Genomic DNA, 71,701 nt, shown 5'->3' with positions numbered 1-71,701 from the left:
ACATGCTTAGGACTAAGAAGAACATTTATCTAGCAGAATAATACTACCCTGAGGCGCCCATTACAGCTGCTGTTCCCTTGCCACCACTGCCAGTCGACCTATGATTTTAGCAGTAAAATCTGTCTCTGACAGATTATAGCTTCCACCATGGGCTCTTCTGATTATGTGATTTCTCTATGGGCTCTTCTGATTATGTGATTTCTCTATGGGCTCTTCTGATTATGTGATTTCTCTATGGGCTCGGCGACCCTCATGCCCAGGTTTGACCACACATATGACCTTATACAGATAAAATCATCACAGATTCACTAGACGGCAATCCATCGTGGGTCCAGGGTTCCTTTTGGCAGCGTCCCATTTAACGTCGCTCACGAGACAAGCATGATGTGCAGCCCTTGTTTTCCCCTCCTCCCCGAACCATCGGTTTGTGTGATGTCAGCAGTGCCCCAGGATGGAACCATACAAACAGATCAGGCTACGGTTCTTCTCACAGGAAAGCCAAGAGTGTTCTTATGGGAAGGTCAGGCAGTGGAAGCCTGGGTAGGACTAACACTGGAAGAGGGGGAGTGGGGGAGGGGGTTACTCGGATCGGGAGCATCGTTAGGTTCCCCAAACAACCCAAGGGCAAAGAGGAGCAGATTCTCATGTTCCCGCCATGTCCTTTGCACACCACAGTTCATTTACGCTGTCCTGGAAGCTTACAGGATGACAGAATTCCTGAACAAATACAGTACATGATCCGTTTCTTTCTGTCTGAAGAGACCCAGTGCTTCTTGGGGGGTTCTGCATGTTCTACAATTTGGGACCCTTGCTTGTGATCACCTTATCATCCTATCCACAATCATGCTTTTAGAGTCTCTATCCTATTCTACTCTCTTCACTAGATTTTTTTAAGAAAGTTTTTTTATTTTTATTTTTGCTAGTTACTTGGTACATTTTGCCCTGGCTAAATAAACAGTTTGGATATGAATGAATCCTGGGAGTGGTTTTTCCGTTATCCAGAGAGTGATGCCCAGCAGGGTGTGAGGGTAGTTAATGTTGAGTGGAGAAAAAGTAAGGTTGGCTCAGCATATAGCTCCACACACTGTGCTGTGTACTGGGTAACCTGGTGTTGATCAGTTGTGACACTTCCTGTGGTGTAAGGATGATGCGATGATCAACCAGGCTTACACAACATAATCCAAGCAGTTGAGGCTAGGCTAATCTTTGGGCAATAGCATCCCCTGGTGGTGACTTTTGTTGGCTCTAAACCTTAGTTATTTTATTTTTTGACTGAGTTAGACTGAATTGCTGGAAAAGGAAATTTCAATCCCTGATCCAAAACTGGTCCAGGATCAGGATCAGGACTTTAATCCTAAAACCAGCCATGATATAAAAAATCTGACAATGATCCAGAATCCACTGATCACATCAACTGAGGTTCCCGCTCAGTTGCACAACCTTTCACAGGCAACTCAGTGAAAGTGACAGCCAGCAATGCTATTTCATCCCTTACTCTGCAGACACAGAGAAAGAATGACGTGATGGCACATGGTAACTGCATGGCAGACTGTTCTGTGGTACCTCATTTGTGCACTGCGCTGCACAAATATAATTCACTATCCTGATGTTACTATTGTTCCCTCTGAGGCAAACAGAATAAATGTCATACGAAGTTGTCGTGCTCCGTTTCCGCACTGAGCCATAATTGCCCGTGCAGTGCTCATCACATCCAGAACGCATAAAATATAAGCAATGAATAGAAAAGTGCCTGTGACATTGGGCAAAGTGTTTGCATAATCAAACACCATGTGGGCTAATTACTGGGAGGCCATTTTAAATAACTAAAAACTACATCCTCGTATTATCTTTTATAATGAAGGACATTTATTTTTGTGATTAGAAATATAATCATTTTATAGGTAACTATCTTCCTAACATGTTCTCATTACTGTGGGTTCCGCAATAGATTTGTGCTGCCTTCTGCTGGACAGCAGCAAGAAAGCAATTATTTTTTAAGATCATATATTTCGTATTGTTCTCAGTTCCCACACTTTTATGGTTATGATTGCCATGCCAGAAAAAAATATTCTACAGATTAATCCAAAAGGTTGTCACTGAAAGACTTGAACTAGCAAAACTGTCACAGAAGGACAACATGGCTGATAAAGAAATGGCTATCTGTGTATTTTTGTGTGTCTACTGTATACTGGGAAACATTAATATACAGAATAGAGGTGTTTTAAGGTTACTGTGTAAGTTATACTGCTGAACTGGCAAGAAATGATAGCTAAAAAAAACTGCATGTAGGCAATACTGATGTAACTGACCGGTAAGCACACATCAGACTTTTAATCTTACAGTATGACCCCTGCATCTCAAATGAAAGATGGCTGGCTCAGTGCTAGAGTAGCTCTTAACAAGCCTAATTCATTTCCATAATGACAATATTTCTACAATACCAAATAGGCTTCAGTTGTTCAGGAGTTTTACAAATTCTAAATTATACTTCAATCGCTAAGTCACTGATACTGATACCAAATACTCATACTTCCAGGGATCTCTCCAGCAGTCCAGCAGCCACAATGTAAACAGTCTGGCAAGAACATTAGAAAGAATGAGAAAGTATTGTATGATCTAAATGAAAAACTCAGACAACCACCTAAATACCCAAAGGTTTTTATTATTACGGTTGTTGTGCTCTTACACAACTAATGAATGAAGTTGTGTTCATAAGAAAGTAAAATGCTTTTATCCTACTATAAATGGCTGACAGTATAGAGAAATCTGATCATCCTAAAAGCAAAAAAATACATGTTTAAAACCACATAGGGTAGTTGTTGCCAAATTGAATTATAATTTAAAAAATTTTTTAAAAACATTGCCAGGAGCAAGGTACCTAACATGCAACATGCACATCGCTGAAACTGCAATATTCCTTGTGCATAATTTTAGCAGATGCTGACAAGCAGCACTGAAAGAAATGCTCAAATGCTTCTGAGAAAAAAAGATGCAATTTAAAGACAGCCTTAGGCAGGCATATGCCAACCTATGTTAAATCATGGGCTTAATAGTATATTATAGACAGGGGTTAAATTTTATTCAGAATCAGCTAAGTACAGTAGGACTGCAGAGATGCAAACCTTTTTAGAATACAGGTCTTTTGGAGCTTTCACATTTTCTAATCATTTTAGAAATTAATAATTATCAAACCAGATGTAAGCTAGAAATGATTAGAACATTCATATTTTTGTCTGTATTTTTTCCAAAGCATAGTAGCCTTAAGATACTTGTCAATGATTGACAACTGCTAGCAGAGTGCCAGCCATCTTGCATTCTCACAAACAAAAACATTAAATACAAAGCAAACTGCAAAGTAAATTCTGCAATGTATCATATGATGTAACTTTACTTCCCAACTGAGCCTTGTCTACTCAACTGGAAATAAATGGAGTTGGAGCCAATATCATAATGTGTGCATGCCCTTCTCCATGGGTCTAGGTCAGGTCACTTGATTAGGTTACACCTCTACCTACCAAAGCAAAAATATTTGGAACTGTAATTTCCCTTTTCCTATTTTAATCTTTGCAGAATTGCAATATAAAGATGTTACTTAGATAGTTCTGGGAAGCAAATAGAGATTGGAATTATGAGAGGGGTCCATCCACTGTTGGATTTACTGGACAGTCCAACACTGCCACCTACTGCGAGTGAGAGCAGCCTGCCTTCTGCCGAGATGGCCCTTGCTATAGAAAGCTTGCAACCCCCCCCTCCTTTGGAAGGGACCGCCAATTTAATGTTCTAACTGAAACCTAAAATAACCCTGTCAAAGCATACCAGTTAAGTGTTTGAGTCATCAAGAAGCAACAAAACTAACAAGTATTTTTTTTCTTCCTCTGCTCATTTCTTTACTTGCATTCTCAGCATTAGTCATAGCCAATGATAATGTTTGTACATTATTAGAACTTTGTACTATATGTATTCATTTTATACTTTTAACTAAATTTAGAGAATTCTGAGAAATTCAAAAGACCCAATAACAATACTCCTTCAGAGAACCATGCATTTCGTTTTGAAAAAAAGAACACATTTTTAAAAAGCACAACAGGCCTTTTATTATTTTTTTTTCAATTTTATTATTGGCATTATTTTATAAAATGGTTATTTATCTGTATACACTACAACCAACAAACAATTTGGCTACACCCCCAACCCCCCCTGAAAAAATAACACTATGACAAAAATGAGTTTGAACTTTCTCCACAGGCAGTGCACTGGGCACCCCAGCACAGTAGAGTGGATCAGAGTAATGGAGGTTCAGAGTTGAGCAGAGGCAGTCGGGCTCACAAAGAGGTAAAGAGGTGAGCAACCTGACAAAACATGCCATGAGTAATATTATGCTAGCACAGACGACACCACTTACTACCTGTTAAGAAAATCACAGAACAAAGGATGTTTCATCACTGAAAGTCACTGAAAAAAACACAGCTTCCGCAGTGTTCACCATAATGGCAAAGGAGTGGTACGTCGCCCCCCCTCACATGCTGCCAAACACAGCACATACAAGGGAGATGTACATGGGGGTGAAATGAGAAGATGGGACACAAGAAGCAGGGTGCTTGGTAGAGGCTCCAGAGATAGGTAGCGCCATCTCTGAGGGGTTATTCAGAACATTTATTTTGCTTATTTATCTCTCGTAATTATCTTAGCATATCAAATCTCTTTACACGTCAGGACAATGACATAAGAGACACACTATCAACTATTGCTCAGCTCCGGGATTCATTCTCCTTCACTTGTTCTTTGTTCAGTTTCATCACTTTGACTAGCTGCAAGGGCATCCATGTTTTATTGTCTTTCCTGCAAAGGGTACCTCAGCTCTCTTTGGCTCCAGCCTTCAGAGGTTTAGACGCATGGTTTTATTTAAGGAAAATGAAATGTCAAAACATGACTTGCACTTTTTCTGAAGACCTGTTCTTCTCATGCCGGGAACAGCGTCCCAGTTTGCAAAATGCTATATCAGCTAAAATGTTACTGCAATTTTCTATACATTAATCAAGCAGCTATTTTTTTTAAATCTCACAACATAACTTTGTCAATTTAAAGATTAAATTACAGAACACCGATTGTATAATTAGTCATAAATATTGGTTTATTAGAGTTGGCGAGAAGACAGCCCTTTAAACTGGCTCAAAGACAAGCACAAATTACCGTACGATAACGTGCACAAATGCTATGAATATAACTTCTTGACATACAAGGGTACTAAATATAGAGTTATGATCCAGTGCAGGACATGAGTATACAGTGTACAGCATCTATACATTGTGTACATTGCACAGAACTGCAAATATAATACTTCTGCTTTATTGTTGAAAGAGAACCAATTAACCAGCCAAATCATTATTCTTCTCATTAGTAGGAAACTTTTGCCCCTCGCTAATTAGCTAATAAACAAATGCCAAAACAAAGTCATTTTCAATACTGATAGCCCTAACAATAAAGTATAACCCTTCCACTAACTGGTACAGTAGAGGCACACTTGACCACCTCAATACAGCCCTCTTGTTTTGTTGCATAGCTCAGTATAAAACCCTACATATCTGTTTTGTGCTATTCCAATGAACACAGGCCCAATGTTCCTTTTAGCATTGTGTGAGCTAAAAGCATTGCACTAGGTAAGACTTTGGATGTGAATAAAACATCTAAAATATGAAAAATGTAACTGGAAAACAAAAGCTCCCTTTTAACAGAACAAAATTGTTTCCCCTGATACGCAGCCACCTGCCTTTGACAAATAATAATATGCACTGTGTGTCGACATACTTTAGACTACTGTGTTGAGACTTACTTTAATGGAGTGAGATGCACTTTCAGACCCAGCACTGAATGGACACAACCTTGCTAAGTTCATAATATCAGTAAAATTACATGAGTTGACTTGGATGCAGTTCCTAAATCACTGAATGCAGCTCCTAAAACATCTGAGTGCATTCATGTGCAAACTGAGTGAGGTCTCGGACCACACCTCATATGCATAAGTGACACATTAAACAGTGCAACACCCTTAATAAACAACAGAAAGGAGAGGAAGAACTTTGACCATGCTAATCATTTATATTCATCACAAACAGTTTTGTTCGACAGAACGAGCAAAATCCTTCCACCAATGGCATTTCGATAGTAACCAGGAGATGCGTCTTGGATTCTTCAGTTTGATCTGGGCTGAGCATCGAAATGGAAAAAGAAAACAAGGAAACCAAAGAGCATGTTGGATTTTGGCTGCCAGCCCGATGCCACTTAAATGCATAATGCCTAATGAGAATGTTCGTAAGCCCCTGATATGCTGTAAACACAGAACAAAGAAGTTCTAAATGCCAATATTCTTCAAGGATTGAGCCTTAAACATGTCAGTATCATCCTGTGATAGTGGTGAATAGGTGTGGAGTGTACACTATAGACCAATATCAGGATCAGCTTATATACAGTGCAAAGTTCCTGCTCTGGACTGGGGCAGATAACTGGGTACATCGTAGGGCAAGGGTTGTCGTAGCTCTATGACAGCAACAGAATCACAGTGAGAATGGGCTGGACCCAAATGCAATGCCCACACCTATTGAAACAATAATCTTGCCTGTACTCCTGCTGTCTTTGTTTGCATTATCCTGAGCCTCTCTGCGCTGAACGTGCATGGTCGTCATGGTGAACACTGGTTCTACTCAACTGCAGAATTCCTGGCACATGCGACATCAGTTTGGCATAATATGAAGTACACCTTGAGCGTGCACACCGGCTCGGATACATTTAAAATGGCCATGTCAGGGTTTAGGGGTTTTTACTTTTACTATTTTTACTATTGGTCTAGCAGTATGTGTCCCTTTTTGAAATTATAATATCATCTCACAAAAGGCCTCGTTTTCCAGGCTTCCCAAATCGCCATCGCTGCAGAGGCCAAAACGGACAAGCTTTTCATTGGCAAAATTTTGAGGGGGGGGAGAAAAGGCTGGACAGACCTGTTCACCAGAGAATGGAACAGAATGATTCTGTAACTCAACAGCAGCAGCGGGGATACCACAGCCATACTTGAAACAGGTTGTCATTGGTCAGGATCGATCTAAAAGGAACATTATAGCAGCTCAGTGAAATGTCCAACGCGTCCCACGCACCCCCCCCACAACAGTCCCATAATAGTCTATATATAGAGTTTCCAGATGTACTGCTGAAATCCAGTGTGTTGTTTTATCCCCCCCCCCCAAATCACTGAAGCAGTGAGAGAGGACACAGCATTTTCCTATGACAAAAAACTTGGCACGGAACATTCAAGAGTAAGAGGAGCAGGACAATGCTGACAGCTGGAAGTTTGGACGGGTTTATTCCAAGCCACTGGGCTCCCTCCCCAGGGTTTCTTCATGACTGGGCCGGCTATGAGCAGGAAGCAGTTATGAGATCACATGACCCAGCAGATGCAGGCAGAGTAAGGGACGGCTGACACAAGCCAGCAGGTCTGCACGGCTGAAGGACTGTGCGAGAGGAGAAGGCTTAAGACGTGTGCATTCCAGTACGAACATCAGATACGACACACGAGACGCGCTGCCACAGGCTTCCACAAGCAACACCGAGCCGAGTCTACCGATACACCAGGTGTGACATGGAGCCAGACTTGTAATTCAGCTGGTGGTTGGGCACAAAGTTATGGTGCATGCTCTTGCGGCCGCATAGATCTTTCGCATAGAGGCCCATGCAGGTGTCGCAGGAGACCTTGGAGCAGTTCATGCAGGTGTGCGTGGCGCCAGGCTTGTTGCAGAAGCCGCACCGTGAGCCGCCCGCGCCCGCCCCACCGGGGGCTGCCGCCGACTTGCCAGGGTAGAGCTTGGTGGCCAGCAGCGGCTTCTCTGAGTGGGAGTTGGTGTACACGGACAGCTTCTCCTTCACCGGCAGGTAGCCGTCGAGGGGGCGGGGGGGCTTGGGGTAGTCCTGCGAGCAGCAGCAGGGGGAGGGCTCCATGGCGTGGCAGCCCGGGCACAGGACCGCCTCGCACCGCTGGCAGGAGGCCAGGCCGGAGCAGCCCAGGCCGCAGCCCTGGCACTTGGGGCCGAGGGAGGAAAGCCCGCCGTGGCCCTTGGGCCCCCAGCTCTCTCGGCCGTCTCGGGGCTCGCGGCTCGGGGGGCGGGACGGGGTCTGGCGGCCCCCGCCGCGCTCAGTGTACAGGTCCACCTCGTCCAGGGAGGACAGGTGGTAGGAGTAGGGCTCCGCCGAGGGGGACTGCACGGGGTAGAAGTCCGGCGCCGGGCTGTAGGGGGAGAGGGCTGCCAGGGAGAGCAGGGAGACGTTGGGCCGGATGATCTCGTCCTTGGCGTCCTCCTCCGCGTCCACGAACAGCGGCTCCTTGCGCAGGCTGAGCGAGGCCTTGAGCACGGGCTTGCTGGCCGGGTGCCAGTGCCCCGCACTGTCCGTCACGTCCACTGACTTGGACGGGCGGCCGCTCCTCCTAAGGTGGGCCCGCTCCGTCTCGGCCAGGCGCACCGAGAGCCGCGACACCTCCCCGACCAGGACGTCGCGGCGCCTCAGGGCCTCGGCGCACCCCGCCGCGTCCTCGCGGCTCGACCGCCGCACCTCCACCGCCTCCAGCTCCTTGGCCGCCCCGCCCGCCAGCGCCACCACCTCCCTCAGCAGGCCGCACTCGGCTCGCGCCAGGAAGAGCTCGAACGCCAGCTGCCTCAGGTGCGCCGCACCGCCCGGGTGGTCGCGGGCGTGGTACTGCAGCTCCTGGTCGCGCACATAGCCCATGGAGCGCAGTATGGAGTGCAGGTCCGCCTCACACACAGCTGACTGCAGGTGGTACACATACGGGCCTGTGAAGGTCTGCAGAAACAAACACAAAAAACTCCTTTCTACACTCCGTATATGCAGGGAATGATTACTGAGTCATAAGAAAAGAAGGTATCAAAATAGCATCACCGCAGCGACATTAGCCGTTTGGAGCTGTGGGCACATTGATCTGCATAGCGCACCCACGTACCTTGATGTGGCGGAACTCCTTCTTCCAGGGAAAGAGAAGCAGGTTGGTGCAGACAGTCTCCAGCATGGCGAAGGCCACCTCCAGGGCCTGCAGGCTGGAGCTCCTCAGGGTCCGGAGGGCGTTCTCCGCCACCTCGTAGAAGCGCAGCACGCGGAAGCGCTGCTGGCCGTGATCTGGCTGGTAGGCCCCCAGCAGGGCCGCCGCCGCCGACAGCAGGCCCGCTTCATTGGACCCCACGTCCCGCTCCTCCAGCCTGCCCTCCAGAAACTGCGTGTACTTCTTCAGCAGGTCCTCTCGCAGCTTGGCATCCATCGCCGGCAAGGGGCTGGGCCACTGCCGGCACGACTCTCATCCCCGCCGGGCCGTCGATCACGACCCCCGGACCATCTTGGGGTCCGCCCCGTACGGAAGGCTGGGGAAGGGACAGCCGTCTGCCCGGTGGTGCGGTCAACCTGACCGCACCATCTTCTGCTGAAAGGAATGATGCAAACCTAAAATGGATTCCGTTTACGTTTCCAAGGTTATTTTAAAACTCTGAGCAATCTCTCTGCGCTGGGCATCTCTACTAACAGAAATATGTGCAGCCCTTCTGTTGGCTAAGCAGCAAAACTAAAATCAAAAATGGGCTTAATGCCCTGTCACTCCAGCAGAGTACATGCTTTAGCGTGCTGTCCTCTGGCAAAACCTCCTGTGAGCTGTACTTACAGGGTCACTGGGCTGATGTCTCCTGAAGGCAAACCACTTCAGACCGCAACACCAGCTGAAAGACAGAAGAGACGCCTTCAACCATCCAGGCTCTGCATAATTCTGCTTTTAAAATAATATTTTCACCTGATATGATTCTGTGAGGTGCAACTGATCAATTCTCACTGAAAAACACCTGATGAAACAACTGATGCAAGCGCAGTGTGAGGGAGTATCGATTCTCAGTGACACTCACCCACACATTTACTGACACAGAAAACATGGACATGCTGAGCGTGGGATGGGAGCATTATTATTTTTTTCTCTAATGCTGCACAAATGTAATGTACCAAATTCTGCACATTAGTTACCACCGGATTGCTTGACAAATATGATTACTGAACAATAACATTTCCGTATTGCAAGGACGAGGATACTGTCGCCGACATTGACTACTGTATGTGATGTCTGACTGCCATCCCATTCTGGTAGCAAAACTACTGACTGTGACAGGTACACAAGTCATGACACAAATTATAATAAAGATAATGTCTGGTATTTATTGAAAACGTAAGGTAGCTTGTCTACACCAATATTTTTACTCGCTGTGCTATGCAACGCTGTAACGTTAGTTCACAATTATTCATATCCGAGGTCTGGTCATATTGCGTGCTTGAAAAATCCAAAAGGATACAGCAGTAGCTAGTAACAACAAGCTTTCTAGATACCGTTAATTATTATTCCTAGCCCTAATGTCAAGTGCGTAAGAATCTAACGTTAACTAGTGACAGCAAGCAAACAAGTTAAACAGGTTGCGCTACGCACGCACCAGTTTAGCCTCATTCTCGCACAATCAGTCTTCAGACGCACATCGGAAAGATATAGTTAACCAGAGAATGGATGGCTGAGAGAAAATAACTATAAACGTTTGCACGCTTATTGGTTAGAACTGAGTGATTAAGAAACGTTAATGCTATAGCTAGCAATATATAAACTGGTTGATTGCTTACACAAATTTCTTTTTCAACCATCCGCCTTGACTAGCTAAACAATTTATCTGGCCAAATAGCTAGCTAACTAGAGATAGGGCATTAGGACGCACCAACTGTCCACCGGCACACACTTAGCTAACTAGCTAGCGAATGTTTACCTAGCAATGTAGCGAGTTAGCTAACACGTTAGATTTGCTAGATTGCGATGTAACAATCATACATTTAACAGCTAACGCTACCCTGTAAGCAAGCTAGTTAGCCAAATGCTACAGTCTGTCTACTTAGTGGAATGTCACTGATTGCAGCTAACAGTTAGCTCATCATGCACAAATTAACTAAACCAAACATGTCTGTCAAGATTTAACTAAAGCTAGCCACCTACATATATATCGTTATCTCGCTCGCTTGCTTTCTATGTCGTTAAAGTGATTCGGCCCCAAGCCCTATAGCTAGCTAGCTACCACTGCTGTACTAGTGGTACAAGAAGACGCCCAACTTGCCAGCAAGCTAGCTCACTCTTGATAGCAGAGCGGTACAAGCGCTTCAGTTCAGTGTACGTCCAAAATTCCCCTGATCGAGCTTGACGTCGTGAAGTCAGAAAGCACACAGATGAACCAATGGTTAAAATCAGCAATGTCCGTTCTTAAAAAAAAAAAAAAGAGACGCCACCACACTAATCGGCAAAATCTACCTTAGCTACATTCGCATTCTACGGGAAATCCCAACACATTCAGTGCGCATGCTCACAGCTTGGGTCATTTCTCCATAGTGCGCGTTCACTGACAAGAAGAATCGGGAACGTGCTTCATTGAACACACTGTAAAAGACAACAACCTGGCATAAAAGTTTGAGCTGATGGGCTGTGCTAAATTTATTACTGCAATTCTTAAGATGGCATCCCACGAAGTTATGTACTAAGCCTGTATTTTAAGCTACCATAATCAGCTAGGTTCACTAATCTCTACATGGAAATACGATTAAAGTAACAATACACAAATATGTTGCTCATTACAAAATACAAAATATCTTCCAAATCTAAATAAACTACAAAATACTTTTGGTAACTGCAAATGAACCAAGATACATTTCCATTCCAGTTCAGCAAGTTTTAAAAGACAGCTAATGTTACACTTAGGCCTCCATTTACAATTTCGGTACCCCAGTGCATGTAGGCCAACTATGATAGTATGAAACACTAATCTACATGGTGAATCTCATAATTCAATTGCTATTTTATTTTTGAAAAAACATCTAATGTACCTTTGCTTCTCAATATGAAGAAATCTGTCTGAACCACTGTAGCCCACAAGTAATAGGCCTGGATGGCAGAATTTGCACCCCAGATAAATGGTTTGAATATGAGAGTACTCTCAAGTTGTGGTCACGTCATATTATTGTGCTTTCTGTGCATTTCATGTAGTGCATTTTTTTGTCTGACATTTTCTAACATCAGGTTGCTTGGCATTTGAACTCCATTGAAGTAACTCTACTCTACTTGTTTGACATCTGAAACGATAGGCCTGCGTGAGTTCAAGAATGCACGATTATTGATTAAATGTAGCACCCTCCAGAGCTTTCCTGCTCAAACTAATGACTGTATGATAAAAAGGCTGAGTGCGTTGTATGTATTTGCTGAAAAAGAATACTAAGAAATTCGCATTTATTATTATCATCTGAGTTTATTCAGGAAATTCATGGAAATTATTTGTATCTATAATTAATATATAATTAATTTGAATCCCCATGTATTGTCGCGTATAGTAGCCTTACCCCAGAGTTGTTTTATTTTTTATTTTTTTGCAGAACACCATTGCCTAACCTAAGTGTTTTATCACAACGAAAATATATAGTATATGCTGAAATCAGCAAGTAATCTAACAGAGTGACTGAAGATCAAAGAGCGAACTGAAAGTACCGGGGAAAAACAAGACATCAACAGCTGGTATGCACGCTCCTCCTTCTCCCATCAGGTTCAAAGCTATGACGTTGTTGTCTCTGTAGATTTTTTTTGTTGCTCACATACGGAGAAGACGCCGAGAAAGAAATGGCGATGTTTGGAGGCTTAGATTCTGCACTGAAAAAGAAAGGCTTTGCAGATAGCGAGAGGGACGTGTCAGAATTTGTCTGTCCTGTCTGTCTGGAGATATTTGATCGCCCTGTGACAACACAATGTGGGCACACGTGAGTATTAATTAAATTGACGTGTAGTTAGTTGGCTTGCGTTGTCTGTGTCCAATTTTAAGCAACATAGGTGATAATTCAACGAACTACTGGACATGCAAGATTTGCGTATCCGCATAGCTCTATGGTTTTAAGTTTTCCTTCATCTTTCTACCAGCTGTATTAGCTAGCTAGCTGAGTTGGCTATCTTGATAAATACGCGTCGAGCTATACACTGTTTCTAGCTTTCATAATCCTTTTAGTCCGATAATAATGTGCAGAAAGTACTGTGTGTATTTATTGTTGTACTTAGGATTAGCATGTCAACATGGTTGCTATTATGAAGTTAGCTTGCTAAGCTAACAAGCTAATTCCTCAATGTTTTTAGTTTCAGTTTTGTTTACGTTCGAGATGTAGCGGCGGTAGATTAGGGACTGTGGGACTTGTAGTTTTCCAGCGTATTGTCAAAAACAATTGGAATTGATGTAAGACTACATTTTCCATAGTTCCATAGTTTTTTGAGGGGCGGGGGGGTGGTTGGGGGTACGCACTTCAAGCTATGAATTCGAGGCGTAGGGTGTGCTTCTCACATCCACATTTTAAAAATGCAAAACGGCTATATCTTATGTTTCCATTATTATATTGCTGTAGTTTTACAATTGTAATAATTAAACAATAATATTTACTTGAAATAGATGGCATTATTCACATATTAAAATATGCCTTTTCCGGAATCAATGGTTATATTCATATGCTGCACTGCTGTACTTTTCACTGAGATCATTTCAGAAAAACAGCTGGGACTTATTTGTGCTTATTTGTGATTTGGGCAATATGCCTCTGTCAAAGTAATCAGACAAGCATACAGTAATACTGATAAACCAGGAAACCTCTGGCATGTACAGTAGTCTAATTCCTGCAATGTCATGAGTGAGAGGGCCAAGGCTAGAGCTTGATGAACAGCATTTATGATTGAGGGCTGGAGCTGCATCTGCTTTTTCTCTGATCAGGTTCTGCCAGAGCTGCCTGCAGGAATGCCTGCGTCCTCAGAAACCAGTTTGTGCTGTGTGCCGGGCAACCCTGGGGAAGTGGGCCAAAGCCACAGAGCTGGAGATACTCATTCACAACACAGTGAGCACCTGCAAGGGCTGCCGTGCCGAGGTGAGGTCCGTTCTGTAGCCCAGGGCTGATTGACATTGGCCCAAGATGGCTGCAACCAATCTCCCGGCTCCCTGAAACCGCCAACAGCCTAAGAACTGGGAAGGAAACTAGAAGAGAGACTGCTGTGGAATTTTCTGACTTGTGCTTTTTGTAGAAGCTGACACTTATTTTAGTTCCATTTGAAAATATTCCATTCTCCAGTGAGCCCCTGTCAATCTAGTAGAGTTCCCTTTTCATGATATTTTTGGAAACTAAACTGGATCACCAAAGACATGTAGCTTATTTTTCCAAATTTAAATAAATCCTAAAGACACTGCAGTCCCTCTGGGCCTAGGTTTTGTAGCCGTGGCATAGGTGCTTTCTACTGTACTGACTGGCTGTACAGTGTATACCTGTGTGACAGCTTTATGGCAAATGACCATGGCAAGGTAACAGTGATGCCCGATGTGATGCTGGGACTGAGGCATAGTTTCATAGTTTTGTCACCCCCCCCCCCCCCCCCCCGGCAGATTTGCTGCAAGTTACAACATGAAAACGTCTTCAACCCTGCTATTGTCAGCTCAGTTTGAGTCACTACCTGTGCTGCAGTTTGAAAGGCTGGAATTTAAGATGAACTGAACGTGACTGAGCTCTGTGCTTTGGCCTCGGCAGATGTGTTTGTCCCTGATGCGAAGCCACACAGCTGCTTGCTTCAAATATCAGGAGTACATCGATGAAGGGGTGAAGACTACGGCCAGATCCCAGCCCCCCGTCATCAGGTGAGAGCAGAGGGGAAGGGCGTGCTCCCATAATCCCCCATTCCATTCTAGAATTCACCACCGGCTCAGTGGTTTATTGAGCCCTCTACTTTTTTTTTCTCCAGCTCGGTGCCAAACCGCTTCACCTTTTCCTGCCCTTACTGCAACTTCCAGAACCTGGACCAGGATGGGCTGGTTGAGCATTGCACATCCCTGCACTCCAGAGATGCTCGCCAAGTGGTGAGGAGTTAACCCAAGCAGCCAAAGCCCAGCGAGACTTAGCAAGGGCCAACATAGCTCATTACAAGGGGCCAGGTGCACATTAAAATCCTATTTGCATTGTTCGTGCCAAGGTGAGTCAGGCTAGGGTTCCTCAACTCAAGATGGAGATACTCTGCACGTCTGTTACATGGGCCACGCTGTAGGCAATGCAGCCAGCTGAGATAAAAGTCTGTGCAGGGGCATTCAAAATTAATTATGCATGATAAACTTGGATGTATTGAGCTTGTTATGTTTTTGCACAAATGCATACAATTCATAGATGGTGATTAATTTGTGCAAAGTCAAAAACACGTGGCTTGTTAACCAGATAGCCATTTTATTTAGTGGCCAATAATAGAACAAAACCAAAAAGGTTACTTATGAACTAGCTACTTAAAGAATACAGTATTATTAGTGATTGTGTCTTTACAGTAGCATCTGGAATGAGAAGTACTGTAACTGTTTGATTAGTTTCCCACTGACTGTTGGGCAGACGTATCTTGCATCAGTGTCAGCCTGGTCTGTCTCATAGCATCATACGGCTGACAAGTGAGGCTACCTTTAAGAGTATGGCAGCAAAAAAAGAGGAAATATAAAAGTGAAATGCCTTATAAAAACAGACACGTGCAGCCGTGTGCATAATGGCGGACAGCAATCCTCTCTGCTCATCAATCACTCTGCATTAGAGCAGCTGCTAAATCACAGACAAGTGCTTGCCAAGAACAAGAGACTGACTGCTGCAACAACCAAAAAAAAAACGGATGCCAAAGTATTGTAGTCACATGCTTCTAAGTGGTGCAGTTTGATTGACAGAAGGCTGAGTTTGGAGTGGAGGAGTGTCATCAGGACCTTGTTCCCATGTGTTCTTTGAAGGTGTGTCCAATCTGTGCCTCAATGCCATGGGGAGACCCGAACTACCGGAGCGCAGATTTCTTCCAGCACCTGAAGATCAGACATACCTTCTCTTATGATACTTATGTGGTATGTAATCTATGATTAACTTTTTTATTCACCATAGAATTGAAATGAACAAAGTTGTGTGTCTGCTCGTGCATATGTGTGTGTGCGTGTGCGCGTGCGCGTGCGCATGTGCATGTTTAACTGCATTTCTGAAGTCCCTAGTAAATGGCCTGGCTCTGGCCTCCGCTCCCCACAAACCCTCAGCTGTGCCTCCCCCAAAGAGGACAGAGGATCTGGATCAGCTGTGCCTGATCTGCAAGCCTGTGTAAATCTCCACAGTACAAGCTCCTGCAATGTGTTGTGCCTTTTAAAGATGCACAGTGTATGACTGGATAGGAGTAGGGTTAAAAAGTCTGGGAATATTTAGGACTTTCCATGGGAAAATTATCTGGGAATTTTCCAGAAAGTTTCAGGAATTTACTGGAAATCTTCCGACTCTTTGCAACCCTAGACAGGAGTGAGGTGTGAAGTGGAATGTTTTATGTTCTGTTTCACAGTGTGTAGTAGTACAGAATTAGTGTGGAACAATAGCTTTTTCAAAGTTTGAGTTGTATTTGAGTGAAATCACATGGGTGAATTTTTTGGCTACTTTGCTGAGGTTTGAAGAGAGCAGTTGGTCCTTAGGAGGCTGCAGGCTTGCTCATGGGCTCTATCAGTGACCAGCAATTGCAGTGGCTGCGGATGGCGTCCTTTTGGTCCCATACAGCTTGATAATCAGTCCAGCCCCAGTGGGGATACAAAAACAACAAAAATACTGCTGGGGACTTTAATCACAGACTACACTACGTTGCATGTAGACACGGGCTCTTGACCAAGTCACTTGAGTCAAGTTTCATATACTTCAAGTTGATTTTTTCAGCTGTCTTTATCCTGTCTCTCACTTCTTGCTCTCATTCCAACCCTCTTCCTTCTCACCTCCTTTTTTCCTCTCCCCTCCTCACTTCCACTTCCTTTTCCTCCTGCTCTGTCAACTTTGTCTGATTATAGGACTATGCCACGGATGAACAAACCATGATCCAGGAGGCTCTGCAGCGCTCGTTGATGGATAACTGAACTGACCACTGGGGGCGCTGTTCAGGCTCATCCCAAACCAATGATCATGGATGGTCACTGCCAGAGACCCAGGGCAGCAAAGCAATCAGCAACACCTCTGTAGCAGCACTTTTCAACATTCATGTCTAGAGGACACCGGATGCTACATTACATCCAGCTGCACTTTAAAAATCTATTCAACGATCAGTGTAGTGAAAACAGTTGAAGGTTTGAGCAATTTATATCAACAGCTCAACTTTTTCTGTTGCATTTTAATAATTGACACTTTAGGGCTGTCACAAGTGGAATCATGTTTGTTCTTTCTGTTGAACAGTATTTTCATTTATATTTTAATCTTTAAGGCTTCCAAATAAGTATGGCAATATCTGGGGATATTTATGTACCACAGTGTAATAACATAACCTTGATTAAAAACTACACAGCAATGAAAATCCACTAGGTGGCCCCATTTACTTGAAAAAGTCTGTTGCTTTTTGATCCTTGGAATATTATCTGAATATCAACCGCTTCCACACTTAGAATCATAGGGGTCATGTTTTTTTTTCTTTCTTAGCTTGACGCTGTAGCTGATGTGGTTGTGTGTCACTGAGCAAATAAGAGCAGATAATTGTCACTATCTGGTGTATGTAAGCTGCCTGCCTCCCTGTGGAGTCGATTGCTGAAGATTCTGGTGTCCAGGTAGCACCCATGTTGCCGTAAAGAAAATAGACATCCGATCTGTGTCTTACTATGTGTAATTCACTTTCAAGATGGAAAACCATGTACAGAAAACCATGTCCTTTATTTGTCCCTTACAGACCCAGAATGGCCTTAGTTCAAATGTTTGTAGTATCTGTTTAATGGTTCATCGGCATTCCATTTTGCATGTCTCTTGCAGGAAGAGTGGGATCTTAATTACCAAGTGCCAATTTCATAAGGGAAAAAAGTCAACCAATTGAACGAAATTGTACACAAAATAACCACTGCAATCACCTGGCACCCCTTGAACCCTAGTTCTGTTTACCATTAAGTGACCAGATGGGGGCAGTGTTGCTCCATCTGTCCCATCTTACTGTCTCTAATTTTGTCTGAGCCAACGACAGACCCTGTCCCTCTATTGAGTCACCCCCGCAGAGCTGTGAACTACACAGTCTTTTGAAGATCAATTGTCATTCTACATCTCATGTTCTTGCTACTACATAAACCTGTTAAGTAAGGGTTTTTCCTTAGTGAAGTGACTTCTATTAGTCGAAAAGAAAGAGGCATTGTGCTGTGGGCATTAAGAGTTTAGATGTCTGGAGGCACCATTACCCAGTATGGTATGGGTGTCTGCTCGAGAGGACATCTGGCACATGACCCACACTGGTGTGGGGATGCACACCACTACTTTGAAATCATCTTGTGGTGAAATGCTGTGCATCTAAGTTGGTTATCTGGAGAAAGGCAGCAGGATCCGGTTTTATCTATGTCCCCTCAAATCCTGTTGCTTGTTTTGATGTGCAAGGTTTTACAGGGTTTTGTTTTTTTATTTCAGATAAAATTTTAAAAAAATCTGTGTCTATTCTTTTATTCGCAACATATTTCCAAAATTCTGTTTGCTGTATAACTCCTGCAGAGAAAAGTGGTGCAATTTTGTTAGTGCGTTTGGAAAGAAGGTGGCTTGAATCGATTAATGACTGTGTCACACCTCTAATAATGTCCATGTTTTTTCTAAAGTACACAAGGACTTTCTAGTTTATATTCATCTGTTTTATGCCTTTGTTTTCAGTTAACAGTGCGAGATAGAATATTTCAATTCCATCCTTTGTCTTGATGTTTGATCTTACAAGTGTTTAAAAAGTGGGAAGATACAGTTCTCAGTAACCAACAAAAAAAGTTTTCATTTAATTTTGTTTTTCTTTCGATGATTTTAGCCCTGGAAAAGTATCGTCTTTGCACCATCACAAATTACGCTTGCCTTAAATATCACAATGGCAAATTGTATATTCCTTACACTGAACAAGTGGCATTGATAAAGAACTTAAATGCGGTTTGTGCACATTGTATTTTCTATTAGAATTTGTTTTTCAATTAAAAACCTTTTTTATGTGTGACTAGTGTCTTGGTGGTGCTCAATACAGATATGATGACTAATACTTCAGTGACCGATGTAACAATACCTCTCTGTTGTAATCCTGTCTTTTTATATTATGCTAGTCAATATCAAGTGTGTTAGCTGTGTGCTTTCTTCCATCTCCCTCTTGCTACCTCTCCGTTCTTCTTCCCTCTCCCCACTTTCTTTCTCTCCTGTCATGCCTGATGTCCAAAGGAGCTAAATCCTGATAAATTAATGCTCTTTAATTATTTAAACACTGAACCCTGAAATCAAAGTGAGTGATTTATATCTGGATGTGAGATGTGTGGAGGCAGAAATAACAGTGAGGGCACTGATGGATGACTGAGGTGGGGGGTGGGGGAAGTGGTGGCGGGGGCTGGAGTGGAGGGTGGAGGTGTGGGTGGCATGGAGCAGCCAAGAGCTCCGCTTACAGTATCAGCACAAACATGCCCCCTCCTACCGTTTCCCAGCAACATTGCCCCTGCTATGCAACTGTGTTCAATGCCTCTTGCCATGCTCAGTTCCAATGTGCCAGTGCTTGGAGTGGATGCTACCAGTCACTGCAATGGGAATCATGAGACGATGAGCATATTTGTATTTGATCTTAAAAATGCAGTATGTTTGGAATGTTGACGTTTTTGGTGTCTGTTATTGTGCACATTAATTTTGAGTGCTACCTTATTTGGTTTTCTTATTGAAATTGGAAAGTGTTGAGAATATGAACTTTAGATCCAAAACTTGAGTTGCAAGCCTTTCAGTGTTTCTGTTCACGGAGTACTATGAAACCAATTCAAGGGTGCCTTTCACAGTGATGTTCATAAATGTGATAGCACAATGAAACACTGTCTCAGGGAGCAAACAAGTCCAACATCATGGCATTCACACTCTCCATAGAGTTCCATTATCCTTGTTTACTGTTTTTCATTCATGTGATTAGTTAAGTGATATGAAGCTACTAAACTTGATGCCTACAAACAAAAACACTTTCCCTCTTTGTTTCGTGTCCTGTTTAATTTTGCTTCTGGCAGATCTAGAAGTTTGCTAGAAAAGAGCTAACGAGATGCTCAACCCCTTCTAGGCAGGAAGGAAGAGGTCCTTAGAAACATGGTAACTGTTTCTCTGGTGCTGGCTGTGCAGGGGAGGTGGGGGGGGGGGGGTAAAAGAAACGAAAAAGGAAAGAGAAGTGAACATATTGAATAAAAATTTAATAAAGATCAGTGCATCGTTTCTTTGATGAGAGAATTAGAAAGTGTGTTGAGTCTTGGGGCTGTGTAGAGGCAGCAATTACCGCTACACGTCCCTCCGGGCACTCGGAACAGGAAAGAGGAGTAGTTTTGTTCAGAAGTGTGTCACAGCATCACTTTACACAGAGACGCACTTCCACCCACTTTCCTTTGTTTTACTCTCCTGTGGAAAGTCACGGGAGATGAGGGGGGAGCGGGGGGAGTTCACTACTTGTTGGGACTGGATGGGGAGGCAAGTGTGTACTTTTTATAAGCCATTCACCTCTGTAAATATGACCTGATAAGAAATAATCTGGCACAGCTGCTGGGGGCACTTCAAATCAGATGAAAGGAGTGTGCAGATTTGTCCCCAGACCAAATCAAAGCAAATGTGTGACCCATTTGCTGAAAGCATATTACAGGAGTCACATTGTTCTGAACCAGGGGTGAACCCGTGATAGGACTTGTGCATCGCCTTGATCAGTGGCAGGCTTTTAATCTGTGATTGACTCTGTGTGAGTGGAGGCTCTTAACTAAAGTCTAACAATTCTGAGCTTTGCTGCAGCATGACAGGGAATGGTTTCCTGAATGATAGTGCTCTCTTTGTCTCTTTGGTCACAAAGATAAGAAGTGCTCATTGCAGGTGTCAAATTTGTTGGGCTTGGCAAATTTCCATCCACAAAATTAGAGAAAAGAGCAGTCTGTCATGTCTCCTGCTGTGAAATCAGGTCTAGTAGACCTCTGTTCATCAGGGGTGGTGGTTCTTGTGTCTCCTGAAACAAAACCTCACCCAAGTCTATCATGTGGTGGTCACACTGGGTTCAGGAAAGAGTCCAGGGTACAGGGGAAGCCCAAGTTAAAAAGCCCTATGGGAAAAATGCAGGCAGTTCTACCACTTTCATCTATATCCGTCTCCATGCCTGGAAAGTTTGGCCAGACTGGGAGGGGGGGATTGTTTTATTTATTTTTTTGCTGAGGGAGGTATCGGCTCCACGGCAGAACACTGGGGGTTTGTTTGCTGCGGATTCCTCAAAGTCAGGAGAAACAGGAAGCCCCAGAATCCTGCCACAGCCCTGCCGCCACACGGCAGGTTAATCCTCCTCGATGCTTGAATGCAAAGTGCCAATGGGCATCCCCGACTTCAAGACTGATTCTACACCGGCTCCTCTTCCGCTCTTAAATTCCCTGTGTCCGACCCCCCACCCACCTTAACTTGTCTCCGAGCCTAAGAGGGATGTTCTCTAGTCTTTGATTTTCATAACGCCTCAAACCAACCTGGCATCAGATCAGCTCAGAAACTTGCCGCGCAAAGCGGTTCGTGCTGTGTAGCCGCCTCGCGCACTAACCTTTCCCTGTTCAGCACTCGCTGAATTCAAGCAGCAATTATTACCGCTGCCTGTAAGTAGAAGCTGTTACAGATAAATGGCAGAGGCTCGGTGTTCATGTCTTACTGTACCTGTGCATGGCATAGGATCAGTTAGATGTGATTTTAGGAGCTGTGTATCAGAGTTTGAACACCACTACGGTAAGGGACGATCATCATTACGCAGATCCTGGTTTGAAAACATAGCATTACTGTTATTGTTTGAAGTGGATATCTGATCCTTGTGGTAGGTTTTAGCTTCTCAGACATGGCTGGGAATGAAAAGTCTGGGGATGGCTGGAGGCTCTGGGCTTGGCGGAAGGATGATCTTGTTGATTGTAATTGCAGCCTTGACCATATTGTCATGCCTTGTCTTGGCAGACAAAGGCCGCTGGCGACATGTAAGTCTCTGCGGCAGGGAATTTTTGGTGCCAGGAAGCAGTTTACCAAAGAGGGAAGGGATAGGGAGGAGAGGAGGGGGAGGGGAAGGTGGGGTGATAGTCAGCTGAAATTTAAAAAGTCTGTGCGGTTTGGTGAACTAAAAGGCCCGGTCATCTAAAATGGTGGGGAATGATTGCCTTGTAGGATAACTGCCACACCTTCCTCTCTATGTGAGCAGTAGGATGTGAGTGCACTCCAACATGAACTGCACCGAAGCAGTTTTTTCCTCTTGCCTGCGGTCTGGCTGTCCCATCTAAATCAACCTACAGTCCTTTTACCAACTGATTTAAACTTAGTAATATGTGCCAATTATGTTTAATTATTTAACAAAAAATAAAAAATAAAAAAAAAATCAGGGATTTTCGGACCTTTTCTAACCATAGTAATCCATGATAGAGGTTTATTAAACACATGCCTATTAGTGTATGTAAGGATAGTATTAAAGTATTAAAACATTTCATGTCAATTCTTTTTGTGAAGCCTCTCTCCGCAGAATTCTGTTACTTGATTCATTTGTGTTGCCACAGTCTTTCTGAAGACTCTTTAAAATGGCAGCTCATAACGGCCATCGGACTGCTCTTCTCTGTGTGTGAAAAGAAGTGCCATTGTCTGAAAACTTGTTGATCACGATGTAAACCCTTGGAAAGGGCGGAGAATCACTGGAGTAGCATAAATTTCCCCATGAAAAAAAAATGAAAATGAAAACATAAATTTGATTGTCAAGGGCATTGCTAATCATCATTTTATTTATTTATATGAAAACCTGCCCCCCTCTCTACTAATATTTGAAAGTTTAGTCTTCTGAAGCAGGCAGAGGAAGCTAGCTGGGGTCCCCAGAGTGGGGCCTTGTGCGTGTGTGTTTCTGGAGTGGGGGTGCATCACTGCGGAATACAAGGCCAACTCAGGGGAGAGGAGCTAAATTTTCTAAAAAGCCCCCCCGTCTCCCCCACCCCCATAGAATTATTAAAACGGTAGTGTATGAAAGAGGCCCAGTGCAGCGAGGCTCAGGGCTATTATTCTCCCATTAATTTTTCCATTTGAAATCAAGCCTCACAGGGAAGATGAAGAGGAGGGGGCTAAAGGGGGCTGCAACTGCTTTAATGTCCAACAGGGGAGGCAATTTCGCTTTCAAAAAAGCATCTAATTATGCAGAGGCTGCCTCTGCACTCCCCCCAACTCAGCCAGGCCCAGGGGGAAGCTCTGCCTGTATTAAATCTTAGTTTGAATCCAATTCCCCCCTTCGGTTAACCCCACTGCTGGAAGTGCTGCTGTTAATTAGGAACTATCAATGTTCCAGAACAGCTATTGCACATTTTAATTTGTACTTTTATGCTAAACATTTGGTTTACAGGTACACACAGAGGTTTTCTATGACGAGAGAAAAGTATTTGAAAGGCTAAGAACAGCATGAGTTGGTGGATTCTTGGACTGGCCTGTGTTGTTGTGGCTTGTGAACGCAGCAAGCAAAGTACCTGGATTGTTTCAGGACTGAAGAAATTCAGGCTTGCTCAGAACTGTATGGGATCTGGATTAACTTTTCAGGAAATAAAAGTGACAGGACATAGCAGTTCATGTGAGATATCAGAGTGAGATATGTGAGTGAACTAGCAGATACATGTATATGTAGTTGATCTCTGTAAGAAGGGTTATGCATGAGTAGTTTGTGGGAACATAGTAGGGAGTAAGGACTGAGGGTGAAGATTATACTGTTGACTGGGGTGGAGGCTACACTACTGACTGGGGGTGAACGCTATGTTAATGACTAGAAAACATTGTTCAGGACTGTAATAAAGCCCAATCCCCACCAAAAATAATTTTATCAAGAAATGCATGGTGTTTTGGGATGTTGTTATCCCACAGGAAGAAGGTGTTATCATGCTAACAGAGGTTTCTATCCCAAAGGTAGAAGAGTGAAAATATGATTTTCATATTTTTTCACACTTTTAACAAACTGAAATATAAGCAATAGAGATGTAGTTTTTCATCCCTCATGATAGCATTGCTAATATAACTCATAAATCAGAATTGACGTGATCAATTTTCTGAATATATTTTAAGAAACTATTTCAGATATATTTTTTATCAGAAAAGCTTTTTCTTAATGAACAAAACTGTCACTTGTAATTCATTCATTTAGAAATTGATCAGTGCCTTGCTCCCTTTCCCCAAGCCTTTATTCCAACTTGATAGGACATAGGGGTGGTTTTGGACCGATGTATCCATTCAAAGGGCAATGATCCAATACAATTTATACCACATGCAAAAATCAATACATCTCGTTATGAATCATAACAAAATATTTATTTAAATGTCCATAATCGTACAGAGGTTTGTTCTGGCAACACTGCTAACACCACTGTTTATGTTTCCAACTCAGCCTCATCATCACTTGCGCTAGTGCCATTTTTCCTTCTGTTGCATGTGACAACAACACGTTTATGCACTCTCAACCTCATTTTGGTCGTATGTGTATGCTGTAACAGGATTGTGTTAGCTGGATCATGTAGTTTCTTACCATACTGGATCATTTTGGATTGTGTCATAGCAAGATTTTTCGATATTGGAAAATATCGAACCGTTGCTTCAAGAATCGAAATTGCATCCTATCGTGGTGAAGCCTGAGGTTTACACTCCTAATAGGAACTGAGGTCCAGTGCAGGACCCCTCCTTTTCTTTTCAATGGTAAAGCACTCAGGTTGGGCCTTTCAAAATGCCTTGGGGAGGAAGTTGCTTTGAAAAGCTTTAAGAACATACAGTGCAATAAGTAACCAGCCTTCTCGCATCTCTGTTTTCTGCCCCTTGCACCCCCCTACCGCATTTTAAAATTCAAATCACCAGTTTCCTCCTGTTTTTATTCTTTGAAAATTGCCAGAGTTAGCTGATCTGTCAATCTCTTGGCGTCTCTGTCTAATTCTAGCAATACACCTCCAACCCTTGCAGCTCAATTATTAACTGCCAGGTACTGAATCAAAGTGCTGACGGGCCGGCCAGTGACAGCTGATTTAAAAGACAATAGTGCTGTCCCCACTACTTAACTTGTCAAGGTAGTCAGAGCGCTTTTCTGTTAACTTAACACATCCCCCCTAATCGCCTGTACAAGAACAATTATTGAACTAACCTCTGAAGCAATTAGGAATGCATTACTATCTATAAAATTGCTAAAATGTATTGCTATTATACATATACTAATATTATATTTTTTGTAAGGATGTTTTTGGTTTTTGGTATCTGGTATTGACTGATTTCAAAACCTCAAGCCAAAATGATGTAATTTGCCATTACATGGCCAGAGTAGCATCCAATGCCCGCAACAATCCTTGTTCTGAAAATGATCTCGAAACAACCACAAACTGCCATCTGCCAATTAGTCACTGAGGACAAATTACTCTCGGGAATGAGTTTATTTTCGAAGTAAAAAACGCATGTAGTGCTTTTATTAAGTTAAGAACAATTTTGGGAAAAATCCTTTTTTTTTGTAATGGAATAAGTCTCCTTGTACACAACGTGTCTTCACTGGTTATGAACATATACTGTATGTAACAGAAATGGACTGTTGCTGCAGTGCCGGTTGATTTTAGGTGTGTTTCAACAGTTCTTGATTTATGCGATTGACGGGCTATTCGCCTGGATTCAAAAGCATATATTGGCAGCTGACTAAAAGGAATCTTGCGAAGCATTGTTGGCTTCCGGGACTTGAGTTTGTGATACCTGGTCACAATGAGGAAAAACATAGATTGGGATGGCAGGTATGCCATCCGCCAAGTTACGGGTTGAGGGGCATGCCCCATACCTATACAGTACTGAGAGTTGGGCAGTTTTCAGGGTTTCCTGGGGAAATAACCACAGTGGCCACAGACACTCATCCCTCAAGAACATTAACCTATCTTATGGCCTCATGCAAAAACACAAAACTCAGACAACTTTGCACATCCACACAATAAAGCCCAAACTTGGGTTATTTTGTGTTTTCTCTTTATTTTTCCTGCCAATTTTGTCATCAATAATGCTCCAGTCCCACAATCAATAATTATCCCCACTAAAAATGTAGCTAGCTACATCTGCCAATAAGAACATCTGATTAAAGCAGTTTCATGAAAGTAGCCAGAATACAGAGGCAAAAAAATACATATAAGCAAGTGCACATGATGCTATCTCAGCTAATATAACACGTTTTTGAAACTTTGGGGGCGTTATCTTTATTTTGTGTGGAAGCTAGCTTTCTAAATAATAATTGCCAGAACATGTAAACTATTGCTCTTACAGCTGTATAATCTTTGTGAGAAACTCATTTACATTTCTGAAACGCATTCTCTATAATTTCAAGTGCAAATAGCATAATATTGTTCATGACTAGGGATGGGTATCATTTAGATTTTGACGATGCCCGTTCTATAACGATAACTTTTGAAACGGTACCTGAATCTGTAGCCTAGTCTAGGCCTACCTTCTTTAAAATGACGAGCAGACAGAACTTTAAAAAAAAAATTTATTGCAAAGGCATTTCCCATTGTTCGTATCCTTTTGGGTTAAATACAGCCACTTCTAGTTAGTGCCGCTTCTGGTATTTTGCCCGAGTTTAACGCCAGCTAGCTTTCTAACGGTACCTGCGGTCAGAGACGGAGTCGATAAAAACGAGTGTAACGTTAGTGAATATAGCAACGAAATTCTCCACCGAAATCCTGGTCCTGCAGGTACCAGTTGTATGCAAACCGGTGCCACAGTGCTACTGGAACAACCGAACTGTATCATTGACTGGAACCACTGTCTCGGACTACATGACTACAAGGTAGGCCCTAAAACCTCAGACTACTATTGCCGGCTTCGCCCAGCCAGGGGCTTCTTTTGCAGAGCTGCTGCTGGTTACTATTGAAGTCATTTTGCAACGTTACACAAAGCGATCAAAATGATCAACCATACATGCAAGATAAGTAGTCAATTTGATTATTCATGGTAATTTAAATGTTTACAATTGTATTTCCTCATGCAATGTTGATATTAAAATTAAATCTGCATGTTCAAAACGTGTGGAGGAAAAGGCACGAAGGGGGAACCATATGGATTTCATGAGGTCAGGTTTGTTGGTTTTCTTAGTGACATTGGTCATATTGACAGTTGTGGCAGGTCTGGAGAGAATGTGGTCATTCAAACTTTATGGATCACATCAAAGTGTGGAATGCCAATAATTTATAGTGATCTGCAATTCAGCTGTGTTGCACTTTTTTACACAAATTTTTAAATGCCTGCACTATACAGGTCTGTTTGAAAAATTGTCTGCATCCAGTGCTTTCGGTGCATGAAAAGCTCACCATGAATAAAGTTTAAATGACCATGTTCTCTCCAGATGGTAAGATAAATAAACACAGTTACATGAAATAATATAGGAAAGATTGGGTAGCATTTATTTGGAATAGAGCTTGTTTAATTTGTAGCCAGTATTGTTTGTTGTAACTTGGCTTCATTTTGATGTCTATACTTTTAACGCAAGTTTTAATAGCGACTTATAAATGGTGTATTTGTGAGTAACTTGGTATGTTTGTACATTGAAAATAGTTTTTGTTGGGATAAATTCAACATTGCAAATTTAGTGACAATTTGGATGATAACTATAACTTTATAGTTTTGGCCTTTTGATCACATTTAAGTAGTAGAAGGGTTAAGCACAAATATGACTCCCCTCCCTCATTAGGTTAATCAGGTGCTGCAGGTGTGGCATTCAGGTGGTACACCGGGCACTTATGAAGCTCACAGTCATGAATTTCTGTGGGGATTGCCATGGTTAAATGTAGCAGTTACAGTTGTAGTTGGAAAATATGATTTTTTTCCCCCAGTAGTCCATTGCTGTGTCAATAGATGTTATGTTTTCGGTTGAAACACAATACAAGCCAATACCTCCTTGGTTTCCAAGATACCTGACTTTTCTTCCACATATCCATATCTCCTCTGGTCAGTATCTGCAGTTCACTTCCAATTTATGCAATTAAATGCTATAGTTTTCTCTATGCTTTTCCTTGGTTGTGTTGTGTCATTTGTTACAGGACATGCTCTCATTCAGAATAGGTAATAATTTTGGATGGCTCTAAACTCCTCAGCAAACAAAAGTGTGCAAGTAAATGTTCTTTTTTCCAACCTTAATGCATATTCTTACTGTTATGTATAACTGCTACTGCAGGTTTATTAAAAGTTTGTGTCTCTAATGTTCCCCAGCCTCCCCCACCCCCTCGTCTCCCCCCACATCCCTGGTAGAACTGCGGTACGAGAAAGTAAACACCTAGTTGACAGCACCGCTGTCTCTCGAGGCGTAGCAAATAAATAGTCAAATCCTTCCCAATTATTAACTGCCCCCACAGCTTCCCATTTAAATTCTAGCATCTCTACCGACCGCCATCCATTTCCTGTGTTTTGTGTGGCTGGCAGGGATGGTGGTCACTTTGCTCCCCTTGAGAATGGGCAGCACTGGCTGATCTGTCAATCTCCTGATGTCCTCTGTCTAATTCCAGTAATACACCTCCAGCCCCCGCGGCTCAATAATTAACCACCAGGAATCAAAGTGCTGACGGGCCCAAGGGTGTGTGTGGGGTGGGGGCAGTGGTCCTTTGGCGTGACAATGACATCAGTGACCAACTCTTGGTGGTGCCATTGCAGGCTGGCTTTTTTTTGGAGGGGGTGGGGGGCCAGCATATCATTGAGGCAGAGGAACTCCTTCCATGAATTGCTCTTTGATGAGTTCACTTATCTTGTCTTTAGGAACGAGTGCTTTCACCCCAGTAACGGCACCTAGATAAACATTAACAGCCTGTCCGTCTGCAAAGCACGAGGGGGCTTCCTGAACAAAACAGGACATAAAAAAGGAGGTACGGTTTTCTCTGCCTGGGAGCACCTCTTTTTTTCTATCTATCTATATATGTGTATCATCAGCAAATTCCTGCCTTTATGTTACTTTTATGACCCTGTTTTTCCTCTCTTCTGCATCCTTTCTCAGAAGCTGTCCCTTTTGTCCCTTCCCCCTTCGCCGCCTGTGCATTTTTGCCATTCCTTACGTAACTTGTTTCTAAAGGAAGGACAAACAAGGGACATTTTTTTGACTTTGAAGTTCCTAAAATCATTGCAGGGGTTACAGAAAAATTCCCAGTGGCATTTAAGAAAAATGAGGGGACAAACAAAGCAATAGCAATGCATATTTTGTGGTGGGTGGTGGGGAATCAAGAAATACATATGTTTTGAAGACACTGCAGTCATACAAATAGACAGTTGTCCAGCTGAATGTTATATACTCGCATAGAATGACTTTAATATCTTTGCCCTCTGTCTGTTGGCATTGAAACTGGCATTGTGGGAAATGAGAAGAGGGGCTTTATAGGGCCTTGTTGAAGCGATACACCTGAAGAAGCATTACAGAACTGAAGGGCTGCAATATGCTAATGTTTGTGCACGTCTGCTCATTTGTTTTAGCTGTGAATGGTGGTTCACAGGTGAGACTCAGGGTTTTCTGTATTGTTTTATCATTAGAAAGAAATTGGCGATGGAATATCGAAATCTAATTGATCGGCCTGTAGCGTCATTGATCTATGATCATTTCAAATGAGATGTCCTCTCTGTCTTTTACTTTCTCTCTCTCTTTCCCTTCTCTCCATCGCTCTCCTCTCTCTTTCTCACTTTATGTTGTCACTCGGGCATATCCCCTCTTTTTCCTTCCCCTTTGAATTATTAACTCCCTGCTCTGAGGTCTGAATGGCTTTTGCTGAGTGGCCAGATGATGGATCCGGCTTCACATTGCAGCCGTTTAGGAAGTCCGTCCATTCGGGGGGATTACATAGCCTGTCCACGTCAATCCCCCAGAGCTGCCCTCCATCCACCCACTCACACACACACACACACACACTCAGTCACACAGATACTCACAGGCACACACACGCACGCACGCACAAACACACACACGCACACTCAGTCACACGGACACTCACAGGCACACATACACACGCACTTCCATATACAATACACACTAGTAGTTTACAGCATCACCCATGATTCCAAATTGCAATTGCACACATTCCTTATATACACAAGCACATGTTATCAAACTAGAAATAATTTACAACGTAGGAATTTATTATTTGACTTATGGATAGCGTGATTGGGAACCCCTGAAAGAGTTTTGCTTATCTGGAGCCCAGACACCTTTGCATGTGGAGAAAGCATCTGAAATCCTGATCTTTATATTTGTTTGGGGCTATAGCATGCCCTCTCGTATCTTGCTTAAATTTCCTGGCAGCTGAGGTTTTACAATACCCGGTTACAGTCTTGGCCTTTGGTTACCTACAGAATACACCGGGGGAAGGGCGTTGGTGGGTGTGGCAGTTACATCAGAGGGTGGGTGGTTGCATCAGCTATGTGTAAGTTCATTTGTAGCCTCACTTTGATTATAAATCAAATTATACTGAACTTAATGGGGTTTTCAGTTACAACACGCCTATGAACGATCTACAGTAGGCATAGCTTGTGCAACCAGCCCCAGATTATGTTTAGAAGGGCTCTCTGGAGAGTGCAGACCCAGGGGATCAAATTCCTTAGTGCAAGGACATTGGAGCTCTTGGTAGGATCTCAGGGTATATTTATCTGCTCTGGAGGTGAGGTGTCTGAGGTCTGGAAATGTGCTGAGAGAGAGATGGATGAGAGTGAGGGAGAGAAAAAAGGAGAGAGGGAGGGAGAGAAAGGGAATGTGAGTGAGAAAGAGGGAGGGGGAGAGAGGGGGAAAAGTAAAAGAAAGGCACATGCAAGCTCATCTCCACGTGAATATGTCAAGACTGTTTGAGGCCAGTAAACCTAAATCAACCAGGTGATGGGTCTGTGCAAAACCCCTTTACTTCACACCTGGAAGCCTACGCCACCCAGTGGCGCCTGTCCCGTAGGATTTACCTTCCTCATCTGCATTCCTCTATCCCTTATTAGACCCTCACACGCACAAACGAAGAAAATCACGCAACACACTTGCATGTACTGTACACAAGCGTACATGCACACAGACGCACACATACAAAAATGCTCACGCAGCATACAAGCATGCACCTATACTCACATTCAGACACACGCAACACACAAACACACACACACACAAAACCACTCATAAACGAAACACTCCGGAACACTCTGCCTGACAGGGCCCCCCACCTACCAGGAAGGTTGCCCCCTCGCCTGGCTAGTTCCTGCCGTGTCTCCTCTCTCTCCTCCCCACCACAGCCGGTCCCAGTTCAATAATTAACCCCGATAATAATAAATGATTCTGCTGACTGTGGTACACCAGAGGGGCCTTAGAGCTGCCATGTATAGGAAGCTGCCTCTCTCTGGCCACTGTGATGGAGAGCGTTCACTCTGTCACACTGAGTGATGGGCCAGTCTCCATTCTTGCACTGGCAGGGAGTGTAGGTGTGTAGGCGGCTGGATTGACGTCCAGCACCACAACAAAAAACGTCATCGCTTCCGAAAGGGCGGATAAAGAACTTTCTCATGACCCAGTTTAGCTGAGATCTCAGGAGTGTTGCAAAGTTTACTTTCGTAGGACATGAAGGCTGATGCTTTATTTGCTCTTTTTCTAGCATTCCCAGATTTATTGTAGTCTCCTGTTCTTGGTTTACTTTGTAAATAAAGAGAAAACGCCCAAGTTTTCTGGATAGGTGTTAAAAAATCCTCTGCCCTGGTCTGCTGGCCTGAATGACTCACTTCAATAAAATATTGTAAATATTCTCCAGGCCTCTCAGATAAACTCATGAACAACGCTGAACCACTTCTAATGCAAACAGATAAGTGGCACAAGCCATGATGTTAAATCCGGTTTGCACAACCTGTGCAATTAATGACTTTTGATGGAAGGTCATTTTCTCCATTCCCTATTACTCTTCCCTTAAACATTATTTTACCAAGTGCACTGGTTAATACCCACACTCATTGACTTTGGACAGCTGAGTGGTCAAATTAATTGGTTAACCTTCATATGCTTGTTTTCCTGTCTGTTTGGAAGAAAACAGGCGGTCATGTGAATTACAAATGTTTTTCACCCGCTCATCATATGAGCTTGTGCTAGTTCATGCAGGGTTACCTGTGAATCTCAGGCCAATAGGGATTTACTGACCGTGATTGTGATGGGGCTTTACAGTGACCTGTATGGAATGCAGAGCAGAGGTGGGTGTTGATTTGAGGACTCCCCGTCTTTAGCTGGAAGTATGGAATCATTAACCTGTTGCCTCAATAAGACATTCTGTTGGGGTGTCCAGGCTTTGTTCTGGCTGTCAGCATCAGGAAGTGTGAGTTCCCCCTGTCACATGAGAGGGGTGGGGAGTGATGTGTCCCACAGCGGTCTGGGGGTACCCTCTCTCTTTCTCCCTCTTTCTTTCCTCATTCCTTCCTCACCTCACCTTTTTTATCTTTAGCTAGATTGGCACCGTGGTCGTTGTTTTGGTTTGATTAGTATTGCTGTAAAGGCCAGGGTGTCAGTCAGTGTGATGGAGTGTGTTGCCTTTGGCTCTGCTGAGAATTCGCACTTGGGATAAAATATTAGAGGTGTGCAGGGAGAGGTTGTCCTGCAAGTTTCCACACTGCCATTGGTGCACAAGCAAAGGTACAATGCATTCTGTGTGGCTAGGTGAGTGACATAAATGTTCAACTATCTGGAAATTACAGCCAAGGCTGACGACTTGACATTTGACTGGGAAGGAAAAAATAATCAGTCAAATGAGCACTAAGGGTGTTTTCACAAATTCACCTAGAATTCAGAGTTTCATTACTTTTGTGTCAAATTATGTAACGTAAATATCAAACTGTAGTCTGAGTGCTAGACTGAGACTACATCCTGTTCTAAGAGCACCACCATTCTCAGCAGTATTGACTCTGGCTTAGATTCAATCAACAGTTGTCCTTAACTGTGACTTATAAATGTGTAAAATATATAAATACATTCAAGTGTGTTTCTTTACAAACACAGTATGGTACTTTTGCCCACTGAACTTGTCATACAATATATGTGAGGGTAAAAAAACAAATATTTGTATTTAATTGTGAGTCAAACTTAAGAAGAAATGGTTGGTTGAAAGCTGGCCTATGATGTAATATGTAAGCTGTATTTGCTATACGAGACTGTATGTATCACCTTCACAATGTGAGACTTATTTGCACAGGGACAGCTGTTTTACAGCTGGGACTGTGTAAGTTTACACAAAAAAGTTTCTAAATACAAACAAAACCAATGAATTCCATATAAATAAAAGATTTCGATCCGGCAGTAGTCGTCTCCTGGTAAATGGAGGAGTATAATGTAACTTTGCCATACGTGGATCTAATGGATCACGTTGAATCAAACACTCTACTTACCAATGTTTTCAGACATAAAGCAATGACGTTTATACCATTGACACTTAAGCACATCCCACCAGCACGTGCTCACTTTCACAGCAACACACACACACCCCTTCACACTCAAATACACATGTAAAAACAACAGCTGTTTTTTATCCAAACTTTGCATAATGTTTGTGCTTTAATTTGCTGAAAAGGCAGTTGTAACATATGCTGAGGTGTCATTTGTCTGTATATTGATATTTGCGGTATGCCTTTTGGGCAGGCATCTTTGTACGTGTGTCCTGAATGGCTCCTCTTCTGTGGAGCCTGTTATTGCGCTTTTCCACCAGCTTTGAGGGAGAGAGATGCACATTCCTCTTTTTCCCCGCTGCCTTGAAGTCCTGCAGCTCAGAGTTGGTTAATGTATTAACCCACTGCTGTTAAACAATATTGCTGACTGGTGTGTAAACCAGTACTGATCAAAGGTATCATGTAGGGGGAAGAATCCCCATTCAGCCTGCCCATACAAACTGTCCACTCCATCTTGGCTCCCCGTTTAAAAGAGCTGACTTGAGCAGTCCGGAGCTCCTCCTTCCCACCCACTCCTTCACTCCTTCCCATCCTCTTCTCATTTTTCATCATTGTTCCCCTCTTTTCTACCTATTTTAGCCCCCTCATCTTGCTCTCCGGCCTTCTTTCTTACTCCCTCTCTTTTTGTCCTCCTTCCGCTCTCATTCTTTCTTCCTATCTCTCACCCTCTTTTTTTCTGATGTTTCTCTCCATTTCCTTTCGCCCTCTTGCCTCTCATCTCTCTTCCATCTTTTCTCTGTTTTTCCCTCCTCTCTCCATTCCCATCCATCCTCATCTCTCCACATCACCTCACACCCACTCTCTGTCACTGTGTCTCCCGGTCTCATTCACATTTGATAAGATAGGTAATAAAAACGTGATGATGCCATACCTGTGGCTCTTCTAACCCTGCCGGGGAAGCTCCGTGCCCTGCTTGGAGGGGGTCTGTTTGAGCTGAGGTCACAGGAAAAATACGACCTGGAGTAGACAGGAGAATATTTATATGCGCATAAATCACTTCATTTTTCAGATAGTGCATATGAATGCTGATCTTTGCTCTCCCCCAACACTCACATAGTAAATTAATTAATATTCAAAGTAGTTTTTAAGGTTTTATGCATGTATGATGAAATGCTAAATATCTAAATTGTGTGCATACACCTAGTCTACACACTATTTTTGTCTTTAAAACAGGATTTTCAAAATGGCCACAAATTTCAGATTAGCTAGACCTTTCATTTAATAAACATTCCAGTTATCAGTAATCTATTGACTCAAACCGGATGCCCTGCTGTTGGCTGGAAGAAGGCAAATCTCGGTACAAGTTTTCACAGACTGCTGCGGCATTACTCAGCGCAGTGCCAAAAGCAAGCCCTTCCTGCTACTGCCAAGATCTGGTGAAAATCGGGAGTCATTCTACCATTCACATGTTTCCACGGAAGCATTCCCTCTCTCCCCCTGCAAACTGCCTCAGAGTTTATTCTTCAGAAATCTGCAATGGAGCACATTCTGTTTTTCCCAGAAGTAATAACGTGGTAGGGACCGGCCATGGCAATCCAGTCTGGTTGAGAGAGCTTGGGTGTGTGGGACAATAAATGCAAAGCTGCAGATGGGGTGGGGAGGGGCAGTGTTGTGGGGGGGGGGCGGGGGGGTCTGCCTCGATAGTGATAGATTGGCTGGGGAGGCCCGGGATGCAGATCCACTCATCAAGATTGATGTTCTGCCACTGTGCTTTAAGTGCAATTAAAAATGGGGGTCTGTACGGCTTGCCTGATAATATTGCAGGGGGTTAGATTTCTCTAAATTTGCCCCCATGCTTCCTCACAGAGGGCTCTCTTGCCATGTATTGCGCGTGTATTTCACCTCTCCAGTTTTGCCAACCTGATTTTATCATGGTCCTCTGTTTTCTTTAGTGAATGTGCCCACGTTATTTCTGATTGAAATATTCAAATGAGGCCCTGATTCCACTGAGGCTTGCCTTGCATCTTTTTTTTTTTTTCCTCGTGTCTACATTGTAAACAGAATGTCTAAAGCTCATGAATGTGATTTATGTCCCCTCACCTCTTCCGAATGATCTATAATGGCGTCAGCGCATCCATGGGCAGAGTGTGAGGACTGCAGTGCTGCAGAGTAGTGGCTCATGTCTGTATGCTCCCCGCGCTGAGAGTCCGCGCTGTCCATGTCACTCTTTAAGAGTTCATCGCCAGGTAACAGGTGTAAGAGGTCAGATCCCCCTGTCCAGACAGTGTCAGTTCCCCCGGCCTCAGAGTGCAATGTTCCCGCCACCCCACCCGGCTCCTTCCTGTCAGTAGCCTACCACTCCTTGGCATTGAGCCCAGGTAACGGCCTACGGTCTAGCTCTGCCCAGCTGGTACGGGGAGAGCGTGGCACGGTCCAAGCGGCCGTGGGAGCAGGAAGCCGGCCTGTCTCTGCCCTCGGAGGTGCCCACGCGCTTTAGTGCAGGAGCACATGGTGTTGCTTTAGCGGAGTGTGTCTTGCAGGGGCAGTGCTATAGAGTCATGCTTCCTGGTGTCCACCTGCAGGAGAAGGCTGTCGCAACAATGCAACCTTGTCTCTTCTTTTGAAGAACATTTCGTCAATACGATTGTTGCAACAAGACCATTGACAGTTTAAATCAAGCTTTAAAGTTATTCTTTACTAAAACTAGGTACCTCTGTTTCAGTTGCTGTAAGTGGCCAACATGTCTACCAGGACAACACCACCCCTCCACACACACACAAACACACCCTCTCCGTCCCTCTTTCTTGCCTTGCCATGCCTTTCTCTGTCAGTGTCAAGTTGTTAACCCCCATGTCAACAGTGGCCCAGGCTGTATTTGCGCTGCGTGATGGATGAGTCTTCACGGGCTTGTCCTACGCGGACAGATTTTCGGAGTCAGCTGAGAGGTGCTGCGTGCCCCTGTCACTGCCACACACCCGCAAGGCAAGGCCTCCTCCCATGTGCTGTCAGCTCCCACCCAAAAACAGGCCCATGCAGGCAGGACCCCCTTCACTGTGAAATGTGTCGAAAAGTATAAGGAAGGCCATTGCACACAAATATTTTCCGATGCCAAAAGACGGTCCCTGGGAATATTTTATAGCTCTCTTTGAACAAGTTCATGGATCTGCTCCCAAAACAAAAAGGGCATTCAGAGGAAGGCAAAGGGTGTGCATAACCTGGCAATAAAACTCGAAATGGAATGTTAATACAATTCTTTGCTTCTTCTTCCATGAACAATGTAGGTAATATTGAAAAATGTATGTATGATATAGTAGCTATTGTAGGTCGCGAGAGTTAGATAAACATTTACTTTCAAGATACAATTCTTTCATGAATGACACGCATTTTCTGATTTGGATGTGGCCTAACATCTAAGGTTTCAGTGTTGAATAGACTATTCATTGTGAATCACAATTAATAGTCACTCAATGCACAGGGATGTGACTTTCAGTATAACTAAAATGGCAACTGATGATGGCCATTACTTAGAATTCAATTAAATCCTTGTGACGTTAAAGATGTACCCACCATCCCTTGCCAACTAGCAGCTTTGATTTGATTTGCATTAGCCCTTTGGACACACAGCTGCTTTCTCTCCTTTTGTTTCATTCTCATCTGCTTTTACTTTCCAAACAGTTGCTGCATATAGCTATGTGAAAGAACCTATAACTATAATTGAGTTTTGCTATGCGATGGAAGCCTGGGAGGGAGCGTGTAAATGAAAAAGTGGACTTTGGGTTTGTGTTTGGGAGTTAGTATTGTATTGTGTGTGTGTGTGTGTGTGTGTTGGGGGCAGGGTGGCCGTAGTGCAGTTGTGTTGTCCACTCTGGCTCAGGAGGTCAGATTAACCAGGAGGACTGGCCCCACTGAGCTACAGTCTCATGTGGGACACGATGACAGGCGCTATCCATCACTCCTGTCTCTAACGTAGGGACGGTGACTGGGATGGGAGAGGGGGTGGCTCGGAAACAGGCCGAGCTGGTTAAAGTTTAACCTGCCTCCTTCCTACGCAGATACTGGGGACACAGTGTGTGCGTGCGCGCCCCTGCCCCTTTCTGCCGCCCACTCACCCAGGCACACCGCATCGGACTGCACCCATCTGGTGTGCGCGGGAAGGGTTTCACACTGACCCCCCCAGGAGCGTGCCCTGCCTGGGAAGAGACGGGTGCAGTTATACACGTGCCACTTTTGTTGAAACCTGGACAAAGCAGACTCACAGCTCAGTGTAAAATGAATTATGTTACGTTTGTTATTACATATTACAGCATTATTTTGTCATTTAAACTGAAATGGATTCTGGGTAGTCGATTAAAAACTCACGATTTCACAGAACAAACGCAAATTAAGGAAATCAGTTTTTGTATTTTGGAAATCAGTATTGCAGAATGTAAAATATTGCTGCCATGTAGGTAGAAATTAGATATCTGAAGTGACCACAAAAGGGGTGAAGATGTTTATTTGCCAGACAGCCTTTTTGAATTTTCATATGTAACGGTATCTTTTTGGTATCATTTTCGTTTGTTGGAAGCCAAGCTCTTCTGGCCTGCAGATTTGATCTTGATTGATTGATTGATTGATTGATTGATTAATGGCCTGATGACATGTGAAGCTCGCTGATTTCGCCCAGTTCAGGGCTGCTAACAGCGGTGAAAGGAGAGGGTGATGCTTTCCAGCTGAACCCCTGCGACAGAACAGGGTGGAAAAATAAGAAAAAAGCGTGGAAGCCCAGATCTGTCATCCCAGGAGAGGGGTCATCAACTCTCATCCCCGCGTCCGCTCCGCATTTACAGCCCATTGCCGCTCGCTTAAAAGCTCGGATTGGGAGCGCCAAATGAATTGATTAGATTACCCTGCGCCGGAGTTAATAATGTATTAATTTTTGACCGTTTGACACAGAAAGGCAGCCGCTCGTAGGGCAGGAGCTGTCTGATTGCACAAATCTAAGAATCCCTCAACTGTCGCCCCCGATTTCCCTCCCGGCCCCTGAGCCGGTGACAGCCGGGGCCCCTCGCGCTCCGCAAATGACATTAGAGAAATTGGGTTTGCGGCTCCGCTCGGGCGGCCCCTGGGAGCCCGCAGGGTGGCACGGGTCAGGGAGGGAAGGAAGGGGCTGCCGTCAGCACTATGGCGACCGGGGCGTGTACCCCTGCCACCCTGCAGGCCGGAGGGGAACCGGCGGCCTGGGGGAGGCGGAATCGGGTGAGGAGGACCCCGGGAGGTGTAAAGAGTCACGCAGGAGGGTCCTGGGATGAGCCGGCTGGGGCCGGTGGCCCATTGGGCCAGCAGGAACGGGAGCGCACAGACCGCAAAGCCAGTCGCACATGCTCGCCTCAGCAGTATACGGCGAAAAGAAAGGTTTTGGCGCCATTATTTCCAATAGAACAGACAAAAGCCTGCTGAATATTTTAGCACTGGAAATGAACTGCTGTCTCTGTGGGCCAATTTGGCCTTTGATTGCCTGAATTTGATGTTTTTCAGCCTTTGCGGTGTAGATATTACGCAGACATGAAATTGTCAAAATTTTGAAAGGGTAACTTGGGAGTCTTCATGCCAAATTTGAGGCCTGAGGAATAATTAAAAATAGATGCTCTTATGAGATGTTCTCAGGTTTTTTTTCTATCAGTAACTGATTTATTTTTAATGAGACATTGAATATTAACTGGAATGGGAGTAAGTGCCATTTCCCATGAGTGTAAGAACATAACCTAAGGTTTTTGCAAGAGGGTTTACAGAGGACTCGGTGTGCTCTTTTCAGAGAGGGGTAATGGTCAATTACAATTACAATCCCTCACCATGGGGAAGACAACAGCCTCAATTATAGTCGCAGCACCTCAGTGGCAGAGCACCAATAGAAACATACTGCTTAGCCATTTCGCTGTATAACTGAACATCAAGCACAGCACTTTTAAAACTGGCAGGTGGGCCATATGAAAAAAAAAAAAACATATTTCCTGTGAGTCAGTGTGCGTGCTGTTATTTTCTGTGATCTACATATAGCCTACATGTAGAGGGCTTGTTTTGTGTTTGAGGCTCCACAGGCCTGGAGGGCAGCCTGGACACTTCAGTAGAGAATGCCCAGACCACGGAGCTCCACCCCCTGCAGAGCTGTGGCAGCGTTATGCCTTTGTCAAGGCCCTGGCCAGGAATGGGTGATTAATGGAGGTTGTCCCACGATCAAAAAGCTCGCTAACAGTTAAAATGTGTCAGCCCCCCCCTTTTTTAAAAGTGGTCAAGATTAATTAGACAGGCTAATGAGAGAGAACAGGCCATAGAGTTGACCTTTGCACTAGGACACTGGGGTGTGAGAGGGGATAGCCTGACTGAGGGATAATGGGCCCAGGCTCAGGGCTCTAAAGGAGAACATGTTTATTGCTACTTAGAGGAAATTGATTTAATTGTGCCAGAAACGTGTGTATGAACAACCCTGGCACTTTTATTGGCCATTTGTCTTGGAAGTCACAGCTGTGGAAATTTATGTCCTCACTGGGTTTTGAGTGAGTGAGTGAGTGAGTGTGTATGTGTGTGTGTGTGTGTGCGTGCATACATGCGTATGCGTGTGTGTGTGTGTGCTGTGTGTGTTAGGTGGTTGTGATTATTAATAGACTAAAAGTGCATTAACTGGGTGTTAATCAGAGTTACAATCACAAGAAGCACATTTTAGGTGGAAAACCTGTAAAAACCACCATCTTATTTCAAGAGAGCTCGGAAATTACAGTTAGTATTTTATTTTTGAGGTGCACTTAACTCATTTTAACCCATCGAACAAAATTATTAATTTTGTTATTCTGCATGTATGTCTCTGGAGTGATCTTTAAATGATCTTTATTCTGATCAACATCCAGTTCGTATCCTACTCCGCAGGAAAATAATCAGTGGCATTCCAAAAGCAAATGTCTGGCCATTGGATTTCATGAAGAGGATATTCCCAAATCACTGTCCCATAGTTAACTCCAAGAACAACTCATTATGTCAGCTGATATTGCTGATAACACTATTAGCCCATAATAGCAGATTATATAGCAACTTAATAGCAGACAAATTATATGGTGCAGATTAGTTCAAATAGTTCTGGACTGGAACATCAGATCATTGGACAGCACAGTGCTGTAATGCAGCCAAAATTGTATTCAATGTGCACATATTTCTAGCACTTATGGTAAAGACATGAGTAAAGCTGATCAGGTGTGGAAGTGTACCTAGCGCTACACTGCAGTAAAATCACAATTAGCAGGTTAGCATAGTACGAGTGCTTTAAAGTACCGTGGTAAAGAGTAGTTTAGCCAATCACAGGTGAGAGTGTGCCTTTTAGCAGTACCATGGTACTGAGCCATTTAGCTAATGGTGCTCCTCTCGGCACCCGCCTCATCCTGGGACATAATTACACATGGATTGAGCTCTCACTGTGATATTAAATTAAACCCGTCTTGATCAGTGTATGGGAGGGTCACTGAACAGAGAGCAGATCATTCATCTTCTTTAAGATGGGCATTGCTCAGATCACTGTGAACGTTCTTCTTTCATTACAAAATGTGCTGTGGGCTCCATCCACTTCTTTCCCTCACCTCTCCCATTTATACTGCACTGGCTGAGCTAGAGCACTTCTGTTCCCTTACAGATAATGTTTTTCCTTTCTCTCCCCTATAAGCAGACTAGACATGACTGTCACTGCATAAAGACTATAATATTATAAAACTTATATGTCATTTATAATAATAATAAAATATGGCAGTAATGTTCTCATTTTCATTCTGGGATAGGAAATACGGGGTTATGTATTCAGACGTTATAACTATGAAAATCAAATAATAAGATTAATATTCATATGTGATTCCCCAAAGGCGAACTCCAGTCAAATCTATAATGTCACATGATTTATGACATGCTTGCACATAAAGCCGTTAATTGTGTGCTGGAAAAACACTGGATGCTGTTGCTTCAGTGACTCACTGGATCATTGGCTTACTCTGCATATTGTTGGAAGTCAGATGTTCAGTATGAAATATGAACTTGCACCTGCACTTTGTCTGCGCTGAAGTCATTGTTCATGTAAATACACTGCGAACTCGGTAATGTGACAGTTATTTCTTACGTTCACATTTGTGATGAATTGTGTCATCAGATTTAAACTTACAGAGTATCCCCGTAAGGACGTGTAGTAATTTTACATTTTGTTTTTGTTTTGTTCTTTGCTCAACTTTCGTCAGCAAAATGCTATTCACAAAGCTGCAAAAATATCTTGGAAAAAAACGTGAACTCACAATGGTGAGGAAAAGATTTTATAAGCGCCCTTCATGCTCACATCCAGAATACCTTTAATCAAGGGAAACTTTACCTCAGAAACGGACAAGGACACTAGTGGCTGTCCGGTAGATGCTCACTGTAGTTAAAGCACAGTTCAGCATGTGACATTGGCTGTCCAGGCAATGTCATTTCATGGGCTTTAGGCGGGCGATGGGGAGGGGTATTACTGCGGGGGAGACGTGAGAAGGTGAACACTCTTCATGCCTTTAACACCGAGAGGGGGAAAGGAAGCGGTACAACGCTGAGCCCCTCTGATTCATGCAAATTGAAAAGCTGTATCGATTGATAATTGATTTAGCCAGATACGAAAGCCCACTGTGGCGGTGTAGAGACAGGGCCTCCCCGCACTCCACTGCCCCCTTGTTTCGCTAAATCAAATTCGTCTGTCTCTGTGTGCCCCCATCGGCCCGGGCGTCAGTCCCATTAGATCACCTGTCGGATCCCAGAGGTGCGTGTCAGGGAGCAGCAGCACTGACGGAGAGGTGAGGCACCACTCACTTAAAATTACTTTTGAGTGGATTGCCCAGAAGCAAAGGAAAATCACTGTGAATCTTGGGATAGTAAGAAAGGATGTGTGCTGTAGCACACTGTAGAATGTAGTCACAGTGAAAATGACAGAACTGCACATATTGAATTAAAGGCTGGGAAATGTAGTCACCCCTGCCCCATTTCTCCTTCCCTTCTTTATCAATCTGTAGCGCAAAGCTAATAATCTAGTTTTGTGTGTAGAGAGAGGATGGCAACCAAATAAACAGATGAAATAAGCCATGCCTAAATTATCCATCTGCCTCCTTTAATCTTCATCTGTAATACTCTGTTTGTGTGTTAAGCTACTAAGATTAGTTAACGCTACACATTAAGCTGGATATATTAATCCATTTTCAGTATCCATTGAACTGGAACATGCTGTACAGTTCACTCTCCATGTCATCCGCCTTCTCTTAGCCCTTCAGCCACCCTTATCCCTCCCACCCCCGCAATCCCCACAGTCCATTGGTGTGCATGGCCAAGAATGAACAGGTTGGATTCTCATCCATTAAAGAATGCCCAGGAACAATTTACAACATTAATAAATGACAAGGAAGAAAAAAAGGGGAAATATATGGTGGGTCCTGGGCTCAGTTCAGGCATGGAATGGTATGTGTGATTTAAACACAGTCAGGGAGTCCGGATGTGTTTCCAGTGATTAGGGGAGCACATACACTGGCTGCACAAATGTAGTAGTGCCCTGTTTGAGTAAACTGGTAGCTGGTGTTCAGAACCACTGGTATACACCCAGGCTAGCATCATGGAGTACACACACACACACGTGCGCATGCATGCGCACATGCACACAAACACACACATTTCTTTTAACATCTAAAGTGCTGCCTTGATGAACAGAATCATTTCAGTGGCAGTGGGTTGACAGATCAGTTATGTACGACCTTTAGCCAGTTCATCACATATATGTTTGTGGTATTTATTTATATGCAATATTGATTTCATTATCTCTGTAGTAAAAAGGTTCATAGAGGACTGTGTTCATCAGGCTGTGTATCCCAGGGGCTAGCTCAAGGTCTTATCAGAAGAAATCGAAACGGCGTGTCTGTAATTTGGAAGAATATCTCATAAAGCAGAGTAGACTGTTGGGTACGTTCCCTCGCTGTATCACAGACAGCTATTAAAAGGAGTGCTTCTATAATTCTATAATGAAGACATAGGTTCAGATTTTTTTTTTTTTTGCAACAAAATTGCATTTAAAAGGCAGATTGTTTCCATTGACAAAATACTCTATGAAAGTTTATGAATTAATTCTGAGAAACGTCGTGCTTTTCAACAATAAAGGGCAGTCTCTGTGTATCTCCGTGCCCATGAAAAGTGCAAACTAAGCTAAAATTGAATACTTACAGGCCATTAGACAATAACCCACAAATCTGACCTGATACTCTGAAGCATTTTGAAGAAAAAAAACCTAATGTATAGTGATTACAGTATCAGTTATTATTTTCTTTGTGGTGCATCTTTTTCCATGCACGTTCACCAGGTGAAGTAATGGCTATGTGCTTGGGGAGTGGACACTCATGGCATTAGGTCATGGCTGTCTGTGGTCACCGGGGTCTGCTGCGAGTCGATCTGATCTGGGGAGAGGGACCGGTCAGGGATGGATGTGGCAGTTTGACACTAATTGAGTCGGATCGCTGAGGGTGGGTTGGTGGGTTGGTGATGTAACCTATGTCTCTGTTGCCAGGGTGACTAAGTTGGGCAGCCCCAGAGACTCCATTCAAGTGGAAGTCATCCAGGTTTGATGGCTGAAGCCTGGTTGCGGTGTATACTGGCCGAGGCTCAATTTCTCTTGTCTTTAGCGATGATGAGTCTCCCCTGGGACACAGGGCCACTGATGCGACTGCCATCGTAGGCTGATTGCCAATACTTCATTGAAATCCAATCACTTTTGTTAGCGGTCTATTCAATTTTTCTCCGGTGTACGTTATCACATATTGAATGACACTTTATGATGAAACCGATGGAAACCTGCAGCCAAGGACTGAACAGTCCCCACATCTGGCTGTGGCTACTTAAGAGTATTTATAGCTGATCTCAGTCTACACAGTAAAATGTCCAGTGTTAATTCAACTCTTAACAGATAACATTTGGTCCTACATTCCAGAGTGGGACCAAATTTTATCTGTTAAGAGTTGAATTAACACTGGACATTTAACTCTAATATTTCTCATCTACCTTTTTACTCAAGGCAAACCTGAAATCTGATTATTTTTATTATTCATCTTTGATAAAACCATAAAAGAAAATGGCATCATGGAGGCACACATCCTTCAGGTTCCCCAACTGTCGTGACTCTCAGTAATTATGATTGATACAGACCCTTCCCATATATTGCTTTGCAGGCCTATTTTGACAGTAGTTCATTATTGGGCATGGCTAAATGCTTTAAAAGCATTGATTTGCGTGAATTACAACATCACATCAACCCGGTAGTGTGGGCAGGGGCAGCCCGAAGACAGATCACACGTCTACATATCATAACCCTCCTCTCCTCTCTCCCCCTCATCATCTTCGTTCTATCGATTCCCGCCATAAAAGGTGTTTAATTCAATCAGGGGAAACTGAGTGCCTGTTTTTCTGGGTCTCTGTCGATAGCCATTAAATCAATTAGAGTGGGCCTCGTTCACGTCGCTGCAGGTGGGATGGGATGTGAACTTGAGCCGGCGAGCCGTGTTAAGCCCCTCCGTCTCGATCGGACCCTCTGCCACTCCGTCTCTCGCCCGCTGGCCTGGAGCCTCCGGTCGCCTGCGTCACTGCGCTTGACTTCTCCTCTGACCTTCCCGTCGATGTCGGCTGCCTAACTGCCAGTCTGTCTGCCTGCGCAATGACAGTATCTGCCTCCCTCTTATGTCCCAGTGCCTTCTCCTGACAGGTCCTGTCTCTTTAACGGGCTTTAACGGGTTTCTGTTTGCTGTGCGCTCTGGTCTGGCATGGCCTGCGTGCAGCACTTTGGGGTTCTTTTGGCACAGTCCAGAGGGACGGAAGAGTGTGATTCCCAGTCCTCCCCCGGATCCAGCTTTCATCAGGCACACATTCCACTGCCAGGCCAGAAAGATAGCTCTCTTCCCAGTCCACATCTGGCCAGCATCGAGGAAACAGATGAGGGAAAAGGCTTGGAAGACTAGCAGAGTTCTTCTGTGCACTTGCCTCATACAGTTTGAACCCCACAGTGCTAAAGGGCTGAATGGTATTTTTCTATAAAGGTGGCAGTTTTTCTGGTTCATTAATGGACAGGACTTGTTTCTGTGGCCACTGCTCGGTTATTTGGGAAGCTGGAGAGTGCTGCTGGTGTATGAGCTGTCAGGAGAGTTTAGCGCCCAATGAGAGCAAATCACATTCCTGGATCTAGTGGAATGCTGTCTCGAAGGTTTTTCTGCTCTCCCTAAATAAATACAAGTAGTTAGTGCACTATTGGTCCAAACAGCATGGTTAGAATAGTTCTGTCAAGACAAGGATCTGTTGAGTCAAATGTTTGTGGGGTTCAGTTTGAATAGGAAGTCCTGACTAACATCAGTGCATGGAGACAAGGGCCCAATACTACAATAATGTGTCCAAATCACAAAAAAAGTGAATTCAATAAATGAATTAAATGGTTGAATAAATTTTTCACAAACGGCCTCTAAAGAGACTGCAACTTCTGCACTGCTGGCTAGTTGCTCTGAAATCGCAGAGTCCAAGACCTGTGGTCCTAAAAAACGAATTGAGTGCATTCATCAAAAAGACCCCCTCCTCCCCGTAATCTGACTTCATACAGTGTTCATTGCAGACCCATCACCCCTCTGCCTCAGGCGGAGAGCAGACAGCCAATGGCGCAGTTGTTGTGGTCTTGTCAGAGGCAGTTTGTGAAAATGAGTAGCCTAAGTTTTGTTTGGTAATGCTCATTTGAGCATCCTGGGGAAATACAAAAGGACCCTCCTTGGGTTCTCTGTTTTGTTTTTACCTCACCATTCATCATTGAGCTTATTGAAAGTCAACAGTCTAGTAATAGGAATAGCTTGAGCAGCCAAGACAAACGAACCTAGTGATGTCACAACTGAACTTGTTCTAAGGTGGCCCTAGTGATAGCTGCAAAAAAAACATTAGTTTGAGTCAATTTCAGATTTGAATGCAGGTCCATGTCTTATTAAAGGTAAAAAGCAAATGAGCCTGAGTCATATTACTGAGTGTTTCACATTTCCTTTAAATTATTATTCATAACAATTTAACAAATTTAATGCAGCAGTTTTGCTAGTTCATTGTGATGCATCAGTGAATTTGTGAAAAACCTTCCTAAACTCTAACTGTGATTCCCTATCTGCTTGGAACATTGTACGTGGAAAATGAGTGGTAGTCATACAGCATACACCCAATCCCCCCCCCCCATTTCTCACCCCCCTCTGCTTCTTACCACAGGGCAATAAACAGACTAAAGAAATAAAAATGCTCGATTCATCAAAATCACAACCGACTCCGTGCAGCAAATTAAACAATATTTCATAATCACTTTGAGGATAGGACAAAAGACGCCAATTTGTGGCTGAGGGATCAGGGATCCTCCTCAGCTGCAGCGCTCTCCCTCTCCTTCCCTCTCAAGCCTCTGTGTTGTGTAGTTAATTATCAGGGAGGACACGCTCTGGAAGGCCTGGACGCTCCCACTGCACCCACCTAATCAACTGTCCTGCGCTGGGACACTGTGAAGCCTTCATTTATCTTGTCTGGGGGGCTAATTACCCCCTCATCGGCCTGCTCAGTCTCCCCCTCAGATGTGGCAGGACTGGACTGGGGGAGAACTTAGCAAATTAGCCCCCTATTAGAGCAGCAGGGCTCTTTGCTCGCTCTGTTCCGCGCAGCTGAAGTAGGCCCGCATCGGCCGAAGGGGGAAAACCAGTGAAAAGGCTCAATAATCTGTGCTGGGATTACCGCTGCCTTCCGGGGCTTGACAGACGACGCTTGCTCAGGTGTAAGGAGGCCTGGGACTCCCCTTGTTCTTTGTATTTTGCTGCCATTTTCACTTTTTTGTTCAAAGTCCCATTGTTAGACTGGGAACAATCTGCCACCTACTCTGCTGGATATCGGTCAAGATGAGCGTCGCGCAGCCTTTTGTGTTCAATGGCTGTTTTTGATTGCATGCAGCGTTCAGTTGCTAAATTTAGTGGAGTTGGACTTGGATAAGTCCAAGTAGCATACCGAAGTGTCCAAAAGATTAAAGTAGCCACCAATTGAATTGCGTGCAAGTTCCTGCAATCTTGGCTTGGCTGTTGTTATTTAGGACCCGTTTTGACTGCCATTACGGAATGAATCTAAGCGGAGTGGGTTGAGATTCCAGTTTCGTTGGGGATCAGTGCAGCGTTTGTGGATTAATAGCTGTGTCCTCTCTGCTTGGGAAATGAATACTGCATGTTTCTGGATGGGCTCTTTCTGGACTCAACTTTTGATAATTTTGAGTGGAGTCTTGGTCTAATTCCTCTGTTATCTGTTTCCTGGGGGAGGGTATGTGTGTGTGTGTGTGTGTGTGGGAGGGGGTTTCTGTGGATAAAGCCAGAAATTACCCAATTCCTTCCCCGTCCCAGCTGTTGGTGTAGAGCAGCTAATTGTGTCAGCGATCTTAAGCTCTCCCCCAAAGCTGCCCCCTAAAGCAGTTAGAGAGTACCCCAGTCCGGGCGTCATCATTTTCCAGCAACCATCCATCTTCCCCCTCGGATTAATTCTTCTCATTTCCGTGCCTCCCTCATAAATCCTGGCACAGTTAATTAATTTCACTTGCAACACGGGGCCCCGTAATACAGGATTGTTCTCGCAAACCCCATATTAATTATGCTATTTTACAGCAATCTCATTGAAGGCTGTGTTTCATCTTTCATAATTACATTTTCAACAACAACGGGCAACAAAAGAGTCTAATTATGGATTTGGCGCCGCGCTCCACGCAATAAGTCAACGCCGCAGCAGCGGCTAACCCAGCAGGATCGATGCTCGGGTTTTATTATTGTTATTATTGTTGTTATTATTTTAGCTGAGTGGGACGGCGGAGCATAATGCCGAACATATTGGAGCGATTTGCCAGACCAATAACATAAATCTTGTTAATAAAATTAGAGAGGATTATTGTCACATTAAGACCCTCATTTTCATCACTCTTTTGGCGATCTCATTCAGAGAGGAAAGTGTGTCTACGGTCCTGAAAGCCCCTTGCTATCTTTCGAAGTAACATTTTGCATCGGGGGTAACAACATTTGGCGTCAGTCTGTAATTGGGCGGCCAGTGTACAGACCGCACCTTCATACCTAATGGCCCGGTAACCTGTGCACTGCCCTCCTTGGTACGGAGTGATCCATCGGCGCTTGGGTCTCCAGGAGCACCACTGTCTGGGGCCCAGACCTGCCTCCTCCACTCGTCCAGCCCTGCAAGGAGCCACCCACACGACTGCGGTGACAGGCCATGAATCAAACCGCAGTTATGACAGCCCTCAGCTCTGTGGGGGTGGGCCACAGGGGCGGCTATTAGCACCCCTTTTGTGGCTAACCCTTACGGATTCATGACCTGCGGAGAAGAAGGGGGGGTGGGGGGGGGGCTGCGTGCACAACCACAGCGTACTGCTTTCACCACCACCCTGCAGCCTGCTTGTCGCACACTCATCCAGCTTAGTTTGATTTCTGACAGATTTTTCTCAGTGCTCATTTCCTAAATCCTGAAACCAAAATGTGAAAATTTCCATATATTTAATAATTATCTGCAATTGATGTGGCTGTGGCAATAAATCATATCGAAACACATTTTGTAAAGGGGCAACTGCAGCATTTTGAATGTATGGAGAGGCTTGTCCATCTCATATTAAATGTTTTTACAGTTATTAATGTTTAATAAAACATTGGTAAATGCAGTATAGACTACTTCCTTGTATATTTAGTTCAGTATTAATAGAAATAGTAAAAATGACTAAGAAGCAGGTGAGGGTTTCCATTTTGGTCACTGTTGTTTTGTCATATTATTCTATCTAAAAAGTGCATATTGTAACCTCACATAGAGCATTCTCAATGAAGCCTACCAATTACCAACATTATCTCACCACCACATGTCTTTAGTGATATAATGCTATTTAAACTGCACCATATTTCAAAGTGTCGATGAGACTTTTTGTGTTTGGCTGGCAATTTGCCAATGTTGACCAATGTGAGCCTTTTTGCATTTAGCAAAATATTACTGTGTAGTAGAGTTAAATGATGTGAAGCATTTAAATCCAGTCAGCCATTTGCAGTGTACTCCTGAATGCAATGGCTAGACTTTCAGTGCAGTTAGCAGTTTGCTTTTTCAGTACAGTGTTGACTGCTGTTGTACAACACTTTCATGTTTGGTTAGGCATTTGCCATGCAGTGTTGAGTTCAGTGCTATGTAGCCTTCATGTTTGTTAGGCATTTGCAGTGCGTTGTTGAGTTCAGTGCTATGAAGCTTTCATGTTTGGTTAGGCATTTTCCGTGCAGTGTTGAGCAGTGCTATGAAGCCTTCATGTTGGTAGGCATTCCGTGCAGTGTTGAGTTCAGTGCTATGAAGCCTTCATGTTTGGTTAGGCATTTGCCGTGCATTGTTGAGTTCAGTGCTATGAAGCTTTCATGTTTGGTTAGGCATTTTCCGTGCAGTGTTGAGTTCAGTGCTATGAAGCCTTCATGTTTGGTTAGGCATTTTCCGTGCAGTGTTGAGTTCAGTGCTATGAAGCCTTCATGTTTGGTTAGGCATTTGCCGTTCAGTGTTGAGTGCAGTGGCGTGGGCAGTAAGTCCTGTCAAGTGGACCCTGGATAGTTTTTTTTTTTTTCCCTCTGCCAAGGCCATCGGTGATCAGCAGAGGTTAAAAGTTACAAATCACCCCAACACACCCTCCTCCTCTCTCTGCTCCTCTCGCCCTGCTCCTCTGGGGGCCAGGTCTCATTCCTATTCCATGGCCGCCGCTTCCAGGGAGGGCCTTCTGGGACCCGAGGGCAATTACTCTACTCATTTAATTGGCGTTATCATTTTAGCAGGCTGACAGAGATGGATCACCACACTGGACCTGGCCACTGGTGTCTGTATGAGCCTGAGAGAGAGAAAGGGAGAGAGAGAGAGGGAGAGAGTGTGTGAGTGTGTGTGAGAGAGAGAGGGAGAGGGTGTGTGTGTGTGAGAGAGAGAGAGAGAGCGAGAGAGAGACTGGATCTACAGGTTAATAATTATGTTTAAAAGTTGGTTGACACAAACCAAAAGTTATCTTTGGTTCTGGCCTATTTTGTGTGCTATTTTACCATGTGATTCCACATCTAAACAAATCTCTAAATGGCTGAAACATTGAATAGTCTTCACTTTATGAAAGTAAAAATCAGTATTACGGCACTGCGACTGCCAAATTTGGAGCTAATATGACTAAAATGAACTTCATGCCTACATTTTATGTCCTTAAATCTTTTCTTTTCATTTAAACTGTGTTACAGAAGCTCTGCACTATGTTACTTGATTGCAATGGTATATTTCCTGAGTGCCTGTAATTTCTGCTCTTCTGTATGGGGGGAGAGAGAGGAACTCATTGGACTAAGAGCTGAATATTAGCGTAGCCCAGCGTGAAGTAATGCTGCAACATAATGAGCCTCGGAGCAATGATGCCATAATTCAGGACCAGTAAAACTGTCACTTGAATTAAGAGGCACCCATTATAGGTGCTATACATGAGCTCTGGTTAAATTAAAGAGATCCAAAACGACGCGGTCTCTAGGGCCAAAGCGGGGAGATAATTTTAGCCACTTAGTGAATCATCCAGGTAGCAGTTCAGCTTCCACCCACGAATCTGACCTGGATTTACATCTGTTTCAGCACCACCGCTCCACCCCCCCGCTCCCCCCTTCCCCCCTTCCACCACCACCGCCATCATTTGGGCTGAAGGCGCACTGCTGAACAGCTAACTGGGTTTTCATCGCTCACTGTAACCTCCTCCATTGCTCTCCAAGCCACAGCTGGAACAGTATCACAGGCGCAGAGCAAAGTGAGGAATCGCAGACACTGGATCAGTCTCATCTTAATGGCAAAATGTTTGAGGTTAGAATAAGAGCAGGCACTGATGATCCAGGATTAGTGGACAGAAAGCATGGTGAGCTAAGACAGGATCTATTATGCCCTTACCCATAAATGATAATCATACTCAGAATGCATTCCTTACCATTCACTTCAATGTGTGTGTAGTATGCACTGAACAGTATTTTCTCCAAAGAGGTACCCAGAAAAAAAGTCATATCTTTTACTCATTACAGCCCAGACCTGAAACACATACATGGTTTCTGAGACCTCTTTAAACGATGTAGCAATCATGTCTGTGAGAAAAGATGATGTCACTATGCAATTTACAAAGGGCCTGATAGGTATGACCTTTGAGATACATGGTGGACCCTGTTTGGTAGAGGTATGGTTCTTTTCCTAGTCTGCTTTCACCCGTCCCTTGTTCACTACAACCGAGAAGAAACAAACACGTGGTCCTTGAGCTGTGCATTATGCAGTGCATTGCCAGGGTCTAGCGGAATTGTTTTAATAAGTTTCAATCTGTGTTTCTCGCACCTCCTGGTCACATACAGCGGTATGCCACCAGTGAAAAATTCCAGTTCTACAGCAGATTAAAAAAAAGGGAGAGTAAAAATGGACAGGGGTAAGAAGGATAAAAAGAGAGTGAAAGATGGAAGAAGGACGGGAGCGATGGCAGGAGAGTCGCGGCTGAGTCCTCCCGCCGTGCGTGACCAGAGGGGCCGGGCCGGCGGAATATGAAAAATGAAAACCATAAGGGAGACAATAATAAAAATAGCTGTGAGAGTGGACAGGAGGAGTGAACAGCGTGCCGCCGATTGCTTCATTATTCACTGGCTCTTTCACACTGTAAAAATGTGCTGCACGCTGCAGAACCATGTATCACCACCGGCCCCAAACAAATGGGCTGTCTGCGCCGTATTTACCTCCAATTGTTCAAACGCTTGCAGGCAAATGCTTCCGGGTTCGGGGGAACGTCAGCTCGGGACAGACAGGTGGACGCGTCCGCAGCTGGGGACCCGTCTCCTGATCACGCCGTAGACTAAAGCGGGACAGGTGCCACCCTCGCCCTCCCCGCTTTCCGGGTAAGCCCAGGTCTGGCTGGATCTGCGGGGGCAACAGAGGGCACTGTGGGGTGAAGCTGAATGGCGGATATGAATATGTGGTGATGCGGTTCAGTTGTGTCTGCACTTCCTGAGACGGTCTGTGGCACACTGTGCTGTGACTTGGTGCTATTCTCTGTGCTTTAGCTCATTGTTTCTTAATTATTTTCAGTTAAAGCTGAGAGAGACATTTTGTGTGACTATTCTTTTTGTGCAAGGTTTTAGCCCTCAGAGTTTATGCATACTAACACTCTTGTTATTTAAGAAAAGCACACAAGCTCTCAGCTTGCTACAGTGCCTCACCTTGTTATTGTTTCTGTCAGTTGGAGAAATAGGGTGGGGGGTGGTGGTGTTGGAGTCCTGGGCACTGATTCCATCTGGAACCATTTTGCGAGGAGTCGGTGACCTTGGTAACCCAGACTGACCTTGGCTAAGTGGGAGAGAAGGAGGGAGGGAGTGAGAGAGCATGGCTTGGATAGGCACAGCCTCACTCAGCCCTGGGAAACAATGGAGGACAACTTTGGGAATGCTCAGAAGGGCTGCTGTAGGAATGTGTGAGCGGGGAGGCAGGTGGCAGGGCAGGGCAGGGGAGGGGAGGGGAGGGGAGGGGTAGTTAAACCAATCATCGATGCACCGCTCATTTCATCTTCATCAATTTCATCCCATTCCCCTCGGTCGCGCTGCAGCGTGTAAAAACTAGACTTGAGGGCTGCTGAATCTTTCATGCTTCCCCCTCCTGTGATGGAGCGTGCTCCCTGCACAGGTCCGTCTGAAATGAGGTCTTCCTTACGCTCCTGGAAGGAGAGAGACAGGGGGGGCATCTGTCACTGTGGATCTGCATGGAGTTGCAGTGCAGGGGGCACTTCTGCGGATCCAGAGCGGGTCACTGAGCCGCTGGCAGCTGATTTGGCCTGATGCTCTGAAATGGAGAATACAGGCCTGCGTCAGTGAGTGGCAGACCCCCCAAGCCCCCCCAACACACTCAACCACTGCTTCAGCCATGCAGGCTTTCATCTGACATCTGGCTGCTGTTTCATACATGATCTGCCCACATGCTGGCTCGTGATCAGTTCCTGTGTTTTTCACATAATTGTTTGGGCCACAACTGAGACTGAACAAGCTGATCCTGGATCAGTTTTTTTTTTTTTGGGTTTAATGGTTTAATTATGACTTATGGTGCTGATGGCCCATCTCACCAGGTTATCCTCAGTTACACACAGGACACAAAGCAGAGCCCGGGACACACAGGACACAAAGCACTCTCTCCTAGAGAGATGCCCCCTTCCCTGCTCCTGTGGGTTTTCCTCTAGAGCAGCAGTGAGAGAGCAATGTGGGGTGGCTGTTTTAGACACTGGGATGTCTTTAATTTGATCAGAAGAATAAGTTTTGTAAGTACACAGGTCTGAACTATAGCCCAGTCTATTATAATATAAGAAAAAAAAAAAGATCTTCGAAAAAAGATGTCTGCATTTTTTTTTTGGATTCCAATATGCAGTGCAAGATTGTTGCCATAATTTATTTTGCTTAGCAGGTGTCCTGTAGGTGAGACAGTGTGTTTCCTTTTCATAATCACCCATTTCCAATAGCAGTTTTTTTTTTCCTGGAGCAAGTCAGGTAAAGTGCTCTGTTCAAAGATAAAACAACAGCTGAATCCCACTTTGGACCCAGTCCTGCAACACTCTGACACAGTTTTACCAATTACACCCCATGTTGTCCCATTTACATGCATATTCAACCTGCGGCATAAAACCAGTACCTCTACTGCAGCTAATGATCAAAAAGGGAATAACAGTAAATGACAGGAGCCTCATCACAATACGGTGGGAAATCTTCCCTGTGTGGCGTCATTATACACTGAGGGTGTGTGCTCAGTATCCGTAAGTATTCATTTTTGCATCTAATTAGGAAGGCTTCAGGACTAAGAGCGCTTTCTGATGAGCCTTTAGAAGGATCAGAGACAAATAAAAGGTGCGCTAATGTCCTTAAAATGCTACATTCAACCAAATTTTATTGACCAATTTCAGGCTGGTGTCTCCAAGTGATCATCATAGCCACAGATTTTGGGGGAGTTTGACTCAATTAGGAAAATATGTCTGTCCTGTTTCACTGAAGTTAAACTGACTTCACCTTTGTTGCGTCTGTGTGGCTCCACTTCGAATGTCCATATCCTAGCAGGTAACCTTGTGTCCAGAACAGCGTTTGTGTGTGCTTGTTTGCGCATGCGTGCGTGCATGTGTATGTGTGTGTGGCGTGTGTGTGTGTGTGTGTGCATGTGCTATGTGCACAGGCATGTGTACTTGTGTCTGAGGTGTAGTGCAGGCTGTACATTTTAGGCATGTGCACAGTCGTCATATATACCCATATAGTCTACTGTATGCATGTATTTTGTGTATACATAGAAGTGTGTGCTTTTATGTGCATGGTAGAATGTGTGTGTGTAGTGTAGTTTGTGTGCGTGTTTTTTGTCCTGGCGCTCGTTACACACCCCTGTGATTATAAGAATAACCTTTCAGCCTGCGAGGCTGCGACAGTGCCTTGCCTGGGCTGTGGGGCTATTCCTTTTGATAAATACTCCCTAATTACACAACAACACTTACTGCCATCACCGCATGCCACCGTCCCCCTGGCCAAGATTAAACAGCTCCACTCTGCACTGAATTATTCCTTTTACGGCCATTATTCCCTCCTATTCACTTAAGGGCTCTATCTGCACCGCCGATCTGGCCGGCAGCACAAGTGCATGATGGGGTATATGTGTGCCTGCATGTGGGAGAGAGGAAGAGCGCCAGCTTTAGAGAGGCATTTCACCTTAATGCATTCACTAATGATAATACTTTAAACTACTGCACTGCAGGAACAACAACAACATGGGGTGGCCCGGACCTGGGGGGGGAGGAGAGCGAGAGGAAAACAAGAGAAGAACAAGAAGCGGGTTATTTAATTTATGTGGAAAGCGAGCAAGAGTGGCAGTGATACATGAGTTTGTTAGTCAATTGATAAAGGAGAGGAAATTTTTAAAAAACATTCATCACCAAAGGATATAGGCACCATATATCACCTATTTGCAAACAACAGGCTAATATTCATCCCGGGAATGATTCAGTGACCCGCTCGGATCCACAGGCAGGGTCGGCTCTGACCTAATTAATGGGAATGAAATGCCTTTGTTATTGGGAACAGTATTTAAACCAGAGAGCTTTCCACAGCCCCTTTAAAAATCAAATGCCTTCCTTTACTTCAGAAGAAAAGCTAGATAAATACTTGGGCTTTCAATTTTTACCAAATTAAGTAATGCTCTGACTCAAAGTGCAAATATGAAAGTAGCAAACCTATAAAAACTGAAACCTATGCATTTAGCAAAAGCAAACTCTAAAAGCATTCATTCACATCTATTTGTATCATAATTCTTTGAGTAGCTTATAAATGGTGAATACTCACTTTATGTCTCAGAAATTTAACTTGGTTTATTTCCACTTGCTTCAAAGTCTCTTTTTTATTGATTTGAACTGAAATCTTGAGATGACACATTGCCGCTGGCTGGCCTTTCCTTTTAATTTTGCTTCATTAATTCAATATACAGTATAACTAAGACTTAAATTGTCAGCCCTTATATTCAATTATTTAATTTACGGTGATTGATCGTTACTTACAGCTCCTAGCTTCCCCCAATTTTGAGTCTCGTAATGGTAAAGGACATTATAAGGAAAGATGAATGACGTTGCATTTATAAAAACCAATAAATACTCCCCTTATTCCCAGTAGGTGCTTCCATTTAAATAAACAAACAAACAAATAAATAAATAATACAAATTTATAAATAAATAAGTGAAGAGGGAGTGGGGGGTTGGAAGGGACGTCTTTGTTAAGATTCATATCCCAGATGGATAGCTTTTGCGGAGCGGGGTATTTGTTTTGCCCGGTAACGACACCAGGAGATTTGTTATTCCCTGGCGTTCCTGAGTTTTTCACATTGCTCCACATCCTGGGGACCATAATTCATCTGAACACCCCCAGTCCCCAAACAGATTTATTTACAAGCCTTATTTCTGTACAAATCTCCGCTTCACAGCCGTCAGCCCCAGAAGAGGGTCCCAACGCCTCTCCCGGCCTCTCCCAGAGATTTTTTTTTTTTAAGGTTGTTTTTATTTTGTAAATCCAGGCACAGACCTGTTTTATTCCTGGTGCAATTGAGAATTTTGAACCTCAACACTGGCTTACTGGCCACCCAATGACATATATCATTATTTATGGGGTGGGGAAATGAGACAAAGAAGCACGCAGTTACAAATATATTAATGGCATATAAATTTGTTTGTGATGCAAAGTGTAAATGGACAATACATGGACTAGACTGCACTATAGCAGTTGTAAATGTTTTTTATTTTTTTTATTTCATAACATTAGAAGCTGTTCAGATTCATCATCCTATTAAATAAGCCCTCTTTAAATACTAACATTCACATTTTGTTACTGTTTTTGTTAAGAGCATTGCCTTGACCAAATAAAACTTTTTCATATTTGGTTTCACATCCATTATTTACTCATATAGAAGAACCTCACTCTCCATCAGCTCTCTCTGTACATATTTGAAGCATGGGCTAGGCTACATACAATGAAATGACTGAGTAAAATTCAGTGTAATTCAGTGTACTGTGCTCTGTGTGTGGTTCAGCACCATTTCAATGTGGCTAGAGCACCTTGGCAGTGAAGGTGTTGACTCCCATCCAGTGTTTTCTCGTTACTTTGTCAGAGCATTAATAGCTCTGCCTCCCCCACCCCACCTCCCCCTGTGTATATGTGTATTATAATTCTGTCACATACATTAATGCTGTTTGCAAACGTGAGCAGTTATTGTGACTAGCAGGTCCTGGGGCCGCTGTTTGTCAGAGGGGGTTGGGGACCATCGACAGTGCGGCGGTCCCTGCTGAAAGAGCTGGCATTTCCTTACCCTTTCCCTGGCAGCTCCGGCAGGACCACGCCTGTCAGGGCTCGCGGTGACACGCGTGGGGCCGGGGTCGCTGGCGGCCACTGTAGCCCACTTCTTCATTCCTGCACAGGAGAACGGGAGAGATTCGGGGGGTTAGAGTGGGTGGGGGGGAGGGGGCAAGCAAATACTGTAACCCCAAATGAAAACCATTTTTCACCCTAGCTGCTAAAAAAGCCCCTTTCTTTTTTAGTCTCTTAATAAATGGGGAGAGAGGGTGGAAGTTGTAAAACATTGCGTGCTGGTGGGAATGAGTGGCAGGTGGGTGGTGGTGATGGTGATGGTGGTGGGGTGGGGGAGTAGGGTGGCTGGAGAGGGGAGGTGTGGGGTTTGCAGGGAAGGTGTTGGGGTTCCTTGGTCCAGGGTTCCTCCGTATGTGAGTAATGACTCAGACTGCCACTCCGCCACTGTCGCCACATTTATAACAATCCCCAGGCCCTCTCCGCTCATTCCTCTGCGCCCCCACCCCCTGCCCGGGCTCAGGGGACATTAATCAGCCGTCGGTCAGGGGGACGGATGGCTTGCCTGGCAGTGCTCATCCATCCGCCTGGAACAGAGACGCTCATGCAGCACGCGCACCCGGGCTGGGCAACGCACTGCTCTAGTGTGTGTCTGTGTCTGTGCGTGTGTGGGGGGATGAAAACAGCACGGTCTTATATGTGCGTGTCACGGTCCTTCTCTGTGTGATAATGTGTGAAATAAAGCCCGGTGCTCAGTGTGTGCCTTTGTCTAAAGACACAAGGAGGCGCACTACACCCATCACTCCTGTGTGGCCAATGCTCAGATCTCTGTGTCCCTGCCTGATCTTCTTAGTGCCTCGGTCCCATTGTGCCCCTGTCCCTCTCTCTCAAACACACAGCACAGCCCACTGGGACTGCCTCTTGATTCAGAGTACCGGAGCTGGAGGCCCCAGGTCCAACATCTCAGTGAACTGTACAAAAAACATAATTGTATAAAAAATTATTCAAAAAAGAGGCAGCCTTTTAAGCTTCAAACTCCTCAAAACAGCATCAAGACTTTTAAATAGGTCACAGTTATAGAACACTAATAGTAGTTTTAATCAGTTTTCAAGCATGTGTGTTTTAGCATGTGTTTGATCTGAGTGTTCCCCTGTTACGGTGCATGGCTGAGCTGCGTGTGCCAGCAGCCTCTGGCTGTGTGTGCACGGTGGGCCGTGCAGCGAGCGGCTCGTTCGGGGGCAGCTCCAGGCAGCCAGCTCAGATGACCAGGCCCACCCACCGGGTAATGATTAGAGACCATGATACCCACACCGGGGTCTGCCAGCTGAGTCCTCATCAGCACAGCCTCTGAGTGAATTAACGGAGCGCATCTCTTGATCCAGCTAACAGGTCACTGTGAGGCCTGCCTACTTACGGCTGTTGGGGGGAAGGAACCTCCACGGAATTCAGGCCTGCTGACCGCAGGACGTTCTCCAGAATTGACGCGGAGCGCTAAAGGAAGCGGCGGGCTCTCCTCAGAATGCTTCTGCGGCGTTTGGTTAGCCCCGCGCAGGTCTCCGCCCCTCCCTTTTGCCCCCTTTCCCTTCACGCCCAATCTCCCCGGCCCCCGCGGTGAGAGCTTTGGCAGGCCCGGGCTCCGTGCAGGCAGGTGGCGCGTTGGCTTCTGGCAGAGGCGCAGAAATGAAAAGAAATATACGGCTCGGTTGCGTCTTAGCGCGCAGCTCCCCCTCCGCTTCTCAAAAGAGCCCTGGCCTCTGGGCTTCAGATGAAAAAGATGCCATCAGCAGAAACAATAACGTTAATGATAGCAAGCGGACAATGAAATATCTCCCAAACTTAGCACAAAGAAACCGTGCGCCTGTGCGCGCCGCGCAGCGAGGCAGCGCCGCCGTCTGCAGCGGTGGGGGGAGGCCGGCCTCTGGGAGAGAATATTCATCATTTTTAAACGGTATCATCTGAGTGGCCAGAGGAAGGAAGCATATCTGCAGTCTGTTCTGAGGGTTGGCCTGTCTTGTTCCCTGCTGTTTGGGATGCCAGGTTGGTGAGTGCTGTCCTCTGCCGTTTCTCTGGAAAAACAATGGAGGGTTTTCCCTGAACTCTGCCAGCAACCTGCTGCTCCTTGTGTCATTAATCATTCTTGCACCGTGCGTGCATTTGTGTGTTTGTCTGTCAGTGTGTGTGCATGTATACCTCAGGGAGAGTGTGAGTGATAGAAATGGAATGAAAGATGAATAGCGTTAATCTATGTGTTGGACTGAAAAAGGATTCTGGAAAAACTCAACAATGAGGGTGAAACCCTGTGTTTTCAGCAGACTTTCAATACTAAAATTAAAGGTGGGACAAGCGGTGTGCCTTGTTCAGAGAAGTCACTGAAGTTTTCTTTTTAACCAAATAAAAAAACAAAATTGAGGCCAAAGGAGGCAGCGGAGCTGCAGCGAGTCAGATTTGGGTTAAGAATGTGGGGTGTCATGCGGAGGGCAGGCTGCGGAGGGCAGGCTGCGGCCGGGCCGGATCGGGGCAGCTTTGGTGCGCAGGTTTCGCTGCCTGCGTGGGCGTGATTGATGCCGGAGGAGTGTAGGTAGATCCGGGGCTTTCTGGAATTTGCCGGACGTGCGTTCCTCTCCCATCGGGCCCAAAACTAAGCTTCTCAATCCTACGGACACCACCCCCCACCCTCTCCTTCCTCCCTTTTCCTCCTCCCCTCTCCCCTACCCACTCCATCCAAAACCAGGGTCATTTATCACAGGGCAGGAGAGGAACCCCAGGCCTGCAGGGCCTTGTCAGGTGCCGCAATCGGCTCTTTGTGCCGGCCAGCAAACAAGTGTCGGATCAGCAAAAGTCTATTAAAGGCTGGTGGGCTTTTCAGAGGCAATTGGTAGCGGGTCACTGCTTCCAGAGCTGTGCTATCCTCCTCGCTGCTCAGACCCCTCTTTGTGTCGCTCGTCGGGGTGACATAGATCCGCCGAAGATTAATGATTTTTAGCGGCCGTTGGTTTTTATTCTCTCCGTGCTCGCACTGCAAGCTGGGCAGAGCGCTTGTTCTCTCCACCCCTTCCTCAGGCCACAACGCCGGCCACATCCCAAGCTGCCTCCAGTGCTTCTTAACTGGGTGTCACAGTGTCTTCTCCATAGCGATTTAAACTGGATTTCTGCTGCACGGCTTTAGCATGATGAACAGGGTGCATTGTTTTACGGTAGTTCCACTCTGTAATGAGGTTGAGTTGAGAATTCTAAGGGGTTTTTGTGTGTTTCACATAACCTGCGAATGTGGTGGCAGTGGCATACCACAGATTTAAAAAACAAAAGATGAGTTTGGCAACTCTAAACAAGATTTATGCATGGCTTTTATCTACCCTCATTTCATGTGCTGAGCCTAGTTTTAATGTGCTCCAGAAGTAAACAAAGAGTCTTTTCCTAACGCATCTGAACTAATATCAGGTTACAAACCTCCTTTGTAAAGATGAACTACTCCACTCTTTCTCAAAGTTCTGTCTGTATGAAAGCTGGCTGGTAGTATGAATCCACAGTAGTAGAACTCATTGTCTGTGCAGGTCTTGACCTATACAGAATTTTTTTTTTCTTTCCATAAGACAACAATGCAAAGAAATAAATGTATTTATTATGCCTCTGCATTGCCAAGCCATGTGATCACCATTACTGAGCCACATGAAATACTGAAGCTGTGACCAGTAGTGACATTATTGTACTGCATTCAGATTCAGTAATAATCGTGGAACTGCATGAAACCTGAAACAGGACAACAAAATTGTGAATATGCCATAATTCCTACAAATTCATGTCATGAACACAAAGTATACTGTAGCAATGTATTGAATGAATTGTGAGAATGAAAGATTTTGTTTTAAATTTTTTGTAATTCAGAAACTTCAAGCTTTCTGATTGTTGCAGCAACCACACTTATTCATTTGATTATTTCTTATCCATGGTCAGGTCCACAGTTTAAATGTCTCATGTGTCATTTTACGGAGCATTTATTCGGTTTATTTTGATATATTCTTTTGTTTGGCTAAATGGTGCACGACTGAATAAAGCCAGTTATTTTGAGCCCGCCGCAGCGGTTGAATGTGGCTGGTCTAGCAACATTTTTTAAGGTTTGCAAAAAAACTTTTAAGAAGTGTGTTCTTTAGTGGTTTGAACTGTTTGAGTTTGCATGTGCGCACTGCGGCCTCAAGACGTTCATTATAAAGTAGTACGCGTGAAGGGGGAATAAATACAAAACCACTAACTACTGCCTCTTTAAGCGTATGGCCTGCAATTACTTTCAATGCATGCAAACCTCGTCCTTATTATTAAAATAAAACAAATATTTACATTGTCATGTTTCGGCTGTATTTGCCTTTTAATCGCAAGATTTCACGCAGGCTAGCCACTGAAAGACTGCCTTGTTCAGATTTATTTATTTATTTGATTATTATTGGTTTTTTTTTTTTTTTTTGGTTTTTTTTGCAATTCCGAGTCGTTTCGTGGAGTTGTACGTTGATTATCTGACTGTGGTTCGGTTACTACGCTTGTAGTGAAATGTATTAAACCTTTCAAAAATGAATAAAAATACATTTAAATAAGTAGCCTTTTAAAAATGTTATCTTATTTCACCAGTAGAGGCACTCTAGTCCCAAGAATGTTCTTGACTACCAGATACTGTAAAATAAATAAATAAATAATAAATAAATAAATAAATAAACAAACATGACTTTTCTCTTCTGCTAATACATATATGATTCCTGTCCCTTAATGTACGACTGACTGTTGCAGTTATAATAGTTCAGCTTAATATGCTTTTGAGAAATTCAGTTTTGAATCGTAGGCCCCTATTTGCAAAAATTAAGCCTTAGATTAATTTGTCATCTTCTTTCTTGTAAATATAGTACACGTTTCCATTTCAAAGCAAATCGACAAGCTTTTTTCCGATTTATCAGGTTGGTTGCATGTTGTCTAATCACTTGCCCCAATTCTGGTCCATATGTTTGCCAGCCTGGTGCCGGAGAGGTTGTGTTCTCATGTATGCGAGTTCTGGGTTTTACATTCATGGGATTTGAGTTAACTAAAGTATCGAATAGAATCTGTGTACAACTTACAGTTTGCTTACACCAATGGCCTCAACCTGTGATGTGTTTCACAATATTTGCACGGATGGTTATGAGATATGTAGTGAACCCTCATAATGTTGCGTGTTACAATGGAAACGCGCAGTCGTGTTGTTTGCGTTGAATGTATTACAGTTTAAGAGCATGTTTACTTGTTTATAAACCAATGCATAAATCATTTTAAAGCTAATTAACTTCTGGCAAACTGAACATCACATTCAAGAAAATAATACAATTCTAAATATGCCTACAATGACTGGCAAAAATAAACAGGATAAAATATTCTTGATGGAAATGTAAGTATCCCATATCAAACATCTATCAACAAACAACTATCAGCGTTGCCAATATATCATTGAACCATTAGCTGTCATTTAGAAAGTTACGTTTATGTATTTATTTTTTAACGAGAAATGACTTCCACTTAGGCTATAGGCTACATCTCGTTGTGTAGTAAAACTACATTTCCACACTGAAACAAATAATAATTTAATAAATACGTTTCATCGTCCTGATTGATTAGAATTGTCATGCCAGAATGTAAAGTTTCAATAATTAAAATTTAGGGTACAAAAATGTATTCAAGGTCAAAACCAAATAAATACTTCCTTGCTCGTTTTTGATGCGCCTGTCTATACGTTTTAACCTTTGCAAGTGATGTGGACGCTGTAATCTATATTCCTAGTAAGGAGCGCTGTACAGTGGTTCAGTATCGAAGAGCAAGTTTTACAGTTTAGCCCAGGATACATCAAAGACAGATTTGCTGTTCCCTATACCTATAATGCTTCTCTCTGGCGCGAAAAGGTTTAGGTAGCATAGTCTATAAGTTAATTTATAAAATCAAAATCAAATGATAGTTGTCATATTTCAAAAATACAAAACTATACCGTATAACTGGAATTAAAACTCTAGCCTGTTTATCTTTTAACTGGTATATTGAATATTTTTCCTAGTCCAATAATCAACTTTTACTTTGTTTAAGTGTACAAATATAAAATACTACATAGCCGATTATGTGTAAACCTTTAAGTTTAAAAATGTATATAACTGAGCATATTTCTAGAGGATGAGAAATTCTTGGTCTGGCTCCAAATTAGCCTTTTCCTGATCTCGTGAGCAGAATGGTGAGAACAAAAATATTGCTATATTTCGCTGAACTCTTAACGCCGCAAATGCATTACGCTCTGACAGGCAATCAGTCATGTTTTCTTGAGAATTTTTGATTAATGGACGAATCTCTTAAAATTATCTATTTATGTTAACCATTACACCAATAAATAACCTAGAAGCAGTTGGGAAAAAAATAATCTCTCATTGCATGTTAACGGCTGCATTAGAAAATAAATTTTACATTTTTAAAAATATATGTATTTAACAATATGGAGTAATCTTCCGATAATTTTGTCATGCATGCAGCCGATAAACACCTTGGAAAGAAAGGACCCTTGACAGTGTTCACCACGCCTTCCTTACCTATATACATCAGCGCTGGTGATCTGTCCTAAATTCTTGCAAGTAGAGTCCTGGTCCCATGTAGAATCTTTTGCGTAGCCACAAGATTAACTGCCCCCTTGTTATTTTACGCGATGACAGGCCTGTATAATTTCAGATGCTTAAGAACTCCCGGCAGCGTTGTAGGCTGCCGGGAGGCTGTATAGGCATTATAAGGTCCGCTACGGAGCACCTTGTCAACTGTTAAAGGCAACATTTTAAAGGTGATTTTATTTCTGTTATTCATTCTTAAAATTCGTAGGATGGGAATCTCATTAGTCTAAATAAGCAAGCATCAACACTTTTTTTCGCTGTCTATAAGCACACGGATCACTTAATAGATCATTAACCACCAATATGGTGCTGACTTAGACATTTTTACATCTCCTCTCCATTACAACCTGCTATTACCGAAGAGGGAAATCCTACGGCAGGACTGGGTATATTAGAGTGCATTACTACATACTAATGGCATGGCTGCAGGGCCGGCCTCAAAGCAAGCATGTGCTTTCGCATGTCTGTTTTTGCGTGGTAAACATAACGCATACCTGTAGAATGTACCACGTAGTGGGATTATTTTTAGTTTTATTTTTAGACACATTAAATGCTTGCTTGACGTTGATGCATAGATTCCTATTTTTTCTTGAAATAAACGCTGTTGTAAATAAAACATTTGTAAAACTGCACGACCGTTCACGCCTCTTCTTATTGTAGAATAGCAGAATTTATCCATTACGTTTTTTGTTGTTGTTGTTTGTTTGTTTGCTTTATTCAGGTATAGTCCATGTCTTAACATAAGGTCACATGAATGATGGAGTATCTGTAAAGCAGACGGAAAGGAATAGTTTCACCGATCAGAGCAAGCAAAATGATCAACAACAACAACAACTGTAATATTAACCATTATTATTATTATTATTATTATTAATCATAATAATAATAATAATAATAATAATAATAATAATAATAATAACGTGAGGTCATTAAAGGTTGGGTATACGTCGTTCGCCAGTCCATGTCTTTATATCAACCATTCGTAATCTCATTTATAATTTATTTTTTTCAACATGTCAATAGTAGGAACTAACGCTAATGTACCAAGCAACGAATACTGAAAAGGTTGATTCCCAAATTTTACCTTTTGTCATTAAAAATTGGGTGGGGTCATATTTATTCTTACTTGTGTTATAACGACAGCGTGCAGAAAAGGGAGGAAGGTGACAGGAAGGTGACATGTTATCAAACGTCCATCTTAAAGTCACGCAAGGTCATTTTGGAGTAGACCCGCATACGATTTCGTTGGAATCACAGGGTGATTTATAAATACAGTAAACTAACTGCTTTAAAAAATTACATTTTGATTAGTTTAGCTTGTTGTTTAGCCCTACGTTGCAGACTATCTTAATTAACATTGAATTGGTACGATTCACGTTGTGAAAACTATTCAAACTGAATAATCTACTGACGAGACCTTAATAAAATGCTAACCGTGTTAAAAATGTAGCATGCACTTTAGGTCTGAAAAGTAAATTCCCTAAACGTATGCTTCCTAAAAGAATAATAAATTTGGAAATTAATCTAAATCAGTTTCCATGGCGTAATAAAAATATTAGTACTGCGTTTACCTGCTCTGGATGGATGGTGCACAATTTAACAAGCAGTGACCCTATTTGTTTTTTAGTCATGCTGTCTTATGCGCACGGCTGCGTCAATATCCCGAATAATCAATAAGGCTGTGTTGAGGTTTGTACTCAAGCGTTATAAGAAGAGGGAAACAATAAGAGTAAATCAATATTTCACATCGTAATTGCGATTTTGTTTTTAGTGGATAAATAAAATTTCTGAGCTAAGACTCTCAAACATTCTGTGAAGAAATTTTGTTTGCTAGACTTAATTTCAGGTTATGTAAGCCACAACCCTTGTGATTTTTTAAATATTTATTTTATATTCAAAAAATATGTTTCCGCAGCTCAGTTTGGCACCACAAATAAATATTTTTTTATCCAACGCAAAAAGGAGGACACGTTGTGTATTTTAATTCAATTTTACTCTAGCGTTTATAACCTTATGTTTTGCACTACAAACGATATGATAAAAAAATTCCACATGGGGTCAGTGTTGAGCGTCTTTTCCAGGAATGGCCAGTTTGTGAGAAGAATCGCTACTGTTTCTTCTTTCTTGGACATTACAAAATGTTCCAACAAACACAAGGCGTGCCATTTTCCGAACAAGCTGTGATTACGCACGGAGTTACACTGGAATGTGTTATGTCCATTCGGTGTAAACGTGGTATGCATTTACAGCAGGATTACATTAATAGTTTCAGATATATTCATTGGCTTAATGACTTCTAACAACGGGTACTGATTAGATAAATATCAAAAATCCACATTCCAAATAACAATTCTGAACAAGTATCACGTATAGTTATATATAGTCAATAATCTGCGTTCACATTAACAAATATATTATTTGTAGCACATACCTGACCCAGACTAGAGACACTATTGGAACTATAGTTAAAACATAACTCTATGCTGTTGAACGAGCTTTGAAGATTCTCTAAAATAAATAAGGACATAATGACATTTTATTTTCTTCTCTTTGTTATTTGCAAAAGTATACTAGTGCAGACACAATGCTCGTAACTGTTCATGGACAATGCTGGAATTTAAATGTAGCCAACATATTTGTAGATCCAGGGTGGGCAATGTGCGACACCCTTGCATTATTGATTTGACCTTTTGGCACAAGAGGGTGGAACGTGCTCTAGGCACTGGTCGCTGTAATATGAGAATCTTGTGATAGGACATTGATATGCACGGCTTTATCAATGCACGTGTCTGTGGTCATATGTTGTAGCATGTTTTCACAAGTTGTCAGATTGCAAGAGAAGTTACGACAGATTAAATATCAGCGTTAGCTTGTAGTTTCTTTGCAAACGTTCCCACCTAGCTGTCCTTAATGCGTAAAACACGTAATAGGCTAGTAAAGCAAAGTTGTAATAATATACAGTTAATACATAATGTGTATTGTAGCACGAGAAATACAACTGTATAGTTAAGTGGGATTGTGAGGTTATTTCTAGTCGCTTTTTAAATGTTTTTGATTCATGTAAACTGCCCCATTGTCTATGAGATTGGACGTGTAATGTGAGCTGTTAAAAATAAACAATTCGTGTTCGTACGCTTCTATAGCTGGCAGATTCGAAAAACTAAAGGCATGCTGTGCTTCTCCGATCCTCTCCCCCTTCCTTCGGGGAGTCAGCTGACTGTCTCAAGCTGTCAAACTCCCTCTCCCCTCCCTCTTTCCCCGGATCATTATGCTAATTAGATGCTCGCCCCTTTCGATTGGAGAGACGCGAGGATTTAACCAACCTTCCCGCGTGACATCAGGCAGGGCTATAACAATAAAGCGCAGGATAGATGTTCAGCACAGTCTACACTGAAACTCGGGAGTGAGTGAGCTAAGGGAAGCGCGCTGAAATCTCTGCGGTGCAGAGCTGGAAAGCTGCTCTCTAAGCGAAAATCCGACGCTGTCGTCCTCGTCCTCCTTACCTCTGCTTTTCTGGCAAAAGGACATACAGTAGCCTACAGAGTTTACTAGGAGGAGGGAGCTCACGTCCGTGCTCCGCATTTTTTTATTTTTAGTTCATTTCTGCTGAAAGGACTTCATTTCGTACTTTTGCACTGAGACGAAATTTTATCTACCTCCTTTTCGCATTTGTTGAACAAATCTTTAATCGAAATCATCAACAACACGCAAGTTCCGATGTCGTTTGCTGTGCATTAGACATTTTTTTTTCTTTTTATGTAAACATCGTTGCGTATTAGAAAGTCTGCAGCGGTGGAAGGGACACTATTGGCAATTGCATGAGAGAGCTGAGGAAAGTAAAACAAAAGTCGGTTTTTGCGACGCTTGCCACCACATTCGCCTATTTGCAAACTAAAGAAAAAATGAGCGCAGAACTGAACATGGGCCCGGAGCTGCCAACCAGCCCGCTTGCATTGGAATATGTCAATGACTTTGATTTGATGAAGTTTGATGTGAAGAAAGAAGCTCTGGCAGGTCTCGACCGCTCCTCGGTTCGTCAGTGCAACCGGCTGCAGCCCCAGGGCTCTGTGTCCTCCACCCCGATCAGCACCCCCTGCAGCTCGGTGCCCTCCTCACCCAGCTTCAGCCCAACAGAACAGAAGAACCACCTGGAAGAGCTGTACTGGATGCCCAGCGGCAGTTATCACCAGCAAATTGATCCGCAAACGCTGAGCCTGACCCCGGAGGACGCAGTGGAAGCCTTGATTGGCGCCACGGCCCACGGGCACCCCCCACCTCCTCACGTCCAGCAGCAGCTTCAGCAAGGTGGCTTCGATGGCTACAGAGCGGCACACCATCATCACAGCCACGGGCATGCCCAGCAGCACCACCACCAGTACCCGGGCATTCCACACCATCCAGATGACCTACCATGCCACCCAGGAGCTCACAACCATGCTCATAGCCAACACCACCATCACCACAGCCAGGACCCCGACAGTCCTTCTCCTACCTCGCCTGCGTCTCATCAGCAGCTCCATCATCGCCACCACCATCACCACCACCCACATGGCCATCCGGGCCAGCAGGGTCATCATGGCGGAAGCGCGGGGCTGAATGTGGAGGACCGCTTCTCAGATGACCAGCTGGTGTCCATGTCGGTGCGAGAGCTCAACCGGCACCTGCGGGGCTTTACCAAGGACGAGGTGATCCGTCTGAAGCAGAAACGCCGGACCCTCAAGAACCGGGGCTATGCTCAGTCGTGCCGCTTCAAACGGGTCCAACAGAAGCACGTCTTGGAGAACGAGAAGACCCAGCTCATCAATCAGGTAGAGCAGCTCAAGCAAGAGATCAACCGGCTGGCCCGCGAGAGAGACGCGTACAAACTCAAATGCGAGAAACTGACTGGCACAAACGGGTTCCGCGAGGCTGGGTCCACCAGTGACAACCCGTCCTCGCCAGAATTCTTCATGTGAGTTACTCTGATGTCCGACAACAGATGCTGACAAAAATAATCAATATTACTGATTACGATTATACTAATAACAACACCTGTATTCATATTAGAACAATTATCTGAAAATAATAATCTCATATCTAATCATCGCCATCCGACAACTGATATACAAAGAACAATGTAGAACGTTTCTCAAAACTGCAGCATCTTTGTAGATTAGTTGCTTGTAGAGAAGACTTTTTCTTCCCGAAAAAGAAAAGAATTGCCGAATCTGAATTTACTTTATAGACCGCTTTAATCTGTTAGGAGCATGGGATGACGTCGGACGAGTCTTCTTACTGTGATTTTTCCCCTCGAGTGTTCATAAATATCGTATCTAACGTCTGCGCTGAAAGGAGAGTACTAAGACTTGCATTCTGCACATGCCCGAAAAACTATCAGACAAATGAAAAAAAGACTCCACATATGCAAACTTTATTTCTCTCGTGTACCCCGCTTGCAACCTAAAACTGTCGAAAAGGGGACATTTTATGCAACATCTCATTGGTTTATTGCCTGCTTGGTTATATATAAATATATATTAAAACAAAATCTGCATTAAAATATTAATCCTGCATGCTGGACATGTATGGTAATAATTTCTATTTTGTACTTTCTTTTCCTTGTGTATCTTAATAGCATGTTGTTGATCTGAGCTTTTCATTAGCTGTTTTGGGTTATATAAATGAAATGGTGATAATATCAACATTACTGCTTGTGCAGTTTCACGTTGTTTGGGTTTATTTGGCTTGTAAATATATGCAAACTGCACACCAAGGAGGCTGGTTTTAAACTTCTTTTTCTTTTATTTTATTTTCTTTTCTTTTTGTTTGGGTATTGAATTGCAGAGTTGGGCATTTTTGCAGTTGCATTAAACAACAAACTTTGTATATTAAGTGCACTTTTTCGGATTATGATTTTGGTGTTTGCTGTTTTCATTTTGGGTTTTTTGCAGACCGCCTTCAAGGAAGACATACTATACGGATGGATTATTATTGCGACAAATTAGATTTGCATTGCAAAGTTAAATAGCACATTTCTAACAAATTGTAGCATATGAAGCTACCAGACTATATGCTTCTCAATTATATTTGCAGCTAAATAACTTTGTTCATTACGGAACATATTTACGCTCCATAGATAACTTTATTTCGCCATTACGCCCATAAAGAAACTATTATAGTGGCATATTTTGTGTATAATTAATTTCAGTCGGTGCTAATGACACCGTGTTTAGATGGGTCTCATGTATTGCATAATCCATCCCTATTATATAATATAAACGAAATATACACAAGTCATTTAATTCTCCCTCTGAAATACGAGTCGTGTTTTACAAAGAGGGCTAAATGTCATAGTTTATAATGCATTTATATACGTTTCTATTAACCACCTTAGACGTAATTGTGCACATGTGCAAAAGCGTGTTCAAATCAGGGGATTACTGACGTGTTATTTAGACTGTGTATATTTTTAAAAAGAAGTTTAATGTTCTGTGTTTTCCTACATTTTTTCTGCAGGTCAGTAAAAAAAGGGATTCAGGTTTTGCAAAATCTCAAAATGAAAACGATATATGTGTATGGTTATATTTTATTATTTTTGTTTTATTATTATTTGGAGGTTCTGGTTCTGCTGGCCAGATGCATAGTTAAGTTTTTATTTTAATGATTTAAATTAACAAACTGTCAGATCATATTGAATAAGCATGGTGCTTGCATTTAAAACTATTGTTAAAAAGTCATGCATTTAACAATCTTTGGTTTGTTACTGATTCAACTGTGTTGAAATCAAATTGAAACTGCAGCAGCGGGTTTTGTTTTTTATTTCATGAATTTTGCGAGGGGATCAATTTTCAATCCTGTTTATATAAATGAAAAAAGTTAAATTTGGACTGTTGTAGTTCCATTCAGGCTGGTTTCTGTTTCGTCTTATTTTTCGTTGTTTTTGGAAGAAATGGTTTCCTATTTTGCTTATTAAAGTCATTGAAATGGCATTTATTTGGGGGACTGTTTATTTTTGGTGTCTTTTAATTGACCTCATTACGTCATTCAAAATTAACTCTTAGAGGAAGTTATGAAAAGGTATGCATGAGCAGGCTACTCACATAAATTAAGAGCATGCGCAAGCAGCGAACTTATATGCACATTATTCTGTACATTATACACACGTGTAGTCCACCTTTTGAATACATAAATCTTAGAATATTACAATAATCCTCGATGCAGACTCGATAGAATCTTTCAGCGGAGAACACGAAAGCTAAGATAAAGCATGGATCAATCGTGGGTAGTTTGGGCCTTGTAAAATACTACTTCCGACTGTTTATTTACCATAGACAACAGTAGTCTGCATTCATCAAGAATTGCTGAACATTCATTTAACATTGTTTATCATTACTGACCTAATTCTTAGTAATCTGAGGGAAATAATTTATCGGGCAAGTAGGCCTACACTCACTGTTGATTTTTCACGGCCTACACATTTTCCACCTTTTCTTAGACGTACCTGTAATGAAACAACGATACGTAGCTACATATTATGCATAGGTACACAAGAAACAGGCCTACCCCACTCTTGAAGTTCTGTCTGTCTACTAGGCTACAGTGCCCTGCTGACTTTTGCAGAAATCCATCTTGCACGAGCGTACAGTAAAAGGAGATCTTTGACCTTGCAAC

The 71,701-nt window shown here is 43.5% G+C and overlaps 3 protein-coding genes and 1 long non-coding RNA gene across 11 annotated transcripts; 3 read left to right on the top strand and 1 right to left on the bottom strand.

Annotated features, from left to right (window-relative positions):
- Window positions 1-4,090: 4,090 nt before the first annotated feature.
- spata2 (spermatogenesis associated 2) lies at window positions 4,091-11,464 on the bottom strand. Of its 8 annotated transcripts, none has more exons than XM_064298622.1 (4): window positions 11,366-11,464; window positions 9,704-9,758; window positions 8,999-9,469; window positions 4,091-8,841 (listed from the first exon to the last, which is right to left on the bottom strand). In XM_064298622.1, the coding sequence occupies exons 3-4, from the start codon at window positions 9,308-9,310 to the stop codon at window positions 7,606-7,608; spliced, it is 1,548 nt and encodes a 515-aa protein (XP_064154692.1). In that variant the 5' UTR covers window positions 9,311-9,469; window positions 9,704-9,758; window positions 11,366-11,464; the 3' UTR covers window positions 4,091-7,605. The 8 variants fall into 8 exon arrangements, with proteins under 8 accessions (XP_064154692.1, XP_064154696.1, XP_064154688.1 ...); XM_064298626.1 differs by having other exon boundaries at window positions 8,999-9,466; window positions 11,366-11,427; XM_064298618.1 differs by having other exon boundaries at window positions 11,175-11,419.
- A 1,178-nt stretch (window positions 11,465-12,642) lies between these two features.
- Window positions 12,643-19,078, top strand: rnf114 (ring finger protein 114). The gene is made up of 6 exons (XM_064298617.1): window positions 12,643-12,855; window positions 13,845-13,995; window positions 14,647-14,753; window positions 14,858-14,972; window positions 15,867-15,974; window positions 16,941-19,078. The coding sequence occupies exons 1-6, from the start codon at window positions 12,719-12,721 to the stop codon at window positions 17,004-17,006; spliced, it is 684 nt and encodes a 227-aa protein (XP_064154687.1). The 5' UTR covers window positions 12,643-12,718; the 3' UTR covers window positions 17,007-19,078.
- A 7,398-nt stretch (window positions 19,079-26,476) lies between these two features.
- Window positions 26,477-55,608, top strand: LOC135234229 (uncharacterized). The gene is made up of 4 exons (XR_010324042.1): window positions 26,477-26,893; window positions 28,852-28,958; window positions 52,305-52,439; window positions 55,312-55,608. It is a non-coding gene; the product is annotated as an uncharacterized LOC135234229 (long non-coding RNA).
- An 11,799-nt stretch (window positions 55,609-67,407) lies between these two features.
- Window positions 67,408-71,019, top strand: mafba (MAF bZIP transcription factor Ba). Its single transcript, XM_064298616.1, has one exon. It carries the CDS (start codon window positions 67,870-67,872, stop codon window positions 69,004-69,006), a length of 1,137 nt encoding a protein of 378 aa, XP_064154686.1. The 5' UTR covers window positions 67,408-67,869; the 3' UTR covers window positions 69,007-71,019.
- The last annotated feature ends 682 nt before the right edge of the window (window positions 71,020-71,701 follow it).

Source organism: Anguilla rostrata, chromosome 11, assembly GCF_018555375.3.
Source record: "Anguilla rostrata isolate EN2019 chromosome 11, ASM1855537v3, whole genome shotgun sequence".
Taxonomy (NCBI): Eukaryota; Metazoa; Chordata; class Actinopteri; order Anguilliformes; family Anguillidae; genus Anguilla; species Anguilla rostrata.
Note: the sequence above shows the minus strand (reverse complement) of the source record. Positions and strands in the feature narration are given on the sequence as shown.

Excerpts from the sequence above, each read along its gene's own strand:
- rnf114 (XM_064298617.1), top strand. The coding sequence starts at position 12,719 with ATGGCGATGTTTGGAGGCTTAGATTCTGCACTGAAAAAGAAAGGCTTT. Across the intron at positions 13,996-14,646 it reads GCAAGGGCTGCCGTGCCGAG|ATGTGTTTGTCCCTGATGCG; the intron begins GTGAGGTCCGTT and ends TGGCCTCGGCAG. Across the intron at positions 14,754-14,857 it reads TCCCAGCCCCCCGTCATCAG|CTCGGTGCCAAACCGCTTCA; the intron begins GTGAGAGCAGAG and ends TTTTTTCTCCAG.
- spata2 (XM_064298622.1), bottom strand. The coding sequence starts at position 9,310 with ATGGATGCCAAGCTGCGAGAGGACCTGCTGAAGAAGTACACGCAGTTT. Across the intron at positions 8,842-8,998 it reads AGGAGTTCCGCCACATCAAG|ACCTTCACAGGCCCGTATGT; the intron begins GTACGTGGGTGC and ends TTGTTTCTGCAG.
- mafba (XM_064298616.1), top strand. The coding sequence starts at position 67,870 with ATGAGAGAGCTGAGGAAAGTAAAACAAAAGTCGGTTTTTGCGACGCTT.